The sequence below is a fragment of the Cydia splendana genome, chromosome 24 (genome assembly GCF_910591565.1).
Source record: "Cydia splendana chromosome 24, ilCydSple1.2, whole genome shotgun sequence".
NCBI classification, from domain to species: domain Eukaryota; kingdom Metazoa; phylum Arthropoda; class Insecta; order Lepidoptera; family Tortricidae; genus Cydia; species Cydia splendana.
Window position 1 is genome coordinate 5,923,085 of NC_085983.1, and position 59,263 is coordinate 5,982,347.

Below are 59,263 nucleotides of genomic sequence, written 5' to 3' on the forward strand. Positions count from 1 at the left end.
TACTTACATTGTGTGTGTCTATACTATGTCACGTCACGCCACAGACCAACCCCTATAGACCGAGCTTATAGGACGACTCGCGGTCACCGCCCGTATGGTGTATAGGTCAAATATAAGATTGTTCGCGCGCCGCTCCGATCAGTTGCGCCCAAGGTTACGACCTGTTAGCAGTGTGCACGAGTCTATGAAAATAAATCGTAAACTATTGAATTCATTGGGAAATCATGGGATATTGCAGCGTAAAATGGTGTGGCAAGTCATCTAAGACATCTACTTACGAAACAGATGGAATAACATCCCACAGGAAAGTCATATTCATTATTTCATTGAATAATGTTTCTTGTCCGCGGGGTTCATTTTATACTGGTCAGTAAGCAGAGGCGAAGTATGTCCGTCCCTTTTCGTCAACTTGAAAATGCAATGCGCTATCCCTTTCCCTTTCGACTAGTGATGTGACGATGATGGTTTTTCAGTTGCGGAAACTTCGTGCTTCGTCATACCGTATTGTACCATTTTAGACATAATATATATAGATGGTCAAGCAAATCTTGTCAGTAGAAAAAGGCGCGAAATTCAAATTTTCTATGAGACGCTATCCCTTCGCGCCTACATTTTTCAAATTTGCCGCCTTTTTCTACTGACAAGATCTGCTTGACCAAGTATGGGTAATATGTTGTGTAAGTTTTTTAGAATCCTCTAGGCCAGCGGAGCAGTTAGGCCGCATGTCACGAGATGGACCTGATGATGAACTTCAAAGAAGTGCGAGGGAACTCGGTGTTGGTTTGTGATAGACATATGTTGTATGGGTTTTTTAGAATCCTCTAGGTGAGCAGTTAGGTCTCATGTCACGAGATGGACCTGATGATGAACTCCAAAGAAGTGCGAGGGAACTCGGTGTTGGTTTGTGATAGACATATGTTGTATGGGTTTTTTAGAATCCTCTAGGTGAGCAGTTAGGTCTCATGTCACGAGATGGACCTGATGATGAACTTCAAAGAAGTGCGAGGGAACTCGGTGTTGGTTTGTGATAGACATATGTTGTATGGGTTTTTTAGAATCCTCTAGGTGAGCAGTTAGGTCTCATGTCACGAGATGGACCTGATGATGAACTTCAAAGAAGTGCGAGAGAACTCGGAGTTGATTTGTAATAGGCATATGTTATTGGTCCATTTGAATATGTTTTCAATACAACCTTCTATATGACCTTAATAAAACGGACAAAAGAAAATAATTGTATGAGATTTTGGCGACACTTTTTTCTCGTATCGAAAGAGATTGCGATTCTGAGTGGAAATAATATAAAAATTAAAATATTATAAAAATTAAAATTCATGTTCTGGGTACTTTAAACAGAAATGCCCTAATATGTTAAGTAAACATTTCAGGTACATTGTTAAATTACTTAATGAAATATTAAATTAATCAATATAATTATTAAGTGAGTTTACTCTAAGTATACTAAATTGCAATAGCAGTACCCACTACCTGTAATGAACATATCCCATCCCTACGCTTGCACGTGTCAGTAGGGCTACCGCCAATACCGAAAATCGTCAATTGCGGGCATTTTTCTCTGTCACTCTAATTACGCCTTCATTGGAGTAAAAGAGTAAGATCCCCGCAATTTGCGAATTTCGGTTTTCACGGTAGCCCCTCAGCGCGCCATGTTTGGAACGACCAATCGCAACGCCGTGAGCACCCCTCCCGCACCTCACAGTTTGGTGATTTGCGTCGGGAACAAAATGGCCAATATGTACAGTGAAACCTGGTTAATTGGCACCTGGATAAATGGAAAACCTCAATAATTGCAACCAAAAGTCCGGTCCCGGTCCCTTGAGACCAAAAGGCCTCTATAATTGAAATTTTGGAACCTCTATAATTGCAATTTAGATTTTAGTGCTTTTCGTAATTTTGCCTCTGTAATTGACCACATCGCAACTAAGACCTCTATAATTGACACAGTGCTAAAAAATCCGTTATTTTTGCTCTTCTTTTTACCTCTATTATTGAAACGAGTCTTACTTATTACCTCTGTAATTGAAATAATGTAGTTGTAGACAGCAGAAACAATATTATAATAGCAATGATCATTTTATTTATATCTTCACCCAGAATTTAATTTATTTATTGGGTATCTATCACATCAGCCTGTAGTAGTTGAAATAGTTTTGATTAAATCAAAAACAAAGTACTTTTTACATTCTAATAAAACTTTCTTCTACAGTTCAAGGGAATTTTAAAAACCCAAATGATAATAAAATAAAGTAGTAATTAATGTAGTGTAAAAGTGCAAGTATAGACAGAAGCAATATATAGACCAGACACCCAGAACGTAAGCGTGTAAATCTACTTTCAATGGTTATTGGCACCTCCATAAAAGAAATTTTTTCAGAACGCAACCTCTATTAATGAAAACCTCTATAATTGACACAACGATTTTTTGAACCTCGTTAATTGACATGACCTGCTTAAATGAAAAACCTGGTTAATTAACAAAAAATGGCCGGTCCCTTGAGATTGCAATTATCCAGGTTCCACTGTATTAGGTTTCTAGAGGCGGTGTTCTGTGCGTCACGCACAACAAGGTAGAGTCAGACCAAGAAAAGTCTGCAGCGGATTCGATAGCCCACGCAGTGCAGGTATGATTTTAAACGTCAAACTTCTATGAAATTATGACGTATAAATAACACTGGCACTGCGAGGGCTATCAAAATCGCTGCAGACTTTTCGTGGCTTTAAGTCTAAGTCTGAGTATGATATTATTACTTACGTCTATAAACTACATTTGAACGGACTTGCACGTTTTTATGATGCATTTATAATTTATGCGGAATGACGGACAAACGCAGCTCGTGTCGAATTAGACATTTAGATTTAAGTAAATACTTTTTCTACGTTAATTGTTTTTTGTATTCTGGCCACCCTAAAATAATCACGTTCAAGTATTTACCTACTAATTACGCTACTGAACATGAAACTGTTTAGATTCCATTAAAATATAATCAACCTTATGAACGATAACATAAGGTATATTTTTGAAGACTTTGTTGAGCATATGTTTGTTTGACATTCTATGTTTGTGTGAGTAACGAATAATGACGCGATGTATTTTTTTATTGTAGTTTACGTGACTCGAAGAATGATTTGTGCGGCCTCGTGTTCTTTGCCGGTAAATATTAATTTATTCACCACGCCATAAGAATTAGTTTATTAGAGCGTAAAAAAGTACAATTAAGCGTAACACTTAGCTACCCCAGTAGTTTATTCCTCAAGATATCTATCAGGATAGCGAGAAAAGCGCATATAAAATCAAAAGGTCGTGTTGTTGTCTTGATCTAAAATTAATTTGTTGTAAGTGTGTGTGTGGCGAGAAGCAATTTGTGTTGTAGTGTGTGTAAACGTCAAAATTCTTGGAAACAGCAGTAGCGGACGTAAAGTCGCTCGATACAGGTAAATTCTAGGGATATTGCGTCCCTGGATTTCGTGATATTAGTTGGCCCCGGGAGCAACAGGTGCGCGAAGAAAAGCTATAATAGTTCGTAGAAACCCTTTTTGATAACTTATCACAGGTGATCTAAGTGTTGCGTAGTTACGTGTGGTGTTTTTTGCCGTGGTTTGTTGTTTTAATAAGCTCTTTGTTCTAAAGGTGTTGTTTAACATAATTTACCATCATGGGAGAAAGGTTGCATACCCCTGCTGCTAATTATAACGGCGAGACAGTTGCACAAATAAAAAAAAATATTAACATTTTTTTAATTTTCAAGGCTATTATAACAAAAACGTGTTGCATAATTTTATTAAATGTTTACGCTTGTCTAGTGCGTGTATTTGTATTAAAATGCTGTTTTCCTTGTTATAAATTATCTAATGGAGCATAATCATCAATGATTACTTGCATACATACTTTCCTTATTGATGAATAGGAAGGAACATTAAAACTGCAGTTTAAAATTCATCATTCATTTAGAAAACAACACCCTGTAATTACTTATAGTAGCGTCTGTGACAGACAGACAAACACAGGTGTAAGGACTTCCATATGTTTTGGCAAGGGGCATTAAACTTATTTTAAATCTTATGTGGCTGAATTTCATGTCAAATTTTTGTACCTTTTGCAATCCTCCATGAAATGTCAATAAGTTTTTTATGTTTAGAGTCTGTTCAGAAAGAGAAGAGTCGTGAAATGTATTGGGCGCCATCTCGGAGTAATTAACAATGGAGCCGCCATTAACAGGCGTACCCCTCTGTCGAAAATAGGCGGCCAATGGTCAACAACTTGTCAACCATATGTATGGACTGACGTTTATCTGACATGACGTACCTATACATTTGATGTGCCCCTCCCCCGCAAAAAACGGCAGACTATTTTGTACCGAAAATTTAAGACATGGCGTCTCCGTTGGTTATATCCTCTAAGGGCGCCATACATTCCATAACTGTTCTCTTTCCGAACAGACTCTATCCTTGTGAGACCCACCCTACACAGTTTTCCTACTTTTAGTTTGAACCTTGTTCTATAAGTAAATTGGAATGAATTGCATTTGTTTTAAAAAGCAATGAAACAAAAGAAATACTTTATTTGGTCCATGAAAGGTTTAAATTTGATTCCAATGAATATGTACAGTCAGCATCATATAATAGGTAACCTCCAATGTATTGAAATAGTTCAGTACACCATATAATTTGTATGGTGTACTACTGTGTACCGAATTATTTGAATACTTTGGATGCTATCTACTATATGACGCTGACTGTACAGTAACCTGCAGAGATAATTGAGAATTAATAAATAATTAGGAGATAATATATTTTATGTTTTTTTGTTACAGTTTTACATGTATTAACTTAAGACTGAAGCTTGGGAAACAAACACTTTTGCAGTATTAATCAAGAGATAGATTTGGTAAGCATTTGTATATTTTCTTTAACTCGCTTAATTTTAACTTACCTTATTGTTCTTAATTCTATGAATACAAAATGATCACTCCAATTTAGATGAAATAAGTCATAAATTCGTAATCTTAAATCAAGAGATAGATTTGGTAAGCATTTGTATATTTTCTTTAACTCGCTTAATGTTAACTTATCTTATTGTCATTAATTCTATGAATACAAAATGATAATTACAATTTAGATCAAATAAGTCATAAATTCATAATCTTAAATAAGCTAAATTCCAAAAACTTGTTAATCTAACTATATCTAGTTCAGTATTTAACAACATCATCATCATATCAGTCAGAGGACGTCCACTGCTGGACATAGGCCTCCCCCAAAGAGTGCCACAATGACCGGTCTTGCGCCACCCGCATCCAGCGGACTCCCGCGACCTTTACCAGGTCGTCAGTCCACCTGTGGGGGGTCTACCCACGCTGCGCCTTCTGGTACGTGGTCGCCACACGAGAACCTTTCCGTCCCAATAGCCATCGGTTCTACGGGCAATGTGCCCCGCCCACTGCCACTTAAGTTTAGCGATTCTCTAAATTTAATGTTATTCTCCAAGCTATAAGGTTGATTATTGTATGTTTTGTGTCAGGTCCAAGATGTCGCTGTGGGCGAGGGCTCAGCAGCTACCCCAGGAGAGCTTGCAAAAGGTCAGTACTAACATCCATTGACATCGGTTACACGCTAATTCTGGCGTCAGTTCAGTCCATCAGTCTGGTCAGACTGACGGGAGAATTATCGTGTAACACGCGGACTGATGGACTGATGGCCTGGACTGATGAAAATTTATATTTTTAGATAATATTCGTCAGTCCATTTTGAATGACCGAAAACTGATAGGAGACTGATCGTGTAACCTGTTCGTGTCATTCTCACGTCAGTCACCATATTAGACAAGACTAAATGACTGTGTTGCGTTCTGTGTCCAAACGACGACTGTGTCATAATTTTATCAGTCTGTTGTCAACTTGTCAGTCTGGACTGATCGTCTAACCGTGTCCATTTTCCATCATTCTGGCATCAGTCAAAACTCGAATGGACTGATGAACTGAACTGACGCCAGAATTAGCGTGTAACCGATGTCTATAACCTGTTTGTGTCATTCTCGCGTCAGTCACCATATTAGACAAGACTAAATGACTGTGTTGCGTTCTGTGTCCAAACGGCGACTGTGTCGTAATTTTATCAGTCTGGACTGATCGTCTAACCGTGTCCATTTTCCATCATTCTGGCATCAGTCAAAACTCGAATGGACTGATGGACTGAACTGACGCCAGAATTAGCGTGTAACCGATGTCTAAAAATATTAAATTTTCATCAGTCCAGACCATCAGTCCGAGTGTTACACGATAATTCTCACGTCATTCTGACCAGAATGATGGATTGAACTGACTCCAGAATTAGCGTGTGACCGATGTCATACTACTCGTATCAATACATATTACAAAACAAAGTCCCCCCCGCGTCGGATTGTATGATGCCTAAACCTATCGAAACAGAAACCGAAATTTCGTTCGCACACTATCGAAAATACTCCAGTTTCCAACGCGGCTGATAGGTTGGGCAGTTTTTGGCCGAATCTGGACCTGCGACCGAAACATTTTTTTAATACGATTTTATGCTTAAAACTTCGATCGGACACTAGTGTAATTCTAAATATCAGTGTAGGCTGGGGCCCATTTCTCGAACAATATTAGTCTAATATTATTAGTGTGTTGTCATGACAACCCATACGATTTGACAGTTCGTGGACTAATAACATTAGTCTAATATCTTTCGAGAAATGGGCCCCTGGTGTAGGTAACTAGTTACTAGGTAGTCAGCAACAGAAGTTGCTAAGCGGGCGAGGTGTTCAAAATGATCTTGACGCGACTTTATTGTTAAGAGAATAAGAGCGTGTCATGGTAATTTTGAACACCTCGCCCGCTTAGCAACTTCTGTTGCTGATGTACAATCCATGAATGGAACACAATGAGTGAATGAATTGCATCTTACAAGGTTTTTCCTCAATAGTTTTCTGTATGCAAATTATATCCAAATGTCATTAGGGGTATCCCAGGAGCCTTTTCTGTCTCACATAATCATATCTTCCTTCACTTCCTTAGTAGGGTAAATCGCCAGTAACTGGCCGCCCTAAACTAAAAACGAATCTATTCGCCTATAAACTGAATTCATTTTAGTATAAGGTTTCAATAACCGGCCGGCGTTATATAACTAGTCACATTATACTAAAATGAATTTTATTTATAGGTGAATAGAATTCATTTTTGGTTGGGGGTGGCAAGTTACTAAAAGTGGCCAGTTACTGGCGAATTACCCTACATAAAACAATTATGATACAATCATTTGCGGATAACACTTATTCAATACCAATATTTAGAAAATAGGGTTGGTGCCTCGTCTTCTACACGGACGAACTGGCGGTCGAAAATTATTTGATAAGTAAATAATTAACTCACATTTATAGACGGGTCTACGGCGAATTTATTTTATTACCTTTATTTACCGAAAATGTGATGTCTACCCTAAACTTTTTCATACACTTTTCGTCGGGTAGTTGCATCTCTGTTTTGACATTTAGCTGGGACATCATCACATCAGTTAGCCGCGACCACGACAGTGAAACATGTGTCGAAACGTCGGTAATAAGATAAATTTGCGATAGACCCGTCTATAAATGTGAGTTAAGTGTTCAAAACGCGAAAGTTTTAAATATTATACCTACATAAAGGTAATAAAATAAATTTGCGATAGACCCGTCTATAAATGTGAGTTAATATGTGTTCAAAACGTGAAAGTTTTAAATATGATACCTAAATAAAGGTAATAAAATAAATTTGCGATAGACCCGTCTATAAATGTGAGTTAATATGTGTTCAAAACGTGAAAGTTTTAAATATTATACCTACATAAAGGTAATAAAATAAATTTGCGATAGACCCGTCTATAAATGTAAGTTAATATGTGTTCAAAACGCGAAAGTTTTAAATATTATAAATAATATATTTTATTCAACTTCGAATTTGGGTTAAACAACTTTTTTTGCTGTTATTCTGTCCCATTAGCCAAATGATAACATTACCAGGGGGATGTCACTACGCAGTTTAGGTACATTTGGCCGGCGTGCCGCCCGGGCCGGCAGGTGTATGGCAGTGGGCTGCCGCTCGACCGCACGATAGTCGTGTCACGTGGCGCTCGCGCAAACAAGATTCACCGTTCGTGCGCGGTTATAAGTTTAAATTTTGTTGCAGACGGCGAGTATAGGTATAATTTTATACCTAAATCTGACTTTTGTGAAGGAGTGAATTTTCTGTACGGTAGTACTATTAGTTATTCTGTGACATTACCTAACAGTTAAAAAGTGTGGTCCAGACGACGTACACATGGCAACCAGGTAAAATAACACTCATCCGTTCCTTTGAAAAAAAAAAACCGGCCAAGTTCGAGTCGGACTCGAGTTCCAAGGGTTCCGTACATTATCCAATTCTTAACAATGTATTTTTTTATGTGGAACGTGATGAAATGTCTTTAAAAAAACCCGTAGAAGGCGGATCAAAAACTAAGTAATTAAGTTCGACCGGCGCTTTTTAACTGCATATTTCTAATAAGTTTTCTTGTCATCTATAGATAATGATTAATGAACTATTTTGTATATTTTTTTCCAAATTTTAGACCCAGTAGTTTCGGAGATAAAGGGGGAGGGGGGGATGGTCGGACACGGTACGGGACCCTAAAAACCTGATCCCTCTATAGCTTGTTATCCAGAAAGTTATTAACGGAAGCAATGGCCATATACGGCCATGATTTTGGCCTCAATATGTCATTATCCATGTATGGAGGATGCACCTGTCAATTTAGGTATTTTGACCCTTAGAGGACGCCAATAGCCACCGGCCTAGGGATTCCGACCTCTGAGCTCACTGTCTTTATGAACGGGAGCGAGAAGGAAACACTTGTGTTCCGGTTAATAGGTATTTAGTAACAAAAAAAATACGCATTTCTCTTTCTTGTAGTATAATAAATATTAGGGGACATCTTACACAGATCAACCTAGCCCAAAACTAAGCAAGGCTTGCAATATGGGTGCTAGGCGACGATATACATACTTATATAGATAAATACATACTTATATACATAGAAAACAACTACAGGAACAAATATTTGTGTTCATCAGTCATCACACAAATAAATGCCCTTACCGGGATTCGAACTCAGGACCATCGGCTTCACAGGCGAGTCACTACCCACTAGGCCAGATCGGTCGTCATTATGATTATAAGACGTCTTCGGAATTATTATCCGAGCAGACTTCGTCCAGTCGTGTATAGAATAAAGCTACGGTGAACGGTCAAACTTTGACACTATTATATCGTATTTTACATCTTTTCTGTGAAATAAATGTACTTTAATAAAGTCTAAACCTCTAGAGAAGATCCCCGTATTACGAACGACTACTCACAAATGTTGTGAAATAAATATTTGATATATTTCCAGGTGCGGGCTATCTATGGCGACCATTTTCCTATTGAGGTCCGCCACTGCTTGGCGCCGTGGATCGAGAGCAAGATATGGTACGTATAAGAGCATAGAGAAGAAAAACATTATAGGGCACTTGGACCTTGGACCATTCACTAATCCGGGATTAACCGGTTAACCTTGGAGTTACCATGGATACCTCAATACACAAACACAAATACAATTTGACACTGGGTTAACGGCTTAACCGCTTAACACCGGGTTAGTGGGATGGTGCAAGTGGCCCTAACGCGCGTAAAGTAGACCTAGCTGGATACCTTATTTACTGCCAAAGTCATACGCTCACTGAGCACTTAGAAAAATGGTTACCTCGTTTGTGGACAGAAAAGGTGGTTGACGCTTACAAATTCTCCATTTTGGAGACCAAATGAAAAAGTTTATTTATTTAATTATAATTGAAGGGATGTTTACAAAAACAACATAACTGCTTAGAGCGGTTGACACTTTTAAGAACATTGTTAATCGTTTCAGGTGTCAACCAGTGTAGTCAGTTATGTTGTTTTTGTAAACATCCCTTCAATTGCTTACATGTATGTATAGGTCTTCAGGTTTATTAAATTATAACGGCGAGTTTCGTCGAACAACGATACGACGTGGTATATAGTTAAAATAATTTTACGCAGACGAAGTCGCGGGCAAAAGTTATCACTACACCTTATAAAACAAAAGTCCCCCGCCGCGTCTGTCTGTTTGTGTGTATGTATGTTCGCGATAAACTCGCAAACTGCTGAACGGATTTTCATGCGGTTTTCACCTATCAATAGAGTGATTTTTGAGGAAGGTTTAGGTGTATAATTTGTTAAGGTTTTGTGTAACCCGTGCGAAGCCGGGGCGGGTCGCTAGTTTATAATATATCTGAGTCCCAAGGAAGTTTTGTTATTAAGACCCCTAATTTGTAAGCAGGACGGCGGAACCCGAAGAGCAGCAGCGTTTCTTCGTGGAGGAACTGGTGCAGGAGATCAAGACGACAGCTGAACTGATGCTGTCTCCGGACATGTTCGTCACCAAGATGAAGCTGTTCGAGGCTGCCAAGGCCTTCCACGCGCAGTACAGGTGTGTACATGTCCTTGGAGCTGGTGCAGATCAAGACGACAGCTGAACTGATGCTGTCTCCGGACATGTTCGTCACCAAGATGAAGCTGTTCGAGGCTGCCAAGGCCTTCCACGCGCAGTACAGGTAGATGTAGATCTATACTCGGTATCTTTAGGTATTTAAATAAAAGTAAACAAAATCTACCCTCAAATGGCTCCTTAAGCCAGTTGGGGGTAGATGAAAACATTACACGATCAAATAATGTAGGTTAGTCAGGTCGTTCAGTGAATGATCCAGGCGGTTTTGTATTTGGTTGGTTAATCAATAAATGTTATAACTACCCGAAAATGTACAAATTGTTTGTTTACTTTTATTTAAATACCTAAAGGTACAGACTATATTGCAGGGACGCCCGACCGGAGACAGGCGGGCTGTCGATCGCTTGTGTTCATTCAGCCCAATTCCCTGGAGTTGGAGCTGCAGGTTACTGTCCCGGCATTCCCACACCATTCTCCTCGAATCTTGTTTTCCTGCAGAACAGAAGGACATCTTTAAGTTCGACGTCCTTTAGTTCGCTAACGAATAAATTATATCGCGATGCTGCAATACCGCACAGCACCGCGCTGTACACGTACCTCAAGTTCAATGAAAACTGGTCACATTGTATAGGTTCCATGAAGAAAAAAATCTCTATAGAAGGCTTAAGGGCCACCGAGAGCTACAACATTTATAAAACAAAGCTGGAAGCGATAACTAGTATATGGGAAAAACATCGATAAAACACGAAAGTGGACGACCATCCCGACCGCCTTTCCATACAAACGTAGTCCTTATTTTCCTGTCTGGGTATTTTTGTTTTTGTTTTTTATTATGGATGGGCTTACTCATGGCCACAGACTAGCCGAGGCGTAGACGTGGCCTACGATGGAGCGAGCTCGCCCAGAAGGTGCCTGTTCCCTCTTGATTTGAAGGTTGCCGGGTTATAAGAACACGGAAATATAGACGCCGGCAAGGAATCCCATTCCTTGGCAGTGCGCATAAGGAAAGTAGAAGCAAAGCGCTTCGTGCGAATTGGTGGAATATCTACCAAGTAAGGATGGAAACCGGCCGTGCGTCTAAAAGTCCGATGGTAGAACAGATGGTAGATGGTGGATGGTAGAGAGTAGAGATATTAACATTATTGAAAATATGTGGACACAATTCGATGTACATATATCATCCACTGTTTTTTTTTTTTTCACGTTGCCGTATAATAGTCAACAAATCGAAAGAAGTCAAACGAAACGGTGGGGGGGGGGGGGGGGGGGGATTAGTTTGGGGTGATGGTCAATAATATACATCAAATTGTGTAAACATACTTTGTATGTAGAAGGGGTCGTCCCCGTTTTAATTTTGCCCCCTAAAACGTTGTCTACTAATTAAGAATAATGCATACTTGGTCTTACCCTTGCAACTTTCCCTCTAAAAAAATCCATATTACGTGCTAATAATTTATCATTATTTACATATTCAACACGTTTTACTCATGTTATTACCAATATCCCAACGTTGTTTACATTCTCCCCACTGATAACTTATCCACAATATTAAGAACATTTATATGACGCATCAGGGTTTTACCGACGATTGATCATTTAAAGATGGACATTGGGATGACCTGACCCAGTCTTACAATTGTCAGTGAAGAGTGTAGTTTGCTAGTGATTTCAAAGTGGTGTGATTTAAAAATATAATAATTTTGAATGCTTATAAATATAATATAGCTTTTGGCCGCGATTTCGTCTGCGTGGAATTAGTGACAGCAGCTAAAGTAGGTATAGCGCCCGGATAATGCTAATAGCAATCATTCAATTCGCGCATTGCTTACTTCAATTATTAGTCAATACATTAACTCTTTCAATTCCACCCCCCTTTGCACTCTCTTCAGGGATGATTTCTGACATATAAACTATCCTATGTCCTTCCCCGGGACTCAAACTATCTCTATACCAAATTTCAACTAAATCGGTTCAGCGGCTTAAGCGTGAAGAGATAACAGACAGACACACTTTCGCCTTTATAATATTAGTATATATTAGTATGGATATAATATAATCTATTGTGTAGTCAGTGTAGGTGCAGAAAGGAACTGGAGGTACTTTAATATTATATTTTTTTCTACAATTAGCCATCCCGTATTAACAGGCTTAAATCCACTTAATACACTTTGACAATCCCTACATTATCACTAAAAGTTTCATTCAGTGCACGAATGTATGTATTTACGTTAGAATTTGGTCTCAAATCAATAAAAGATATCAAAATGATAGATTTGGTAGTTTTGCAGTTCTCATACTCATACTACTAGTATCTGAGCGGTGATTTTATAACACAGACACTACTAGTGGTTCTGTAGGCGTACGCAAACCCCCACCGGCTTCTCCCACATCGCTCGGCCAAAAAACACAACTTCAAATTGGTAAAAAAAATGCTCACAAATTTTACACAAAAGCATTTTAACCCAAACAGAAATGCAGACTCTTCGCTCGCGCTCATTACTCGGTCGGTCGAGTTTGACAGTCCGCGTCGTCAACTTAATAACTCTAGTAATCCTACTTTTGTTCCAATTTTTTAAGTCCCACACCGCTTGGACAAATAGGGCAATTTGAGTGTAATTTTATTGAACATATCAATTCTGTATTGTTTTGAAGTGAATTAATGGATCAAAATTAATAAATATATAATATGTTTGTGCAGCCACGCTCCACACGAGCTATACGCGTACATCCGGCGTTGCCTGGCCTTAGAGATGGAGGTTATCCAGAGCGCCACCCAATATGTGGCCCAGCCGCACACTGAGAGGAAATACAGCGAGGTACGTATTACTTTTCATATATTAATACGTACATATAGTCTGTCAAGCAAAGTATGTCAGTAGCAATGTACAGCAAAGTGAAGTAGGGCAACACTCAAAGAGCAGTATTGCGCTAAGAAAAGCAGCAATGTACATCGAACCAAAACATGTAATTATCATAACCTCAAATTTTACAAATATTTACAATCTACGAGCACGATTGTACATTGTAGGCACCTTGACTTTGCTTAAGTTCATGCAGAATCTTATTTAATATATTGGTATTTAATGGTGACAGCGGAAATTTCTCTTGAAATAGCAACAATTCAGAATGTAAGCAGTCAGTTAGAACAAAATTTTGACAGTTCCGAACAACTGACAGGCTGATACCGTCCGGCGGACTGTTAATCAGTGGGCCCCTTTAAAGGCACGACCTAGAAAGGCAGAGTATCTTGGGCCCAATAGAGGGCAAGCGAGCGCGAGGAAAAGCACCCACGAGATGGTCTGTTGCTGTGAAGAGGGTGGTTGGCGGCAACATGCAGTGCGTGACCCATATGGCTTATGATCGCACACTGTGGAGACGTAGCATACATGGTCGCGATCCTCAGCAATGAGGGACCGAGGAAGAAGAAGCCCCACATACGCTCTTCTCACAGCACGATCCTCCCCCATCCTCTCCAGGTGATCAAGGCAGAATCTTCATATGAATACCATTTTTTTTATTCAGAATTACTGCATAATGTGTACAGCCACATCTAATTTTGATGCCAAATTTGAGGCACAAATACTTTTTTAGACTTTGCAACTCTCCTACAATGATTAACTCTTTAATATTAGTCAATACTAATTGATCAAAGAGAATTTGAAATAGAGGAATATTGTGAAAGTAAATTATGTAGTCAGTACATTTACTGCCATTTTTCGACACAAATGATTAACAAGTGAATGCCATTTGACTTTGATCCTTATTTTTTTACTGATATGTGTTAAATGTTAAATGTCAAAAAGTATCGCCATCTAGTAGGAAGGTATGTTACCATATTTTCGAGCGATGGCGCCATACCTTTGGCCTACTCTCGACTAGATGGCGATACTTTTTGACATTTATCAAGTTTAACACATATCAGTGAAAAAATAAGGATCAAAGTCAAATGGCATTCTAAATAAAAGTGTTAATCATTTGTGTCATAAGATAGCAGTGAATGTACTGACTACAAAATTTACTTTGACAATATTCATCTAGTCTAAATTCTCTTTGGTATTGACACATGAATACTAATACATTTTTTTTATATTTTTTTTTATATTATATTTGACATTTGAATGGGTGGTAAGATCTATCTATACATACCTAATGAGACTACTAGAATATATAAATATTGAAAGCATTTTTAAAATTTTTGACAAAATGTTGAATTTATTGTAAACAAGTTTACACAAAAAAAAAGTTATTATTTACTCTTTTTTTTGTCACACAGCTGTTAACAGACCTGCAGACCGTCCGTCAGAAGGTGACGATGGTGAGCGAAGAAATACGCTCACTGCAGGCCCACAACGAATCGTTCTCGCTTCAGTACCACGAGTGTCTCAAGAACAAAGGTTAGTACATTACACAGCTGTTGACTGACCTGCACACCGTCCGTCAGAAGGTGACGATGGTGAACGAAGAAATACGCTCACTGCAGGCCCACAACGAATCTTTCTCGCTTCAGTACCACGAGTGTCTCAAGAACAAAGGTTAGTACATTACACAGCTGTTGACCTACCTGCACACCGTCCGTCAGAAGGTGACGATGGTGAGCGAAGAAATACGCTCACTGCAGGCCCACAACGAATCTTTCTCGCTTCAGTACCACGAGTGTCTCAAGAACAAAGGTTAGTACATTACACAGCTGTTGACTGACCTGCACACCGTCCGTCAGAAGGTGACGATGGTGAGCGAAGAAATACGCTCACTGCAGGCCCACAACGAATCTTTCTCGCTTCAGTACCACGAGTGTCTTAAGAACAAAGGTTAGTACATTAGTCGGGACCACAGAATAAATAATAGTACTAGATACAGAAGGTTCACTCTCTAACAAAACGCGTCCATTTAAAAATTTAGCGTGGAAAAGGTCGATGTGTGGAAGGGCGGCACCGTCGTCGAACCCAAGCCACCTGGCAGTGGACTTAAAGCGGTGGCGTGTGCCTCGGATGCACATGCTGGTGGCGCGTATAACGGCGATACTGATCCTGCATCTCAGCCAGCCCAGTATGGTGCTTAGAGAACGGTTCCATGTGTTAAAATTGTTAAAAAGTATGGTGCCATCTTTTCGAGCATAATTTTTTCTTGGGTTTTGGAGGCACGTTTTTTCTTAGACTATTCAATTTATCTTATACGGAGTTACATCAAACGACACTTCCTACAAAACCGAAGTTTGACAGCGATTCAGGGTCGAATCATGATATCCCTTTCTAACTTATGCTTATCCCTTTCGGCTGTTTAGGGTTGTCAAAATTCAAGTCATTATCTCTCTATATTATATCTATATTCTCAAATTGTCAGACATAAAACTTTTTTACCAGAGTTTACATGAATTTAAACTAGATTTTTCAAATTTTCCGAATATGAGTATGATAAGTTCTATTATATTTCAACCTCTCAACCTCTTATAATGTCTTATACTATATATAATACCTACCCTTACCATCATAACATTAAAGCCAATTTGTAACTTTATTAGTAATTATATTATCTGTATTTTTATATATTTTTCAAATGATTATGTTTATTTTTCTGCTTCCTTATTGTATGGTTGCCACTACCGTTAGGTAATAAGTTCTAAACTACCCTCCGGCCTGGGGCTCCACAGAAAACCAGCGCTGTGGTATTTATTATACCATATGCTGAGTGGTGTCCTTTTGTAGCCACTATAGCGGCGCCAAATTTTATTTTAGTAGTTATCTTACTCCTTTTTTCTTTTATTTTTCACTTTGCTGGTGGACTTGTCTATTTTTGTGTAACATTTACTTTAACAAATACCCTGTATCTAGCTTTAAGTGTTTTAGTGAGTAAGTTCTTCTCTCTTTTTTTGTAACTGAAGTGGCGCTGTATGTAGAAGGTTTTTACAATAAATGTCTTTCTTCTTCTTCTTCTTATCTTATCTGTGGTCGTGCACGCAAAGGGATTTCGAGTTGTGCCAACCCTAATAGTTGCTCGGAGCAATGCTGAGCCGAACGGAGCCGAGTTTGCCCGAAGTCAGGAGTGTCTCCCCACTGGTTTATGTATATCTTTGGTTTTAGGTCACATCCAGTACTTGCAGTCTTCTGGGCAGCTGACCAATGAGCGGCGAGAGTTGGAGGCCTGCCTCCGAAGCCAGATCGAGGAGATGGAGAGGAAACTCAATGCTTTGGTAACTCATATTAAAAAACCGGCCAAGTGCGAGTCGGACTCGCGTTCCAAGGGTTCCGTACATTAAATCCGACTCACGCTTGACATTTCTAATAGGTTTTCCTGTCATCTATAGGTAAAGAACTATAATGTGTATTCTTTTCAAAATTTTAGACCCAGTAGTTTCGGAGATAAAGGGGGGGCATGGTAATTATTTGGCTATTTTCTTAAATAACTTCTAACCTATTTGATTTAAATAACATAATAGCTTTATTACTAACTTAAGTTCCTTAAATTTAAAACATTTATTTACATACAATATATATACAGTGGTACTACTAAACGAAATTAATAACTAGCTTAAATCTAAAATAGGCCCTTGAGGCATTGTACCAAGGATGCTGGCGGCATTTCCTCGCTGTATCGCAATGCTGATACGTTGTGCGAGGTAGCCGCCAGCTCTTCGGTCACCAGTTACGTCAACCAGACGCTTCGCGATTTCTGCGAACAACTTATGCGCGCTGGGACCCCATGGACCTAGAGTTTCAACACCAAATGGTACAAAATGGTACTCTCTACCGAGGCTCTTATATTTGTTACGTTTTAGAATTTCGGCGCTTTCTGCCGCTCCGCCCGCTTTTACAGTAGTCCGTTGGAGGTGGGACGGTGCCAGTGTGTCTACGCAGGTAGCATCCCACACTAACATCCGTCCCAAGCTCCAAGGAACTAAGGACACTCCATCGGGCCTCTTGCCATCATCTCTGATAATGCCAGTCGGCTCAAGAAGAGCAGGCACATTGATGGTGGCAAGAGACCGACGGACTATGTCATTAAGCGACGCATGTCTCGAAAAACGGCCTGCACTTTTTTGACAAGATAATCCGTGGTGTCCCAGTCGGTCCACGTCCGTGCCACAAGAGCATATGTGTGGCGTACACACCGAAACCCCGAGTCGCAAACCAGTCGCCAGTCTAAGGGAGGCCGGATCCAAGAAAGTACCAGTATTGGGCGAAGGATGGGCATGTAGCCAGTAACCGGCTTCCCGGGCTCCGACCGCCAAAAGCCTCGCGCGGTCTGGACCTGTACAGTTGTTTAGGAGAGTATTGTAAGTTAAATCACAGTAAACATTATCCCAACTCCTTTGTGAATTTGGGTTGTCTGGAAATTGTTTGCCTGGGCAAGCAATTTTAAAAGCATTTTTGGCGTCCTCAAAGCCCGCAATCTCATAGTTTGTGGGCAAAGCCCTTAAGATATTTCCTATGAGACCAGACGTGCTATGAGTGGACGCCAAAAAGGCTGGGGAAGCCACACTGGAAATTTTGCGAATTCCTAAACCTCCAAACCGAATGGGGAGGGACGCTTGAGACCAGGAAGGCTCACTTAGCTGAATGTTTAGAATCGTCTCTAAACTAATTTTGATCAAATCATCTATGGGCGACAATAAATTTTGATGTTTCCAGAAAGGACAACAGCGGAGCACATACGTAAATTTAGGGACAAAAAGGCAGAATTTAAGAATCACAAGAGCATAATGAGGGCTAATTTCGAGTAAGCGATCCGTGTGACTTTTGAATTTAGTTATGGAGTTAGAAATATAATCGGGAAAAGATTCTTCGAATATAGGAGAACCCAGGAGGCAAAGAGAATACTTGTCTACTGATTTGATATTGGGAGTCAGATCGTCAAATTTGGGTTGTAAGTTGGTCAAAGTACAAGAAGATTTTTGAATAAAGAGTTCGCATTTGCTGAAATTCAGCTCTAAACCAATATATTTAATATTATAAATATATTTGAAATTCTCAAAATGAGCTCTTTCATTTGATATGTAACACGATATAGTTTGTAAAACTTTATTTTTTAACTTTCTCATTTGCCCCCCAAAAGTGGTCCTCATGTTTAAAATTCCTTTGTTTACGTTACATGTCCGTTATTGGGTCACTAATTTACATATATGTACCAAATTTCAACTTAATCGGTCCAGTAGTTTCCGAGAAAATAGGCTGTGACAGACGGACAGACAGACAGACGTGCGAGTGATCCTATAAGGGTTCCGTTTTTAGGGTTCCGTACCCAAAGGGTAAAACCCTATTACTAAGACTCCGCTGTCCGTCCGTCCGTCCGTCCGTCTGTCACCAGGCTGTATCTCACGAACCGTGATAGCTAGACTGTTGAAATTTTCACAGATGATGTATTTCTGTTGCCGCTATAACAACAAATACTAAAAACAGAATAACAAAAGATTTAAGTGGGGCTCCCATACAACAAACGTGATTTTTGACCGAAGTTAAGCAACGTCGGGCGGGGTCAGTACTTGGATGGGTGACCGTTTTTTGCGTTATGGTATGGAACCCTTCGAGCGCGAGTCCGACTCGCACTTGCCCGGATTTTTTCCTTTTGCGGTACGGAACCCTAATAATCTATAAAAAAGACCCATATAAATGAATATAAATATTTGGGGACAATGTTACACAGATCGACGTAGCCCCAAACTAAGCAAAGCTCGCGGGTCGCTAGTATTCTATAAAGTTGTATGTTTGTCTGTCTGCAGGTGGCTCAGATCAAGCAGGCTCAGATGGAGCTGGTGGACCATATAAAGGAGAACATCGCGACTCTGCGTCAGCTGCAGAGCATTGTGCTGGACGACGAACTCATCAGGTTCGTATTATTATAACTTATCAATATTATACGGGCTTTGATGGACGAGGTGCGGCGAGGACGATGCGAGGGAGGCAATCCCGGTTTATGTGTGGATGTGTGTAGTCACGAATGTTTTTACTAAAGCGACTGCCATCTGTGGCCTATTTTATAAAGCTACAAGTGACAATTTACAAGCGGAAGTCTAGTTCTAACACATAGGGTTAGAAAGAGACTTCCGCTTGTAAATTGTAACTTGTAGCTTTATAAAATAGGCCACTGGTCTTCCAGCACCGTGAGTAGTCAGTTTTCCGAAGCTTTTCTTCACCGGAAATACATAATGAGGGTACATAAGTTTTAAGAAACCCCCTTTTACCCCCTTTCGGTTTGATTGCACGCCTTATCATTAGGCCACTAAGGGCCATTTGCACTATCCCACTAACCCGGGGTTAACCGGTTAAACCTGGAGTTACCATGGTTACCAGTACAATTTGATACTGGGTTAACGGTTAAACTGTTTAACCCCGGGTTAGTGGGATGTTGCAAGTAGGCACTTGCATCATTCACTAACCTGGGGTTACCCGGTTAAACCTGGAGTTGCCATGTATACCAGTACAATTTGACACAGGTTTAACAGTTAAACTGTTTAACCCTGGGTAAGTGAGATGATGCAAGTGGGCCTAAGCACCACGGCCGGTTAAACCTGGAGTTACTATGGTTACCAGTACAAAGCACTGGGTTAATGGTTTAACCCAGGGTTCTCCAAACTTTTTTACCTGAGGGCCATATTGCGCCGCTTAACCCCGGGTTAGTGGAATGGTTCAAGTGGAGCTAAGGCCTCAGACATGTCAACAGCATAATGCTATTTCTGTAGATGGAAACGTGAGCAGCAGCTGAGCGGCAACGGGCACCCCATGCAGTCCAACCTCAACTCCATCCAGGAGTGGTGCGAGATGCTCGCCGACCTCATCTGGACCACCCGCCAACAGGTACATGTTAACAGCATGTTACTCTGTAGATGGAAACGTGAGCAGCAGCTGAGCGGCAAGGGGCACCCCATGCAGTCCAACCTGAACTCCATCCAGGAGTGGTGCGAGATGCTCGCCGACCTCATCTGGACCACCCGCCAACAGGTACATGTTAACAGCATGTTACTCTGTAGATGGAAACGCCAGCAGCAGCTGAGCGGCAACGGGCACCCCATGCAGTCCAACCTGAACTCCATCCAGGAGTGGTGCGAGATGCTCGCCGACCTCATCTGGACCACCCGCCAACAGGTACATGTTAACAGCATGTTACTCTGTAGATGGAAACGTGAGCAGCAGCTGAGCGGCAACGGGCACCCCATGCAGTCAAACCTGAACTCCATCCAAGAGTGGTGCGAGATGCTCGCCGACCTCATCTGGACCACCCGCCAACAGGTACATGTTAACAGCATGTTACTCTGTAGATGGAAACGCCAGCAGCAGCTGAGCGGCAACGGGCACCCCATGCAGTCCAACCTGAACTCCATCCAGGAGTGGTGCGAGATGCTCGCCGACCTCATCTGGACCACCCGCCAACAGGTACATGTTAACAGCATGTTACTCTGTAGATGGAAACGTGAGCAGCAGCTGAGCGGCAACGGGCACCCCATGCAGTCCAACCTGAACTCCATCCAGGAGTGGTGCGAGATGCTCGCCGACCTCATCTGGACCACCCGCCAACAGGTACATGTTAACAGCATGTTACTCTGTAGATGGAAACGCCAGCAGCAGCTGAGCGGCAACGGGCACTCCATGCAGTCCAACTTGAACTCCATCCAGGAGTGGTGCGAGATGCTCGCCGACCTCATCTGGACCACCCGCCAACAGGTACATGTTAACAGCATGTTACTCTGTAGATGGAAATGCGAGCAGCAGCTGAGCGGCAACGGGCACCCCATGCAGTCCAACCTGAACTCCATCCAGGAGTGGTGCGAGATGCTCGCCGACCTCTTCTGGACCACCCGCCAACAGGTACATGTTAACAGCATGTTACTCTGTAGATGGAAACGCGAGCAGCAGCTGAGCGGCAACGGGCACCCCATGCAGTCCAACCTCAACTCCATCCAGGAGTGGTGCGAGATGCTCGCCGACCTCATCTGGACCACCCGCCAACAGGTAGATTTTAATTAAAAAACGATAGGACAGAATACCTATAACAATGGGACAAAAATAGAACAACCTAATAGGCTTCGAACGCACCGCGACTAATTTCTTGCGGTTTCAGACTATAGTTCGTTTTTTTTGGCATTAGAAAGAAGGTAAACGATCTTGACATGTCTTTTTATAAAAAATCACCATTGAAAAATAAGTCACAGCCAATATGAATCATATACGATCTTTTACATTCTTTTGCTTTCATAAGTTAATATAAACTATTTTTTTAAAGCGTTTCTCAATATGTTTTAATAAAAAAACACGCCAAGTTTGTTTACCTTCTTTCTAATGCTAAAAAAACTAAATAATTTCTTGCTGTTTCAGTCGAATTTCTTGCGGTTTTAGTCTTCCAAGTGTGTGCGCTTATGAAGCATGCCGTACGATCATAGATGGTAGGATCCGATAGATGTGCTAAACACGTGCCTCCGTGAGGGACAAGACATTTAGACCGGGAGATAGTGACACATTTTACTGGGTCATTTGTACCAGTATGGCGGTTCGTCAGGGGTCTAAGCATGTAATGAAGGAAAAAAAATGCTATGACCATAGCGCTGGTACCGGCGGCCCAATCGCGTGGGCGTTAGTCGAACGTGTCGGATAAAATACGAGTGTCGAACGATTTGTACCACAAAAATCCTCGTATTATTCGATAGTCCATAAAAAAGAAGTAGGCGGTAGCGTAATGCCATACTTCTCCGGTGTGACTTACAGCCCGCCATACTGAGGCGAACACGTTAATTAAAAAAAAACAATTCAACCATTTGTACCAAGCTAATTTTTGCACAGGTGATCATCGTCGAGCAGCCATTCATGGACATCACCATGCCATACTTTTCGGATGGTTCCAAATGCCCGCCATACCGCCGCAAGGGAGTTAATTTTTTTTTATTGCTAAACGATTTGTACCATCTTGAATTTTTTTTTCAACACTTTCTGTGTGATCATAAATGGAAATCTCATAATGCCATACCTGTAGGAGGTGGCAAATGTGTACAATATTTTTTTTTTATTTCAAGTATGGTGCCCCTTTTTCCCCCTATTAGAAGTATGGCAAATATAATAATGGTCACATTGCATCATATAATTTCCAAAAATCCAAATGCCATACTGGTACAAATCGTCAAAAAATTGTTTTTTGTTTTAAGTCTTGGCTTAAGTCTCACAGTCGTCCGCCCCGTAGTTATAATCTGAAATATATTTTTTTAGGTACAATTGTATCCAAACAAACAGAATATGGTGATGCCATGCTGTAAAAAAATATTTTACGTATACATAGTCGTATTTTTGAAACGTGTCGATTAAATAAGTTTTTCAAGTATGGCAGCACTTTATCCCCCTACTATAAGTATGGCAATTATAATAACGGTCACATTTTATCAAATACTCTCCAAAAATTTAAATGTAATACTGGTACAAATCGTTTAGCAAAAAAAAAAAAATTAACTTCCTTGCGGCGGTATGGCGGGCATTTGGAACCATCCGAAAAGTATGGCATGGTGATGTCCATGAATGGCTGCTCGACGATGATCACCTGTGCAAAAATTAGCTTGGTACAAATGGTTGAATTGTTTTTTTTTAATTAACGTGTTCGCCTCAGTATGGCGGGCTGTAAGTCACACCGGAGAAGTATGGCATTACGCTACCGCCTACTTCTTTTTTATGGACTATCGAATAATACGAGGATTTTTGTGGTACAAATCGTTCGACACTCGTATTTTATCCGACACGTTCGACTAACGCCCACGCGATTGGGCCGCCGGTACCAGCGCTATGGTCATAGCATTTTCTTTCCTTCATTACATGCTTAGACCCCTGACGAGCCGCCATACTGGTACAAATGACCCAGTAAAATGTGTCACTATCTCCCGGTCTAATTCGCAATGCGACACTATGATTGGTCGAATTTATTTGTTGCCCACCAAAATACATACTAAATTACGGTGGGGTATAAAAAATGTGAGACTGTGACAAGGACAAACAATAATAGCGCTTTCGCTGCTACTACTGAAAGATATATAAGACTATCCCGTTCGGTCATTTCCCGCCACCCCTCATGCCTGATCCAGTTATATACTAGATTAATGTGTACGCTAGTACTATTACTTATTGTGTGGTGTGACGCAGGTGAACAACGCGACGCGCATCAACAGCAAGACCATCATACAGCTACGTCAGCCGCACCTCGAGGAGATGCTTGAAGATATGGGCAAACAGGTATACATAACGTTACCAAACATATACAGGCTGGCTACAAAATAAGAGCATACCTGGGCCGCCCAGCAGGAAGACGTCCTATCGGACGCCCCAGATATCGCTGGTGCGACATGGTGGAGGCGGATCTGCGCGAACTTCGAGTCAACAATTGGCGAGAGGTCGCACAGGACCGAGAAAAGTGGCGCTGTCTTGTGTCGGAGGCCAAGTCTCATTGTGGGTCGCTGAGCCAACGGAGTAAGTAAAAAATAAGTGTATTCCCGTTGCCAGGGAGGTTTTGGGATTATACTGAGCAACTTTTACCAACTGAGACCAACCCCGAAATCGTAAAAAAAATTAACCCTGCCATAGTCCCTGCCTGCCCTGAAATAGACCAGCCAAAATGTATGAAACAGCCAAAAATTTTTCGCGATTTCGGGGAGACTCGAACTCGATTTAATGATTGAAAATATCTGCTGCAGTCTTGGTAAATACAGATGTAGCGCATAATTCTTTTCCATCGTATTTTCACGGAAACGTAGAATAGAATAGAATAGAATATTCTTTATTTACTTAAAATATGGTACAATGAGTTGGTAAGGATAACATATATCTGTGCTTAAACATATTTTGCTAGTTTAGCATGCAAATGTACACTTAAACTAAACTTAACTAAATACCTATTTAACGTACGAACGTGTCTTGCTATTTCAGTCAGTCTCGGTACCAAAATTACTGAGACTTCCTGAAGTAGCATGACAAATACGAACGTTTCCGAGCAAATACGATGGAAAACAATTATGCACTACATCTGTACTAAACTTTTGTAAAAAAGCGCTGGTGGTCTAGCGGTAAAAGCGTGTGACTTTCAATCCGGAGGTCGCGGGTTCAAACCCCGGCCCGTACCAATGACTTTTTTTGAACTTACGTACGAAATATCATTTGATTACCAGTCGCTTTTAGGTGAAGGAAAACATCGTGAGGAAATCGGACTAATCCTATTAAGGCCTAGTTTCCCCTCTGGGTCGGAAGGTCAGATGGCAGTCGCTTTCGTAAAAACTAGTGCCTACGTCAATTCTTGGGATTAGTTGTCAAGCGGACCCCAGGTTCCCATGAGCCGTGGCAAAATGCCGGGATAACGCGAGGAAGAAGAAGATCTGTACTAAACTTTTGTACTTATGGTATTTATGATGGTATTGACAGGTCACCAGCCTTCTGTCCACCCTCGTGACTTCGACCTTCGTCATCGAGAAACAGCCGCCTCAAGTTATGAAGACCAATACACGGTAAGCGCTCTCAATAGGCCCCGTGCATGAACTATAGGGGGCAGCATAGGAGCCGTCAGATTTTTGGCGTGAGTGTCGTTTATGCTTCCGATGTAGCCCACAAGATGGCAGAACTTACTATGCACAAGGAAACGTACCGACGAGAAAGGTAGATGGTAGTACTTGCGTTGGCAATGTACATGTGCATATATGTTTCTGATTCAGGCCACAAGATGGCAGACCCTCCAACGCGCACGGTTCCTATATGGGATATTGAATATTATTTCAGGATTAAACTTGTATTATTTTAGCTGGTCTTGCGACATATAGTCAAAAATAACTCCCTATGAAACATTGTGTATAATACTAAATATGCGATTTTTCTAAATGTGTGATTTTTTGATTGGTTTTCAGTTTCACGGCTACAGTCCGGCTGCTAGTCGGAGGTCAACTCAACGTGCACATGACCCCTCCCAGAGTCACTGTGAGTACATTTGCGCTCTTTCATTTTTGATTGTTGAGCCGGTTGAGCGTCGATTGTTAATTGTGAATATTTATTTCTTATTTAAATATCTTACATTTAGTTTTTTTGACACAAAAATATTGCGTTAACCGTCGTGCGGTCTCTAAGAAAATGATGTTAAACTTTATTAATACGTCCCTTATTTTCTTAAGCATATAGGTAATAATTGAATAAGTTAACTGAATTAAATATTTCCTTAAGACGGCTTAAAATTTTATATATTAGTATCACGCATCATTAATATTACGTCTACCGCATGCATCCGGAGAGGTGGGCTAGCTTTAGCTCTGGTTTCCTAGGAAAGCGGTGCCGTCATACAGCGGTGGATGACGTCACTAGAACGTTGTATATGTCAAATGGCGCGGTTTCCTAGAGGGCGGTGATTGACACCGTAACGTCAAAAAGCGGTGCCATAATTTGCATGACCGCCGTCTTGACGGTGTCGATAGTTTCGTGAACGTTTTATTTGATAGCGGTGAAGCCATTACTACTAAAATCTCAAACGCACCTTCTGTACCACGAGATTTGAATAAATGATCTTCCGCACTACGATTATTTTCCTCTTCTGATGATAGTTCATCCTCCAAGTAAATTATTAAAGGTACATCAAGGTTTTTTCTCTCCTGGATACGTTTCGTTTGACGTTGGTGGCTGACGGTGTGTTATGACGCACCGAAAAAAAGACGGCCGTCTTAATCATAATCTAAACTAAATAGTTGTGATGTCTTGTGAACCAGGTGGTGATAATATCAGAGCAACAAGCCCAGCTGCTGCTGAAGAGCGAGTCCCCAGCAGGTCGAGGCAAGCAGCCTGTCGAGTGTGGCGAGATCCTCAACAACAGCGGCTGCATGGAGTACCAGCCCACCAGCCGTCAGCTCAGTGTCAGCTTCCGGTGAGTGACAGACAGACAGACAGACATACAGCCCGTGGAGTGTGGCGAGATCCTCAACAACAGCGGCTGCATGGAGTACCAGCCCACCAGCCGTCAGCTCAGTGTCAGCTTCCGGTGAGTGACAGACAGACAGACATACAGCCCGTGGAGTGTGGCGAGATCCTCAACAACAGCGGCTGCATGGAGTACCAGCCCACCAGCCGTCAGCTCAGTGTCAGCTTCCGGTGAGTGACAGACAGACAGACATACAGCCCGTGGAGTGTGGCGAGATCCTCAACAACAGCGGCTGCATGGAGTACCAGCCCACCAGCCGTCAGCTCAGTGTCAGCTTCCGGTGAGTGACAGACAGACAGACAGACATACAGCCCATGGAGTGTGGCGAGATCCTCAACAACAGCGGCTGCATGGAGTACCAGCCCACCAGCCGTCAGCTCAGTGTCAGCTTCCGGTGAGTAACAGACAGACAGACAAACAGCCCGTGGAGTGTGGCGAGATCCTCAACAACAGCGGCTGCATGGAGTACCAGCCCACCAGCCGTCAGCTCAGTGTCAGCTTCCGGTGAGTGACAGACAGACAGACATACAGCCCATGGAGTACGGCGAGATCCTCAACAACAGCGGCTGCATGGAGTACCAGCCCGCCAGCCGTCAGCTCAGTGTCAGCTTCCGGTGAGTGACAGACAGACAGACAGACATACAGCCCGTGGAGTGTGGCGAGATCCTCAACAACAGCGGCTGCATGGAGTACCAGCCCACCAGCCGTCAGCTCAGTGTCAGCTTCCGGTGAGTGACAGACAGAAAGTCAGACATACAGCCCGTGGAGTGTGGCGAGATCCTCAACAACAGCGGCTGCATGGAGTACCAGCCCACCAGCCGGCAGCTCAGTGTCAGCTTCCGGTCAGTTTTTAATGATTTGTTGACCAGCACGGCTAGCACATGATGGGCGCGACAGTCGACAGGCGAGAAAACGCCGCGACATAGAGCTCTCTCGCAAATCGGTAGCTTTAACACGCCTTGAAAAGGCGGTACTTATTACAGTTTTGCATAATTTTAACTATTTCAATAATGTGTATTTATACGTTAATTATTCTCAACTCAATGTGTTAATTATTGTCAACAGAAACATGCAGCTGCGTAAAATCAAGCGAGCGGAAAAGAAAGGGACAGAGAGCGTCATGGACGAAAAGCTGACCCTCCTGTTCCAGTCAGAGTTCAACGTCGGCGGTGGCGAACTCGTGTTCCAGGTACGAACAGCAATACCACAGGATAAGTCACCACCACCACCTTGGGACGGTTCCGCCAAGTATCAGCTGGCGGCCCTGGACTCAATAGAGCGCCGGGCTCATAGACTTTTAGGCGATGACCCAGCTGTCAAATCAAAGTTACAGAGCCTTGATCATCGCCGACGAGTCGCATGTGTAATTGTGTTCTATCGGATACATTCTGGAGAGTGCGCACAAGAGCTGCATGACCTGATCCCACCTTCCCCTTTCCATCATCGGACGTCCAGGCGCGGGGAGTGAATGCACCCGGTGGTTGTCAGTATTCCATTTGTTCGCACAAAACGATTTGCCTCGTCTTTATTGGTGAGGACGGCTAAGGAATGGAATGCGCTCCCGTCATCTGTATTCCCTGAGAAATATGACCTCGGTCTCTTTGAAGCTAGAGTGAATAGGCTATTACTGAACCGGTGAGCTCCATCTTAGGCTCTGTCTTCACTTTCCATCAGGTGTGGCTAGAGCCAATCGCCGATCAGTTTATATTAAAAAAAGTAATAGTACTACCGTACAGAAAGGACACTTCCTACAAAACCGAAGTTTGACATCGGTTCAGGGTCGAATCGTGATATCCCTATGGCACTATCGCTTTCGGCTATTCAGGGTTGTCGAAATTCAAGTAAATTATCTTATATGTGGTCGTGCACGCAAAGGGACGTCAGTGTAAACCCTAATAATTGCTCGGAGCAATGCTGAGCCGAACGGAGCCGAGTTTGGCCGAAGTCAGGAGTGTCTCCCCACAGGCAATACTTAACTGTCCATCGGTGGACCTTACGCCTTTTGTAATAAGGTTTACAAACTGTCAGTTAACAGTGCGGGCGATGGTATGACCAGACACCATTCATATACCTAGTATGAATGATCTGAGATGATTTCTTCGCCTCAAACCCTAAGCTGATAAACAAAAGGCACTATTTCTTTTGTGCACCGCGGTGCCTACCTAGCAGGCGTGGCTCCGCGATTTCGTCGTGTCGCTACAAGTACATGCGGCCCACACCAGTTTTGGTGTCTAGCAGTAGTGGTTGCCGCGCACCGCTACGGAACGGACGCCTGCTCGCGCTTACGCCACCTAGCTGTCGTAACAGACGCGTTTTGTTAGAGAGTGAACTCTCTGTACCTAGTACTATTATTTATTCTGTGAGAAGGATCTAGCTTGTTTAAAAGGAAATTTTAGCGTTTTACTTATATCGGCGACCGGTCTGGCCTAGCGGGTAGTGACCCTGCCTGCGAAGCCGATGGTCCTGGGTCCGAACCCCGGAAAGGGCATTTATTTGTGTGACGAGGAAAAATATTTGTACCTGAGTCATGGATGTTTTCTATGTATTTAAAGTATTTGTATATTATACATATATATATATCGTTGTCTGAGTACCCACAACACAAGCCTTCTTGAGCTTACCGTGGGACTTAGTCAATTTGTGTAAGAATGACCCTATAATATTATTGCAGGTGTGGACGCTATCCCTGCCGGTGGTCGTGATCGTGCACGGTAACCAGGAGCCCCACGGCTGGGCCACGGTCACGTGGGACAACGCGTTCAGTCCTGCCGGCCGAGTGCCCTTCGCCGTGCCAGATAAGGTAAGATACATACAGCGGACTCTGTCTGTAGACATATGAGCAGGTGTGGACGCTATCCGTGCCTGTCGTTGTCACGGTAACCAGGAGCCCCACGGCTGGGCCACGGTCACGTGGGACAACGCCTTCAGCCCCGCCGGCCGAGTGCCCTTCGCCGTGCCAGATAAGGTAAGATACATACAGCGGACTCTGTCTGTAGACATATGATCAAGTGTGGACGCTATCCCTGCCTGTCGTTGTCATGGTAACCAGGAGCCCCACGGCTGGGCCACGGTCACGTGGGACAACGCCTTCAGCCCCGCCGGCCGAGTGTCCTTCGCCGTGCCAGATAAGGTTGGTTTTCATTTTCAATTTATTTGCATCAGATATAATTAGTCCATAGAAATGTTAGTAACAGACAAAACTTAATTTCTACGTTAGAAACATACAGACTACTTAAAATATATTACATATACGGGTGGAACATTTCTAGACTCTAACCTGAAAGGATAGTGTTATCTAAGTGATCTACAATCGAGTTATTATAATCGTAAACCTGGATTAAAAAGTAAAACAAAATAATTAAAATGGAATATTTTAATATCAGTGACAACCCTACAAAGTTATTTACATTTTAAATCGACACATGTCATGTCATTCAATAGGATCTTCTTGCTAGGGTTGAAAATAGATTTTTGCACTAATGTTTAACAAACTGTATCTCAAAAACGGTTTGAAATATTAACGTGATTACTAAGTGAAAAATAAAGTACGTAGCCTAAACAATTACATGTTTGCGTAAAAGTCCTTCGTTCTGTTTCACCCGATATACAATACCTCTTGACTCCATGTGAATGGAATATATTCCAGTGCCTCCAGACTGACCTAGCCGGGTACTGTGACACCAGATTCAGGAGACTGTTGGTACTCTCCCGCGGCGAATTTTACTTGTATCATAAATATAGTAAGAATAGAGTGCTCACTCTCCATACGCCAGTTTTGGTACCGAAACGACTATTATTTTCGCAGTCGACATCTAGCATCGAGTAGCGAAATTATCAGTACCGCTACTCGATACTAGAATTCTCTAGTGTCGCGACTCACGGAAATTGCATTGAACAACAATTTACAACTAATATTGAAAGCAGAAGTCGTTGAAAATAGAGTTCCGGTTAATTCGGTTATAATATTACCGGAAAATTGTTGACCATTAGACTTTTCGGTCGGTGCTACATCTATTGTCTAGTAGCAGAACTGATAATTCCTCTATTCGATGCTAGATGTCGACTACGAAAATAATAGTCTTTTTGTTACTAATACTGAAGTATGGAGTGAGCACTCGTATGTTTTTTTTTCTCTATGCTAATATTGTGTTCGAGATTCCTTGTATTTCAAAAGTTAATATACTTATTTGTTTGATTTGCCCTAGGTGACATGGGGCCAGCTAGCCGAAACTCTCCGAGTCAAGTTCTACTCCGCGACGGGAGGTGATCTCTCCGAAGACAACTTACGATTCCTGGCCGAAAAGATATTCAGGTAAAGCTATATACGTTATGCATACTTGTTTTCCATCGTATTTTCTCGGAAACGTTCGTATTTGAGCAATTCTCAAAAAGTTTGTACTTTTCGATCACATCTTGGATTTTTATATAAACTTGTATGCTGGTAGAGTATACGAAGCTGAACAACTTCCACCACATTTCCCAAAATGTCCCAGAAAGTATCTCAGAAACATTCCTTTTTTGTTGCCAAATGTGTAAGGAAATCTGGTAACAAAACAGGAAAGTTTTATAACAACTTTCTGGGACATTTTGGGAAATATGGTGGAAGTTGTTCAGCTTCATGTACTTTACTAGCATACCAATTTTTATAGAAATCTAAGATGTGATCGAAATGTACAAACTTTTTGAGAATTGCTCATTTGTCATGCTACTTCAGTCAACGTCAGTACTTTTTGTACCGAGACTGACTGAAATAGCAAGACACGTTCGTACGTTTCTGTGAAAATACGATGGAAAATAATTATACACTACATCTGTACAGTCAGCAGCAGAAGTTGCTAAGCGGGTCAGGTGTTCAAAATGATCTTGACGCGACTTTATTGACAAGAGAATAAGAGCGTGACAAGGTAAATTTGACCACTTCGCCCGCTTAGCAACTTCTGCTGCTGACTATCTCTCGCGTCGATTGATCGTCCCAGTGACAGTTCATTTCTTTATGGAGTCTACGGGCGCATCTGAATTATCAATTTTTAGGGTTCCGTACTCAAAGGGTAAAAACGGGATCCTATTACTAAGACTCCACTGTCCGTCTGTCTGTCTGTCTGTCTGTCACCAGGCTGTATCTTATGAACCGTGATAGCTAGAGAGTTGTAATTTTCACAGATGATGTATTTCTGTTGCCGCTATAACAACAAATACTAAAAACAGAATAAAATAAATACTTAAGTGGGGCTCCCATACAATAAACGTATTTTTTTTGTCGTTTTTTGTTTAATGGTACGGAACCCTTCGTGCGCGAGTCCAACTCGAACTTGTCCGGTTTTTAAATAAGTGTTTCAAATCAGTTTTTGCAAATGTCTACTAAGAAATTTGTATCCCTCAGGAAGTAAAAATGTTTATACATAAACATGTTAATTCCCCAGCAGATCGAACGTGCCCCACAACCAAATAGAGCTGAACAACCTGACCGTATCCTGGAGCCAGTTCTGCAAGGACGCCCTCCCCGAGCGCAGCTTCACCTTCTGGGAGTGGTTCTACATGGTGGTCAAGGTCACCAGGGACTATCTGCGGACCCTGTGGGTCGACCGGTGAGTGTCGTGGAGCCAGTTCTGCAAGGACGCCTTCCCTGAGTGCAGCTTCACCTTCTGGGAGTGGTTCTACATGGTGGTCAAGGTCACCAGGGACTATCTGCGGACCCTGTGGGTCGACCGGTGAGTGTCATGGAGCCAGTTCTGCAAGGACGCCCTCCCTGAGCGCAGCTTCACCTTCTGGGAGTGGTTCTACATGGTGGTCAAGGTCACCAGGGACTATCTGCGGAACCTGTGGGTCGACCGGTGAGTGTAGTGGAGGCAGTTCTGCAAGGACGCCTTCCCTGAGTGCAGCTTCACCTTCTGAGAGTGGTTCTACATGGGGGTCAAGTTCAGCACGGACTATCTGCGGACCCTGGTCGACCGGTGAGTTATTTTTCAGATTACGACTACAGTATCCTTTTACAATGCGCTCCGTATGTAAATAAGATAAAAAAAAACTGCTTATTGGCGTAAAGGTCGGAAAGGAACAACATAGAACGAAAGAAAGAAAATTAATTTATTTACGTCAAGCCAAACTTACACTTATCAAGTGCAAGTTTCCAATTAAGGTTAGAATAGCAGAAAAATATATGAAATTTGAAATTATAATTTAGTTTATCAATGCTATCTTATTGTTTTCGGGGGCCCTTGCGGATACACTTCGACCCATAGGGGTCTTTTATGCAATAGGGTATTATACTGTATTTAAAATAAAATATTTTACACCATGCATGAAATAAAGCACCAGATAATTATTATAAAAACACAGATAGAAGTTATTTTTAAACACAAGTTCTATTTAATAAATCGGATAGAAATATAAAAAGTCGGTGAGTTGACCGTGACGTCACGATGTAATGTTTCATATAAATTCCATATTAGCAAATCGTTTTGACAGTTCTAAAAAAGTAACTGATTTGACTAGTAGGAAAATACCCTATTACCCCCTAGAAAAGATCCATCAACTACTCAAGAGCTTTTCCCACCATATCCATGTGCCAATGCTAAATATTTTAATATTTATATTGTTATTTGTTCCACAGATTGATAATGGGCTTCATACAGAAGAAACAAGCAGAAGACATGCTCTCTAAGTGCGCTCCGGGCACATTCTTACTCCGCTTCAGCGATTCCGAACTTGGCGGGATCACTATCGCTTGGGCTGGAGGTTAGTATTTAGATATTTAAAATGGCTGCCTTATTCATATCCTAAGGCCCAAGGTCCTACCTATGGTAGGTACTTCTTTAGTTCGATGAAATTTAAACCATATTCTATTCGTACAAATTTGCATTTATTTTGTTTCGTGGTTTTTCAAACAAATAAAAATCAACTCTATTCCCTGCACTACAGGTTAAAATTTCAGTAGCAAATTTTGGGTTTTTCATTTGTATAGCTGGGCCTTAGGAGGTTCAAAGAGGAAGAAGAATAAATGCTCTGTAAATGCTCCGGGCACATCCTTATTTCGCTTCAACTATTTCGGTCCTCACTGTTGCTTCGCCCGGAGCATAGACATAGCATACGATTTCTACCGATCGCACCAGGCCGGGCGTAGCTGGATTAAAGCATTATTCGGCTACAATACTTGTAAATTTTGGTATGGGGCTGTTCATAAATTACGTCATCTATTTTTGACGATTTTTGAACCCCCACCCCATAAAATCATCCAAAAATCATGCTTCGAATGACCCCGTATCCTCCTACGTCATGCTACCATCATCCGCTTTCAAATTTGAAATGACGTAATTTATGAATAACCCCTATTCATGGTAGACTATATCAAATAGTTTTACTTACCATTTTCTACTTGGTACTTTCTTTTCGCTAACTAATCTAATCCTTACTTTCACAGATGGTCGCGAAGTATTTAGCCTCCAGCCATTCACATCACGCGATCTGACACAACGACCTCTAGCCGACCGGCTGTCTGATCTGACACAGCTGCAGTACTTATACCCTAATGTGGCTAAAGATGATGTGTTCTCCAAATATTACACGAAACACGGTAAGTTAGATAACTGGGTGAATCAACTTTTTCTTGTCACTAGTTGCCATGGTTACGGTCTCCTGGGTCACTCTTAAAATACTAGTTATTTCGTATTTAAATGAACCAAACTTGAATTTTTTGGTAGTTATAAGGCCTTTCCATAATGTAATGGGACATCTACTAAGCACGTTTGTAGAACATGGTACAGCAGCTCTTCTAAGAAACTATGCTACTATTGTCTCCTGGATGATAGGACAAAATAACAACAAGAAATAGTTGATTCACCCAACTGATATGATCTGACGACCTCTAGCCGGCTGTCTGATCTGAAACAGCTGCAGTACTTATATCCTAATGTGGCTAAAGATGATGTGTTCTCCAAATATTACACGAAACACGGTAAGTTAGATGTCTGATCTGACGACCTCTGGCCGGCTCTCTGATCTGACGCAGCTGCAGTACTTATACCCTAATGTGGCTAAAGATGATGTGTTCTCCAAATATTACACGAAACACGGTAAGTTAGATGTCTGATCTGACGACCTCTGGCCGGCTCTCTGATCTGACGCAGCTGCAGCACTTATATCCTAATGTGGCTAAAGATGATGTGTTCTCCAAATACACGAAACACTAAGTTAGATACTTCTGATCTGACGACCTCTGGCCGGCTCTCTGAACTGATGCACCTTCAGTATGTGTTCTCCAAATATTAAACGAAACACGGTAAGTCAGACAGCTGATCTTCTGATCTGACGTAGCTTCAGTACTTATACCTCAAGGTGGCTAAATGTTCAAATATTACTGCAGACATCAGTAGGTAAGGCATTATGGCCGTATTAGATTAAGGTGTTGGCAGAATACCAGCGATGTGGCTTACTTCATCACCATGATGAGCCTGCGCCTTTTCTCTGCTATTATGCATAGAGTAGACCAAGATAAGTTTGCAACAATTTTGATAGCACACGCAGTGTTATTAATACGTCATAATTTTATAAAAGTTTGATTTGTAGATTAAGATTGTCACGTGATTTTGATTGATATTTGGTATTATTTTACCAGAAAACGAGATGCTCAAGAACGGTTACGTGAAACCAGTGCTGGTGACCACCCTGCCTCCATACATGTCGCCGTCGCCGTACGCGCACTCGCCGGACAGCCAGCGCAACACCCCCAGCGTTCAGAGCAGGTCAGTGTTAACCCTTGGAGCGTTCACATTGTCCGATCCGATATCGGATGTCGGATGACTCGTGGAAAAAGTATTTTTTTAGATATTTCCGCTTTATTTTGAACAATAATTATTAAACGCGGCAAACCTCGAAGGCGTTGGCGAGATGACCTCGACGCCTTTGACAGGAACTTTGGTGGGAGACGGGTCAAGACCGGGATACGTGGAAAGGGAGGAGGGAGGCCTTTGCCCAGCAGTGGGACACTCTAGGCTCATATAAATAAAAATAAAAGTTATTAATTTAAAATGAGTAATATAATATATTATATCCGACAACCGATATCGGATCTGACAATGTCAAAACGGTCTTACGCGCGGCCGTATGATGGTTGCTGTCAATGATGTCTTCGTCTATCGGTATTAGGCTTAGAGGATATAACTAAACGGAGACGCCTTGTCTGTAATTTTCGGTACTAAACTGTCGATTTTTGCGGGGGAGGGGCACGTCAAATGTATACGTAGCGTAAAAATAGCCACGCCAGATAAACGTCAGTCCATACAATGTGTATGACCATCGGCCGCCTATTTTCGACAGAGGGGAACGCCTGTAAATGGTTGCTCCGTTTGGTTATATCCTCTAAGGCAGCGGTCGGCAACCTTTTAGCAGCCAAGGGCCACATAGCAGTTAACGAAGTGAACGCGGGCCGCACTTCGTTAATATGTATGACTTTATCAGACATTGTCATTTGTCAATATTACATACAAAATAGCCAGGGAGGCTCGCGGGCCGCAAGTGAGAGGTTCGCGGGCCGCACGCAGCCCGCGGGCTGCTGGTTGCCGACCGCTGCTCTAAGGTATTAGGTCAGTAACAGCATGGACGAATAACACAAGAACGTCTACACAAAATCGCGTTCCGGTTATTGCCAGATGGCGTCACTAGCGCTGCAGGTCTTAGTTTTTGGGCCCTTGGACAAATGGAAAAACTTTATTTGAGGCAACCAATGACCCATAGATAAACCTTAAAACTAGCATAGGGACATATTACAAACATAATTATATCTTTAAACTAAACACGGCCGCGGAACCGCCGGAACTTGACACCTTTCGGCCAAAACTTCTTGGTAAATCTGTTTTCTGGTTCCGCGGCGCCGTCCATTCAACGGGAGTTATTTTGAAGCGAACTCAGTTCATGCATTTTGTTCGGCGCTTCTGAATATTATTATAAGGAAAATGAATTTGATTTTGTATGGACACAGTCAGGTTTCTTGTTTTGTTCGTACTATATCAATTAGCATCTTACTCCTTTGTAATAAGGTGGAAAATGCATTTATCGTGGCCAGATGTTAAGGAGCCAATTGCTATGAAGTGGCTAATCATTATAGCAGTCAACCTACATGTCAGATCGTAGATTTTGATCATTTCATGATATGCTTAGGTTAGGTTTGATTTTTTAATTATTTGACCAACCAATCATTTGAAATGAATAAAATAATCAATTCTAAGATCAGGCCACGATAAATGCTAAGGCTTTTTGCACCTTATTACAAACGAGTAAGGTGCTAATGTATAAAGATATTTTTGACGTCGACTATACAACTTTTATTATAATGTTACAGATTATTATGATTTGCTATTAATTTTTGATTATTTTTCCTTATAGGTACATGCTTGAGTTTTAATCGAACTACGTATACTTAGTTATTATTTTAAGTATATATTTTATTTTAATAGTCACATCCAATCTAAAATTTTACGCTCGCATTTTGGTGCCTTTTTACTAAAACGTGCTTCCTGCCAAATGGGACATTATCTATGAAAAGGGACCTTATTGTCGATGGCGCTTACGTCGCACAGCGTCGTGCGGCATTGTATTTATATCGGAGCATCGGTAATAATGGCGTAAGCGCCATCGACAATAAGGTCCCTTTTGATAGATAACGTCACAAATTATTATGTAAGACTATCTTTTAGGTTATTTTTAAGCTGTTTTTTTTTATTAATTTTAATAAGTAGGTTTAAACCAAACTCCAAAATCCTGAGAAAATTTAGTTTTGAAATCAAAAAATAAATAGGAATACAAAAAAGTATTAAAAAAAACTATGGTTCATTGTAAAATCAGGAACTAAATAAAAAATACTTTAATTACCTATCTCATATAAATTTAAAGTTCTATTTTACTTTTTTTTTTAAAGATTAGTTAGTCCAGACGGAAAATATGAAACGTTCTTATATATTTATAGTTTAGAAAGTACGATGAGCGATTTTGGACGGTAATGGCGGTTCTCTTTGAGTGATTAATGAAAATGAGTTTTACGTGAATGCACATAAAGACTAATTTTCTTTACATACAAGTTTTTTCCTATTAACCTAATTCAGACTTGATTTTTTATTATATTTGATCATAAAGTCTAAGAATTAAGTATTATTTCCTCGATTTCTAGCTTTTTAATATGCTTTATTTTTAGTTTTTAGTATGTTAGAATTTTTTTTTAACTATCGAGTACTTGGTATTTTGGTATTATGTGTAAAAAAAACTTCATCTGTGAGTTGATGAATATTTTGGGTTTGGAACTTATGCTACGTTGACTACTTGCAATAATGTTAGCCACCATTGAGTCGTTACAAACTACGTATTTTCTTCACAACCGGAATATTTCACCATCTCACAGACTATTTTTATAAATGTATCACGTGCCAGTACTCATAATAATTATATTTTAATAATAACTATTCTTCTAGCTGTGGACCAACTATTCTGCAACTCTAAAAGGAGAACTATAAGTGCAATAAGTTATATTTATTTACTAAGAATTATTGCGGAAATAATAGGGTATTTGACTGTATTTAAAATAAATTATTATACACCATGCATGAAATAAAGGATCAGATTATTAATAGAGAAACGTTATTAAGACAGCAGTTATTTTTAGACACTATTTCTATTTTAAAACCCGCATAAAACTATAAAGAGTATGTAATTTGATTGTGACGTCACGTGCTAGTGTTTCATATAAATTCCGTAGTAGCAAAATCGTTTTGACAGTTCGAAAAAAGGAACTGACTACTAGTGAAGTAGTCAAATACCCTATTAGTCAAATAAGTTTCTTTTTTCGAACTGTCAAAACGATTTACTACGGAATTTATATGAAACATTACACAATGACGTCACGGTCAAGTTACCTACTCTTTATACTTCTATACGATTTATAAAATGGAAATTGTGTCTTAGAATAACGGCTGTATACGTTTCGCTATTAAGGTTCTGGTGCTTTATTTCATGCATGGTGTGAAATAATTTATTTGAAATACCGTCAAATATTCTATTAATATAGTCCAATTTGAATTAAGGGGCCCACTGATTAACAGTCCGCCGGACGGTATCGGCCTGTCAGTTAGAACAAAATTTTGACAGTTCCGAACAACTGATAGGCCGATACCGTCCGGCGGACCGTTAATCAGTCCGCCGGACGGGCCCCCTTAGACTAGTGTGGGCACTATAGCCCAAAGCCTATTGTGAGAGGCCTGTGCCCAGCAGTGGGACGTAAATAGGCTTGTGATTCCTAACATTATAAACCGAAATAACACAAATTAAAATATTTTCATAGAAAGTAATTTAATTTGTTGTTAGAGTATTCCTAACATTGTTTCTCAGTGCATTTTGTAAAATATATTTCACTTAAGGTGGTGGTACTGGTGCTCGACGCGGTCCCAGTACATGTCATCTTGAAACTTAAGTCATTGTCAATAGAGGTGACAGCAGGGTGTCATCCATTGGGCATTAGCATGTCGAGCACCAGTACCACCACCTTACTTGATCTAAAATTCAGTATTAATATAAATTGGTATTAAATTCCATCATCATGTAAGCATTTATTTAAGTTTTAGGTATCTTAAGTAATATCAGTATTTCTATTTATAAAATAAACTTTTCCTATTCTATTCTATACCATGTTATAAATGTGACTTATCGAATTAGTATTAATGTATGTTATATTGAATAAATGGGGCATTATGCATGAAAAGGGACCTTATTGTCGATGGCGCTTACGCCGCACAGCATCGCGCGGCATTGTATTTATAACGGAGCACCGTTAATAATAGCGTAAGCGCCATCGACAATAAGGTCCCTTTTCATAGATAACGTCACAAATATTCGACATGTACACATATTTGAATGTTGGATTTTCTACAAAAATTGTGGTCAATTTCAGAGTCAATTTATTAATAATCTAATCCATATCAAGAAATACATAAAACTGTATTGAACATTATATCAGGGTAATTAATTTTTCAATGGAAGTAATCATGCTGCAAATTAATAATTGTCCCATCCCATGATGGATGAAATAGCTCCAGGGGGTCCAATAAGACGTGAAGGTATGAATTTGAATTGAATTTTAAGGTTGGTATTAATGGGACTGATATAGTATAGAAATGCATGGCATTGAACGGTTGGAATGTATATAAATTTATTTTTTCGGATTTTACATAATCTAAAGTATAGTATATAGTTTTATGCGTACTTCTTTGTTAGTTCGATTGATTAAACTAATTAAATATTAAACTGTCATAAAAAATAGAAATTTGACAGTAATTAAAAAAAAACTAGTACCAAAGAGAATAGTGTATAGAGGCGGATTGTCAAAAGTAAATTATGTAGCCACTGTACATTTCCTGCCATCTTTCGACAGAAGATTAAAACTGTTAGAACGCCATTTGACTTTGATCCTTATTTTTTCACTGATATGTGTTAATTTGTTAAATATTGAAATTAACGCCATCTACTCGACTCGGCCAAAGGTTATGGCGCCATCGCTCGAAAAGATTGCACCATACCTTTGGCCTACTCTCGAGTAGATGGCACATACTGGGCACATATCAGTGAAAGAATAATGATCAAAGTCAAATGGCGTTCTAACAATTTAAATCTTCTGTCGAAAGATGGCAGTAAATGTACTGTAGCTACGTAATTTACCATGATAGTAGCTCTCTATTTCAAAATCTCTTTGGTAGTACTCATTCCATAAAAAAATCTATATATTTGGATACCCTCAGGGAAGATTGATTCAGTTGTTGCTTTTTTGTATTTATATATTATAAATATATTCTGCAAAATGTTGGATATTAGGGTATATTTACACTACAAACGATTGGCAAGTTTATACTCGTATATATACAAACATGTTATTATATGTATTCTCTTTAAAATTATACAGACCAATTTTCCTTATACCGCGTTATATATTATTATGGTAAAAATTATAAAATTTTATAGTATAGACCCTCTTACGTAGATAAATTTAATAAGTCTTAATGTTTAATTAATACAAGTTATTTCCTTCACATTTCATTTAATATACAAATCTTACAAGCACTGTATTGAAAATTGGAAAAAAGCTCAAAATACGTAAAATAATTTTCTCAAACATGCAATGAAATATTGATGTTATGTTCCTTATAATAGGCTGCGAAGTATGACGTTTCAGGTGCGGCTAGGACAAAAGGTCGTTAATGGAATTTCATACACATCTTGCAGGCCTAGGCCGGCAAAGTCCTCTTTTTTAATTTTCATTTCACAGATATTTGTGACACAGCATCGTGGCATTCATCCATTAAAAAAAACTAGAGGCAGTATTTGCTTTATGGTTCGTAATGACACTCTGCCACTACGCCTATAAAAAAAAAAACAAAAAACAATGTTTGCTATAATTTGCAGTTTTATTTGTATAAAATCAACATGAACAAAATAAATAATACATTCTATAATTTTATAATTTTAAATTATAAATTTAACTACACAAATAAAAACATTTAAAATATTTCATCTAAACGTTAGCGGTAAAAAGGTCTACTCAAACACGCGTAGTTATATTTTTTAAATTGTTATGGAGGTAAAGTTGAAAAATATTCATTCTGTTTTATTGGATTTATGGTGCGTTGTTGATTTTTTGACTTTAATATGAGTTCCGACGAAATAATGAAATTAATATTAATTGTAATCGTAGGCGTTCGAATTGGCAGCGTAAGTAGAATTGATTTTAATAACTTGCTGCCTCTGCCGCCAAGTCAAAGACGAAGTATGTATATGGTTGCTTATGGCAATTTTATTATTTGAGAAACTAAGAAAAATGGCTTACAGTTTATTAGAAACAGTGTTGTGGCATATTTTAAATGAATGTAACTACAAATTCGTCAACACTGTGGAAATTATACTTATTTACTCCGTGCATAAAGCAACGATGTATGTGAAACATGATATCAACATGAAAGACTATGTAAACTTATGTGACGAAAACGACAGTCAGACGGATACAAGGCGAAAAAATCAAAGATACATGAAAATATACGGGTAGTAAAAATACACGAATCGTGTAAAACATACGCGTGATAATGATATAGGTACGTGTTGGTTATATTTTGGGTGTAGTTTTCTTTTAGTTTTTTCTATAAATAAAACTTGGGTTTCGTGGATTTTTTATTTTATTTATTTCATTGCATGTTTGAGAAAAGCACTATACATACCTCGGCGGGAAATGGGGTTGCCCGCGCTCAGACCTATCCGGCCTCGCTTCGCTCGGCCGTCTATATGTCTTCGGCCGGCAACCCCTTTCGTCCCGGCCTCTGTAGTAATGTACTGTTACTTAAGTCAAAAGCATGACCGCATTCAGTATCCCATTTTTTTTTAGTTTTGTGACGCATAATATTTGTAGGGACTATTAATTGCGTTAAACACATCTTCCTTTTTTTTAATTTAAAAGTCCTTATAGTTTTCAAAGTAAAAGTAATATCTGCACTTACTTTTTTCGAATTAAAACATTCAACAATAACTAAACACGATTGTTTTGGTGGTTGGAGTAGTTTTTTTTGACATGATGCTATGGGTTTTTATTATGAGGTTGAAAAATAGACCCTCGTGAAAAAAACAGCACAAAAGTTCCGCCACACAGACCAGTAAATGTATACCGTCAGGTGACAAGCAAAACTCACTAATTACCACCACAAGTTCATAGCCATAGTGAACCATATTAGTACTAAAAGGAGGTCGATTTTTGTTTAATTTTTTTTAGTAATTGGTGAGTTTTGCTATGATATGATAAATTCAATTAAGCACCAAGTAAAAACTTAACTGAACAAAGTTAGAAAAAAACTCAGTCGTATAACTCGTTCCACGCCCTTCCAAACGCAAAGGTGCCCATCACTCTCGCCGCGTTGAGTCTATGCATCAGGAACGACCCAAACGGGCCATTGATATTAGTTTTGACGAGTTCCTAAACAAATTCACATGGTTTAAATACATACCACGGTTTAAATACTATTTAAAATGTAAATGACCATATTAACTCACATTTATAGACGGGTCTATCGCGAATTTATTTTACTATCTTAACTGTGTCGAAACGTCGGTAATGAAGCTAATAATATAAATTCGCGAGAGACCCGTCCATAAATGTGAGTTAATATGTGTTCAAAACGCGAAAGTTTTAAATATTGTAAATGATCATGTTTAATTGAAAATAGGTTTAAGTCGTTTTGACTAGTAGACATAAGTATTTGTATTGATGTTTTTACGCTATTAATGTTTGACATAGTATTAAGCTGATTGACAGAGGTGTTACACTTATTGAAATATATTGTTCATATTTAATGTATGTAATCTGTTTACTGTGAACACGTAGGACGGTTACAGTATGATATATACTTAATATTTTCTTGGAGATTTTTCCTTTTCTAATTTAATAAGAAAAAAGACATACTCTCTTGCAACCCCACATTGCGTTTTGGCAATTTTAATAACCCCAACTTTATTTGCCCAAACGCAATGTGGGGTTGCCAGAGAGCATGGTGTGAAAAAATAAGGAACTCTACATGGATTTCTACTTTCGTCCAGAAATTAAGAACTTTGTATACGCGTAGTAGTAAGAAATAAATACAATCGCATTTTTGATATTTTACTTTATTCATATACCTAGTTAGTAGTTCTGTCAATTTTCTCATCGAGTATAAGAAATAAAAGTAAGATTTTTTATGAGAATATTTAATAATAATTAAATAACTACTTTACTATGACATTTTTCTTGTCATTCTTTTTTTAAAGATGGTGCTGAAATAATTTCGTATGATTTAAGTACGTTCGTTTTATATATTGACATTCGTATTTTATTTAAATTCAAAATTTACGAGCAAAATATTTTCATAATAATTATAAACGCGCAAAATATTTTAATAATTGGACATAATTGAGATCTCACATATTTCGCTCTCTGTTTTTTAACTTTTTCTTTGACTCATATTTGTTGTATTGGTAAGTAGTAACTACGTTCTGTCTTTCTCTAATGACCAAACAAAGAATGAGATGCAAGACAACAATACAGCCAATATGTATTACGTGACTATAGTCTGTATCTTTAGGTATTTAAATAAAAGTAAACAAAATCTACCCTCAAATGGCTCCTTAAGCCAGCTGAGGGTAGATGAAAACATTACACGATCAAATAATGTAGGTTAAAATCAGGTCGTTCAGTGACTGATCCTGGCGGTTTTGTATTTGGTTAGTTAACCAATAAATGTTATAACTAACCGAAAATGCACTAATTGTTTGTTTACTTTTATTTAAATACCTAAAGATATAGACTGTAGGTTTTTTTTATCACATATTGCATTTAATTATATGGATTTTGATAGACATTTAGAACAAAAAGAATTCGAAAATGGCTAGATCTTATTATATACATGTATATTAAATTTTACATTGGTTTATATACTGGTTAGAAATGTTAGAATACATAGTTAAGGCTGTTTTACCCCGGAGGGTACTGTATTTACTAACGAATTTAAACTATTGTGTTACGGATGTGACTATTATTTAGTATAGCTATGATATATTTATAACTCTACATACACGTTACTAAACCGGAAAAATCATACAAATAATGTCTTATGATATGATTTTTTACTCTATGGCCAATACTTGAGTTTTATGGAAATAATACATTGGTATTCAATGAGTTTTACAGCGATAAAAATATTTTAGCATAATTCATAAATAGCAATTCTTTGGTCGAGTTAAAAAGTATGATGTCTTGTATATTTATGTATCATAGCTTGATAGATTAATTATAATTAGGTCTATGTCTAGAACTGTACTGTAAACTCTACACATTGTGTAATAAAAACCTTAAAAAAAGAAAATAAAAACAAGATTTAATAACAGCCTAAAAGCTACTTGATGAATTTGTTTAGAACTTTTTTAACGGGTATGGTTCATCGGACATAGACCAATTTTAAAACAGTATTCCAAAAAGCGTGCTCAAAATTTCTTTTACAAACTAGCTTGGCATGAGATAGAGACATTGATGGGGTTTTCATATCTATTGCTTTTAATTTTTATATCCTTAATAAATCAGGTTTGTTAAGTCATAAGTAGTCCTTTACTTATTGGGCAATTTTTTATCTTCTTATCGATTTTTATTCGTCAGATTTTGATAAAATTTTGTAAGTTGATGATCTCCTCTCCTCATTCGACAACCAATAAAAATGGCCTTATTTACAGTATCCTTTGACATTAAAGTCTAATACCTATGTCAGTTTTAGGGTTCCGTACCTCCAAAGGAAAAAACGGAACCCTACTGTCCATACGATTATCATATATTTTTTTTAATGTAAAATTTGTAGATCAACCTTATATTTTTCTTTTTTAATTAGGTACACTTTTGTATGTTGTCCCTAAGTTATGCCAAAATTACTAGTATTATTTCGACTGATTTAGGCAGATATCAAATAAAACAATGGTCCATCTAGTTTTAAGTACAATAGGATATTGACAAACGCGAAAAAATGTCTCGTTCGTATTTTGGCCGTCTTGTAAATTTAAATAAGACCAGCGAATAAGACAAGTTATATGTTGGATGTATGTATCTATTGATGTGTTTCGAATACAATCTATGTGCTATTGGAAAACAGTTTTTATTTTTAGGTGAAATTGTCTTATTATGTTCTAAAAACTTTTGTGGTGAATGAATATTACATATTATTCTGATCACCACTATTTAAATAAATTAATACTTATTAAAAATAATAAGACAATTTTATCTTACGATTTTACGCGAAAATGCAACACAGACGGTCGTAGTTTTTTATTTTTAATTCATATTTCAAAAATAATTGCTTAACTTTTAATATTTTGATATTACACACACTGCCTTTATATTGTCTGTGCTGCCTTTTTGGCGAAACAAGTAGGTTTTTTTATTACCACGACCGAATGTCTAATAGTGTTGCATTTTCTCTTTCCCGATCCTGCGACCTTGGGGCTGCCTTGGACTACGCACGCAAATACGATACGAAATATAATACACATAACACTCTTAATATTCTCTAACTTTCATAAAACTATAACTTAAAAATCTACACCCTTAACTTTACAAATATAATTTAAAAAACATTTCCTTGAAAATCGAGAATTTCTAATCAAATCTTCTCGTAATTTCCGTAAAACACATTGGTTGCAATTTAACCATTCTCAAATACTTCAATATGGACACAAATTATTCGGACTTACACTAATATTTAAAAAAAAACACATTAACAAAAACATTCTACAACCTCCATGGAAAACGACCACATTTTCGCCTATAATCTACACGATCACCAACAATCTACTCGACAACCTCACCTATAATCTACTCGACAACCTCACCAACAATCTTCTTAAAACCCCAACAATCTACTCAACCTCACCAACAATCTACTCGACTATCTCACCTACAATCTACTCGACAACCTCACCAACAATCTACCCGACAACCCCAACAATCTACACAACAACAGCTACCTGAGCGCCGCGACCCCCGCGCTGACGGAGAGCTCCTTTATGGACAGCGACCTGTTCGAGCAAATCCGAGCCTTCGAGCCTGACAGCATGGACGACTTCAGCTTCTACCAGGGCAACATGAGCAACATGTCAAACATGTCCAACATGACCAACATGTCTAACATGCGGGAGTGAGGTGAGTTTAGTTTATCGTTCATTATTAAATATCATCGACCTATATATCTTTAGGTATTTAAATAAAAGTAAACAAAATCTACCCGCAAATGGGTCCTTAAGCCAGCTGAGTCTAGATAACAACATTACATGATCAAATAATGTAGTCTAAAGTCAGGTCGTTCAGTGACAGATCCAGGCGGTTTTGTATTTGGTTGGTTAACCAATAAATACCCGAAAATCTACAAATTGTTTTTTTTTTTACTTTTATTTAAATACCTAAAGATACAGACTATAAGTAGGAAATTATATACTTGTAATTATTTGAGTGTTATCCGCATAATTCATCAATACATGACTAATTTTATTAATCTAGATTTTATTGGATGTTCCGAAGCTTCTGTAAAATCTGCCACTTCTACAAAATGTGTCTTTATTTGGAACACTTGAATAATGTTCTTAAAATAGTCTATTTTTCCTTTTCTCCTTTTTTAGGGTTCCGTTCCGTGTTCGTCTGTCTGTCCGTCAGTCTGTCATCAGGCTGTATCTCATGAACCGTTATAGCTAGACGGGCCGCATGCAGCCCGCGAAACTCTCACTTGCGGCCCGCGAGCCCCCTGGCTATTTTGTATGTAATATTGTCAAAAAACAATGTCTGATAAAGTCACACATAAAGTGCGGCCCGCGTCAACTTCCTTAACAATAGTTAAGGAAGTTTGAGTAACAATAGTTAAGGACGTTGACGCGGGCCGCAGCCAGCTAAGCACATAGTAATGTGGCTCTTGGCTGCTAAAAGATTGCCGACCCCTGAGCTAGACAGTTGAAATTTTCACAGATGATGTATTTCTGATGCCGCTATAGCAACAAATACCTACTAAAAAGTACGGAACCCTCGGTGGGCAGAGTCCGATTCGCACTTGTCCGGTTGTTATATTTTATGTTCTATTATGCAACATATAGAAGGTTCCTTTTTCTGTCAGGAATATGTTTTAAAGTCAGCTGCTAAACATTTTTTAATGTTGGGCATTTTTTAACATATTAACTTAATATTGTCTTCGGTTTCCGCGATCCGTTAAACCGTTTCAATAGTTTTATATTAACTTAAAATAATATAACTGAGTAATTATTATCTTTATTTCAGATGCCAGATTGAGATGAGAATTTAAATTGAAGATTCTGTTTCACGGCGGAATGTTGCAGTCAATTCTAGCTTAAAATGTAACCATTCATAGTCTATGTAGAATCCGTGCCATAGAGTTCAAACATATTTACAAATTATTAGTTTTATTTCAAGCTTTTATTTACTTAGATTAAATTATGTATCATCATCATCATCATCATCATATCAGCCAGAGGACGTCCACTGCTGGACATAGGCCTCCCCCAAAGAGTGCCACAATGACCGGTCTTGCGCCACCCGCATCCAGCGGACTCCCTCGGAGCGGAAATTATGTATACGTTATATAAAATACGGAAGATAATGTCATATGCAATAGTAGGCCATTTTATTTTTAAATTGTAATTTGTAAAGTGTTATGAAAATGTAGAAATAATACTAACACTATATATTTAGTTGGGATATTGACCATTATAGGCAGGATCCCAAAATAAGCTGTATTTTTCATATTTTCTTCAGTTTTTTTTATAAACGGCCTAAAGTGCAGACTAAAAAATAAGATAATAGTTTTGACGTATATTACCATGACTTAAACCTATCGAGGTATAAAAATGTTATTCTTAAAAAAAAGATTTTGTAGGCCATGGCCTACCCATGGGTAAAAAACATTAGATAATTTTGACCAAGTTTTCATGACATTTAATTGCATTTAGATGGTAAAATGCAAACGTTAAATTGATTGTTACTTTTATTTTATTTAAAAACCAGTTTTTAAGTGCCATTTTTACCATTCATTTTGTATAAAACAATATATACTTTATATTACTTACAGTTCTTCCCTTCGCACATTAAGTGTTTAAGAATATATGTATATACAAAAAAACACTGATAAACCCAACACACTGAAATGACAGTCCAACTATGCTTGAAATCAATGTATATATACATATAACATTTGTTATGATTTGATTTAATTATCCTAGTGCTTCAAGGCCTATCACTATTTTTTTCTGTTAAAGGGGTTACAAAGTGTGACATTGTAAAAGTAACATTTTTACAATTAAATGGAGACGACTTATTAAAATATTTAATCGTCTTTGGTATTCCAAAAAGTACAGGCTTGCCCAAAAATACGGTGACTTTTTTTTCAATGCATATTGCTGATGTTTTTAACAAAGTTTTACATTTGTTTCAAAGCCAAAGGAGAATATTTTGAAAATAATTTTTTTGAAGTGAAAACTTCTTTAGCGGCGCTGGGCACTTTTTGAGGTGGGGAAAAAATGATAAAACTCGAGACAGCGTAACGCGATCACGTGACCGTAACGTTTAGATGGCCACTCATTTAGATGGCATTTAAATCAATAAAGAAAAACTCAATGACGTTACATGAATACGGTTCTAATCTTGTACGGGTTGAAATACGAGGATCTCACAGTTACATTCTAACTTTATATCACGCAAATATAATTCAATAAAGCTACATCTTGATGAAATCGCTAATAAAAGTGAACTCTAGTACTGGTGAATAAAACTCAAAATATCATGACCAAATATATTTAGATGCGAGGTCTGCAAGGTAACTTTACAATTTCTATTCGAATTTTAAGCAATTAACGCTACAAATTTGAATTTCGAATTTTAAACAAGCTCACTGACCAGCAATTTCGGAACAAAAGTTTTTCAATAGAAAGGAGGATGGGTCAATTATACCATGGTATAATAATATACTCCGCCTGGTACTCCATTCCGAGATTCGCGTATGACCTAACTGACACGCGCCTACGTCATCATGCTGTTTACAGGTTCTCAAACTTTGAAATGTGGGAGAATTTTAACCAACGGTGAAAATTATTTTAACGGCATTAATTTTAAGTTATTCATGTAGAAACATAGTAAAATAAAACAAATCTAATGTATTAAATTAAACTTTATTTATCTATACAAGACAAACGTTTGAAAAACTAATTCACAGTTAATCAATAAACGGTGTTCGACACTTTAAGCAATTTTCGTTTTAATTTCTTAGGGGGGCTGCTTGCGTTAACAAGCAAACATAGAACATAAAATTTTATCATTAATAGTAATTATTGTCGATAATTACGTATACATACCATTTTTACATATTGTTTTCAGTCCACAATAGCGAAGCCATTCATTGGCTACGGATTCATTATTCGGAAACGTATAAAATCTGATTATACTGCCCTTTTTACTCCTACTCTTACAGTTCCGAATAGAACAGCCAACCATTTTCGTAACAAAACATTAATTACCAAGCTTACGACGTGAAAAGTTTGGAAAACTCTGCGACTGCTGACACTGAGCGAGAAGGAAATAACAATTAACACGCGTTCGACAAGGATGACGGTCAGGGCATGAAGTTATCTAGATCCGAATTGTCAAATGTCCTCAGCGCTATCCTGTGTTGCCAGTAGTATAAACAGAATTACCCGAAAGTCTGAAATTTCTTTCGTGAATCGGAAGATATTGCTAACGAGTAATTAAAAATGACGTGTTATTGTAAAATTTAAGCTAAAATACATATAAATGAAAATTATAAAATTATAAAGAAATATTTTAACTTATTAACTATAGGTATAATGTACCCATGTAACATGTTATGTTGAAATAAAGTGGCAATGTTATTGTGACGTAATCGCGTGTCACTCTGGGAATGGAAGACCATGTTTTATTAGACCATGAATTATACATAGTGCTGCAGACATTTTGGACTAGTCATTGAGTTTCCACTTCTGTCGGCACTCCCGGAGTGCAACCCGTTGTTTTTTTTCAGTTTTCCGATTGTACTTTTAATTTTTACATATATTTTAAAAAAAGGTGTTAGTATGAAATGTGTTTGTTAAATATTTTGGTTCTATAGATATATTGTCCTTATGTATGTTAGTCTGTCTCTATATCTATTGTTCTATGTATATGAACCAGACAAAGATCTGTCACTGATTTTGTAACTTCTTCAGCAAAGGATTATGTGATTTCGGCCTACGATATGAAAAAATATTATTAATTCTGGATACATTTAAACGTAAGATAATAAAGAATGTTATGCATGTTAAATTAAATTAAGGTCAACGCAATTTTAATGTTATAATTATGTAATATAAGAACGTGTTAATGAATATACTTATTATTATACTTATATATATAATTGAGTGTTGCTTACTGCATTTATTTTATATGCATATTTAGGTATTATATAATGGGGTTAAAAACTGAACGCCAGCTGCAACGTACTTAAAAAAAAAACAATTAAACTAAGCCTCTACCATCAGTTTTGACATTGACATAACGCTCACGTCTACGTAATTTACTTTCTGTACATCTCGCTTGCACTAATATCCGAGTACGAGCGAGATGCATAGAAAGTAATTTACGTAGACGTGAGCGTTATATCAATGTCAAAACTGATGGTAGAGGCTCTGGTAACTGTCATAGTTTTTGTGGCGCTCACTTGGCTGGCTGTACTTTTTCTCTTTTACATGCCTATCAAGTACTTTTCGAGACCTTTCTAATAAGCCTAAACTTCATTGATACCTTCGCTCTGCATCACCATTTGTACTCGTTACATTTATTTTATTACTTATACTAATACTTACTTAATGCTGTGGCGCAACGACCCGAAGTGGATCTTGGCCTCCGACACCAAAGACCGCCATGCTACTCTGTCCAAAGCCGTTTCTGTCCAGTCGACGGCGCCGAGTTCGCAAACTTGAACTTGAATCATAGTTGTAAGTTGTGGACTAAAGTTACCTGATTTTACGGTACTCCAAATTTCAACTGATACGCAGTTTAGCTAAATAGAAGTGTGTAAAAATTACAGCTATGTTTTTAAGCTCCACTTATCGAAGGCGCTCTTTTGCCTAGGGATTCCTTTTCCCATATGCACGAATCATTTACATAATGTTCGCTAACTGTTCGCGTGCATTTCGAACTATTTATGCGTATGAGTTTTATTTAACTCCACCAAATACCCCGGCATTCGTAGCGTCCGGACAGTTTTAACCCCATTTTAGAATTGAAGTATTCTATGTATTAAAGTAACAGCTTTAGTGCACTCACGGAATTCGTCCCTTGTCAATTTGTAGTGTGTATTTGACAGTTAGACCAACTAGACCAAGTTTACAGTAACTATAAAGGAAAGACAAGTAAATAATAGATATTATATACGTAATATAGACTTGCTGCTGTGACATAAAAATGTTTAAATCGATTAAATAATTTCAATTTAGTCATGTTTGGTCCAATATGTTTTCGGACCAACTTGTATAGTTAAATGAGTGAATTCAAGTTTGAACGAGTCACTTTAGGGACACTATTTCAATAGTCAGAAATCAGTATTATTTACTTGTCTATGTTAAAAGAGCCTTAATAATAAAGACAGGAAGGAAAAGGACCACGAATACGTCAAATTATATTGTCAAAATTAGCGATTCTTTTTTTTTATTTGTGATAGGACCTTATGATATTGATATTTATAATTATATGAAGAAAGGGTCTAAATTGTCAAATGAAAATAGGCTATTGTCAAAATTAAAGTTTTATTTAGCAAATATCCAATTTGTGATACTTGTGGCCTTACTCAACTTTATTTCAAGAAATAAAAATAAATGTTGCTTATGAATGTTGTGTTAGTGTTTTGTTTTTTATTGGTTTTTAACACTTATAACACGTCTTAACACGTAATATGTAAAATATCTGTTATATATTAATTCTTGTTTCGTATTGTCTATTGCCACGTCATTAGAAATACAAAAATAAATCTATTTCTGATTGTTTTCCTAAAAAATAGAGGACACAACAGAGGTTTACACCTATTTATTTACCTACTCCTAAATATTATATTTGTAGTAATATATGTATACTCCCATTTATACCGCCCATTTTTAAAGAAATATATAATATCTATAGTAATTAGTCCCGACGCATAACAATATTCGAAACCGTTTACCGTATTCTCGTGTAATAAAATATAAGTTAGATTTCTCCATGTAACATACATGTTTCTATGGCCTAAAAAAAACCTGTAAAATTTATAGTAATTCTGTAACGGGCCTGTTTTTAGCTGACTGAGACATACCTAAATTTTTAATGTTTTTTTCACATTCACTAAATTATGGTAACAAAAAATATTTAAGTACTTAAAATTGGCGAAAAATTTTACTTGTTTCGTGTAGCCATTGCAAAACTCGACCAAGTAAATATGGGGAATAAACAGGGGTTGGCTGTGACTTGCCAATTTGACGATTGGCATTTAAATAACTATTATATTATATGATTAGAATTTGCACTAGAATAGAGCACTGGCATAATAGGCCTAGGCGTAGAAATAGCAAAATCCTTCAGATTAACTATTTAGGCTAGACAAATAAAATACAGATGAAAATTACGGGGAATAATCGATATTACGGCATAGTTACAAGCCCCTAGTCCATGAAGTAGTAGCTGAAGTGGGTTAACTAGCTCACAGTATTTTCCTTTGACCGTCAAAGACGTCAACTGCCGCGCGCGGCTACAAGGCATCATCGACCTTCGGTCGAGTCGGTATAGTTTGCCCAGGGACTGTTTCATTTCAAACATAGACAGAGTTTGGCTTACGCTCGTACTCAAGAATAAAGGATGAGTAGGTGTAGTTTTATTTGTTCTCATTTAATGACAAATTGGGCTTGCCAGACTATTTCACGATGACGCGCCGCGCACGATAGGCGTGACTTTCAAACGGTTATTTGCAAAATCAGTAAATTGTTGAACACCCGAAAATATTAGATATAAAGATTAGATATGTATTTCTATTTCACTTCTATTGTATAGTTTATAGTAGGTATACTGTTGCTAACACTTAGGTAAGAAATCGATGTGCTATTTTAATGTTACTTATATAAGGTAAGCCAGGTATGTCATATAGATTTAGTGTTTTCATTTCTGTTCCCGAAAGTAAAGAACATTGGTCATTATATGCACACAAATTTGATACAAATGATAACTAGGTATGTCGGGACCTGTTAAAGTCGATGTACCTAAATGGGTGGATCAACTTTTTTTTGTTACTCTGTGTCGTGCCAGGAGACAATATTCGCATAGTTTGTTAGAAGAAATGTTATAAGTACGTAACGCTCAACTAATATGCTAAGTAGATGACCCATTATGGTAAGGGCTTATACCTTAACTGCCGTAAAGATGTACGTTTAGTTATATTAAATATGATAAACGCAGGGTTCTAAAAGTGACCCAGGCGACCGTAACTATGGCAACGAGTGACAAATAAATGTCGATTTACCCAAATCATAACCAGAAAGGCTGTATGCTTAACTTTCCGGTACAGAAGATATATTTTTTGTCGTTCAGCTTGTGTGTCAACACTGTGTTGTGTGTCGGTTACAAACGACGAGAAAGTTCTTGATTTAAGATAAATCTGTAAGCTTTGGTTTAACCCCTCGCTTTCCACTGACGAGATATTGGGCCAGAAATAAGGGTCTCCCCAGATATACCGACGCGCATTCGGCAAAATCCGATAGGAAAAAGCTTTATGCCCGCGCAATAAGAGCGAATAAGCCGTCGACGCGTCGGCAGACGCCGGCCGATGCGAGCCGAGCCGAACGCCGACTTTTTTGCTCTTATTGCGCAGACACAAAGCTTTTTCCTGTCGGATTTTGCCGATTCCGCGTCGACATAAATGTGGGGGAACCCTAAGTCTATATTCGATTTTATCGTTAAGACTTCAAGGGTCGTTTTTTGACAGGCAAATTTAACCTGGAAGTTGAAGGGTTAACTGAAGTCCATGTATTTATCTGCTGTTAAACTTAGCCTACATATAGTGCAACAATTGAACTCTTGACCTTAATGTTAAGCGCTTTACCAAGTTACATGTACGTGTATAGATATAATTGCAATATAAGTATATTATCACTGTTAATTGTTTTTTTCTTTTTTCCTAGCTAGGTACCTTAACTTTTTGAACGCCGATCGTTTTTTGATGAAATATCACTGAAAAACACCCCACTTTTGGGTTGGCATTATTTATTCACAAAACTAAATTTTACCCCCGTGGCGTCAGTGGCACGGCAAATGGGTGCGCCGTTTGGCGTTCAAAAGGTACTAAGTAATAGACGTAGGTACTTATATCGTTAGGTAAGAGGTAAAATCAGCTAAGTAAATCCATTTTTTTAGGGTTCCGTACCCAAAGGGTAAAACGGGACCCTATTACTAAGACTTCGCTGTCCGTCCGTCCGTCCGTCCGTCCGTCCGTCCGTCCGTCCGTCCGTCCGTCCGTCTGTCACCAGGCTGTATCTCACGAACCGTGATAGCTAGACAGTTGAAATTTTCACAGATGATGTATTTCTGTTGCCGCTATAACAACAAATACTAAAAACAGAATAAAATAAAGATTTAAATGGGGCTCCCATACAACAAACGTGATTTTTGACCAAAGTTAAGCAACGTCGGGAGTTGTCAGTACTTGGATGGGTGACCGTTTTTTTTTTGCTTTTTTTTTCGTTTTTTTTGCATTATGGTACGGAACCCTTCGTGCGCGAGTCCGACTCGCACTTGCCCGGTTTTTAGTTAATTTATTATTTCACATAGGTACACAATCTTAGCCAACGATACCTACCTCTTTCTCGTTCTAACCCATAGCTGCGTCGTTATCGGACGAATCGAACATGCCACGAACCGCACCAAGGTTGTGGTTCCGTAGGTACGTCTATTACAGATAGTGCATAATTATTTTCCATCGTATTTTCACGGAAACGCACGAACGTGTCTTGCTATTTTAGCCAGTCTCGGTCGGTACAAAAAGTACTGAGGTTGTATAAGTAGCATGACAAATACGAACGTTTCCGAGAAAATACGGTGGAAAACAATTACGCACTACCAGGCGTGGCTCACTCCGCGATTTCGTCGCTTTGCTACAGGTAGCTAAAAGTACATCCGTTCCACACCAATTTTGGTGGCTAGCCATAAGCCGCGCGTGGCGCTGTCGCCACCTAGCGGCCATATCTATGCTGATCGTAACAGACGCGTTTTGTTAGAGAGTGAGTCTTCTGTACCTAGTACTATTGTTTATTCTGTGCTCTATCGGACGAATCGTACGGCGAATCGCTTTTCACACGATCGAACATGCCCCGAACCGCACCAAGGTTGTGGTTCCGTAGGTACGTTTATTACTGATGTAGTGCATAATTATTTTCCATCGTATTTTCACGGAAACGCACGAACGTGTCTTGCTATTTTAGTCAGTCTCGGTACAAAAAGTACTGAGGTTGACTGAAGTAGCATGACAAATACGAATGTTTCCGTGAAAATACGATGGAAAACAATTATGCACTACACTGAGAGAAAAATCATTAGTAAACTAAATCAGGAATAAAAAAACAGTTCTGTACTGGGGAAAAAATGAAATTTAGTAATAATTATAGACGTTTCACTATTTCTGTAAAGTTTATGTATTTCTACAAACAGCTCAGTAATCCTAAATCTAATTTCAACAAACAGATAATAGAAATTGTAAGAACTAATAGAAATTGCAAAAGTCAATTTGTTCCTCTTAGTTGACTCTCCTTGTCCCCGGATTAAGTTTATTTTTGTAATTCTAAGTGTGTTTTTGTTATCCTTTTCTCTCAGTGTACATTTGTATTCTGGAGTAGTATTAGTACTCTTTATTCATTTCTCATCTTAAGTTAGGTTATTTATAATATGAATATAAAAGTAAAATATAAAAACACTTACAAAGCAATAAAAAATAATATAAACACATTATAAAAAACCTAACCTAGGGTGCCGCCAGCAGCGGGGCAAGGCCCAAGCTACCGGTGGTCAGGGCTGCAGAGAGAGGAACCGGCGGACTATCCGCGCCGTGTCCAAGATCACCGCCTTCTGCATCTGACCCTTGATCCAACCTGCACCTAGCGAGAGTCTCTCAAGGTGTTGGTCGAGACTCTTCGCTATTAGACCATTCACTGAAACGACTATCGGGACAATTATCGTCGAGTCAACATCCCACATGGCTGTTATCTCGTGAGCCAAGTCTAGGTACTTACTGGACTTGTCCTTCTCGGCTTTCACGAGATTCTCATCATGGGGGATGGTGATGTCAACGAGCACGGCCCGACGTTGCGATCGATCTATTATCACGATGTCAGGCTTATTAGCTACAATAGTCCTGTCAGTGATGATAGATCGATCCCAATAGAGCGTGGCACGACCATTCTCGAGAACAGGCGCAGGTAAGTACTTGTAGTACGGTACTTCGCGGTCCACAAGGCCGTATAGAAGAGCAAGTTGCTGGTGAATAATCCTGGCTACGAGATTATGTCTGTGCAAGTACTCGCCGTTAGCAAGATGAGAACAACCGGAAATGATATGCCTGAGTGACTCTCCGGGACGGCGGCATGCCCGACAAATGTCGACCGTACCGTCCTTCAGGATATATTTCCGATAGTTGTTCGTCATCATCACTTCGTCCGCAATTGCACAGGCAAAACCCTCGGTTTCTCCGAAGAGGTCCCCGAATCGTAACCAGTTCACCGACGCGAGCAGGTCCACGTCGGGTCCCGTGAGCAAGGCCTGTTCACTTCCTAAGAAAGTTATGTCCCCAAATAATTGCGCATGTGTGCGCCTTAATCTTCTATGCGTGCGTTGGCCTCCGGGAAAAAGTTGCGAGTAATAAAAATAAAAACATTTTTCTACAGCAACATTGCTCTCAAGTCTGATTTAAATTATCACGAATTTTATACAATATTAATCATAAAACGGGACTTAAAACGCTTAAAACTTAATTACATGCGATTAAGTTTTATAATGAATATTTGCTTCCAACTGTCTTTATCAATGTTCATAAAATATATGGAGGGTAGGTACGTCTACCCACCATAATAAAAAATATATTTGTCAATGACTCTGTCCAACTGCTGTGGTTAAAGTTCATAACGAAAATTTTATTTATTAACTCTTTAAATAATACATACAACGTGTACCGCTACGTACCACTTAAGACTGTAAGTCTGTACCTACATGGATTACAGCAATGCACATAGAAAATGTGCTAAATGCGGAGCAACGGCTGTTGAAGCAGCCAGAGTGAAATTTACAACTTTAGTGGGTTCAGAAGGAACCGAGTCATAGCGCATCTGGAAAGCGTATTAATTAACCGTGAAGAAATGTATGAATACAAGTTGGAAATCTGTGTAAAATGCCGTATGTAAAGTGTAGTGTATCTGTGTGTAAAGTGTAATAGGTAGGCATGCCTAATGTTATTTGTATAAAAGGTACTGAAAACTTTGTGAATGCGCTTTATTAATGTCTATTTTTTTATTAAGTTGCCAGTTGCCAGTTTTCAGTGTATATTTTTATATGTAAAACATTTTTTAATAAATAATATATATAATGTTATAAACATAAACATGCCTTTTATTTAAATCAATTGATAATACCACAAACAAGGGGTAATATTTGCATCTTGCATATATTTCGTGATATGAAGATAACAAATATGTTTATCAACAGAATTACTACCTACCAATACCCGCCAGGCTAAACCGGTTGTCAACTTTAGTTCCATTGGTACACAAAGACGGCGCCACTAGTATAAACGTATAAACGGTTGGGGACATTTTTTTGTATGGAGTTACCGTTCTTCTCCTAGTGAGTATTATATTCTTTGCCCGTGAGGGCCTTGTAGAACCGCCCGTGTAGCACCTTACTCTCCCATGCCGCCTTGCGATCCGCAGTACTTAGTACCACAGGTTTGCGCCAGTTCTCGTTTGCCAAGGAGAGCGGCGTTAGGTTCCTGTCTACTGCCACCACATCACGATGCATCCCACACTCGTTGTTAAGGAAATAATTCCTGAGATTGTACACCTCGCGGTTATGGAGATCCTTGGCATTTAGGAAGCCTCGGCCTCCACACTTCCGTGGGATGTACAATCTCATAACTGACGAGCGTGGGTGTAGCATACGATGTGTGGTGAGCAGTGATCGGACCCTCCGATCCAGGGTGTCCAGCTCGGTCTGAGTCCACCTTAGTATGCCAAAGGAGTATGTGAGTAGGGGCATTACCCAGGCGTTGAAGGCGCGCACTTTGTTGCCTCCTGACAAAAGACTGTTTAGGATTTTTGTGAGCCGACTGAAAAAGCGCTCCTTCACCGACCGTCTGTATTAGTCATAGACCTATATAATAGGGACAAGACATATTGTTCTATTCGTACAATTGCTTATAGAAATAGCACCCATTTTGACGGCACACACATAAATATATATCTATCTCGTTTTTACTCAGCACTGTAACCCATAGCAAAAAAAGGTGACAGTATTTCAGTACGGACATAAAGTGTTCCATGAAAATACGTAAATACCTAATGCGGCCGAAAATCCGCCATGTTTAGTCACGCAAATGTCATTGTCTGTCAGTTCAGCAGGTACTTGTCCTGTCAAAAAGTCGTGGTGAAAATTAAAATTATTAATTATCTTTCAATATTTTGCTTGTGATTGAAAATAATTGAAGCCAAATGTGAATAATTACGTCGCGAATATGCCAGTGTGTAGTGTATTAGGGTGCGGCATAAGAAAACCACCAAATCAGCCATCTTTAACCATACACAGGTACGCTATAATTTACATGAAAAATATTGGTTATTGTTAATGTTCCTGGGAAATTTAAGGATGTTTCACATTATAAATAGCAAGGTTCTTCTGTGCAGTTATAGATCATGAAGTGATTGGATTTATTTAACTATATTTTTACGCTTAAATAATGTAAACATTTCAGCTAGGGTTGTACTTTATTTATCGACTTTGATATCGATATATTATGATTGCCTATTTATATTTTCTTATTTTATCATGCTACCCCGCTTCAAACCAACTAAATTATCTTAATTTAATAATTAAATCTTTTTTTATAGGTTACCAAGAAATGAACATACAAAGCAAGAGTGCCTGGAGATGGAGATCCTGACCGACTCTCGGTAGCACTAGGGTAAC

At 39.0% G+C, this 59,263-nt stretch overlaps 1 protein-coding gene across 1 annotated transcript; it reads left to right on the forward strand.

Annotated features, from left to right (window-relative positions):
- The first annotated feature begins 3,108 nt into the window (after window positions 1-3,108).
- On the forward strand, window positions 3,109-48,456 carry LOC134802482 (signal transducer and activator of transcription 5B). The gene is made up of 23 exons (XM_063775161.1): window positions 3,109-3,169; window positions 4,830-4,903; window positions 5,537-5,594; window positions 9,439-9,515; window positions 10,384-10,533; window positions 13,250-13,367; window positions 14,825-14,945; window positions 16,629-16,738; window positions 19,265-19,371; window positions 20,225-20,339; window positions 23,655-23,744; window positions 24,924-25,006; window positions 25,400-25,469; window positions 26,246-26,400; window positions 27,520-27,643; window positions 29,126-29,254; window positions 30,660-30,766; window positions 31,875-32,039; window positions 33,065-33,189; window positions 33,872-34,024; window positions 35,066-35,192; window positions 45,999-46,177; window positions 47,297-48,456. Exons 3-22 carry the CDS (start codon window positions 5,544-5,546, stop codon window positions 46,174-46,176), a joined length of 2,355 nt encoding a protein of 784 aa, XP_063631231.1. The 5' UTR covers window positions 3,109-3,169; window positions 4,830-4,903; window positions 5,537-5,543; the 3' UTR covers window position 46,177; window positions 47,297-48,456.
- The last annotated feature ends 10,807 nt before the right edge of the window (window positions 48,457-59,263 follow it).

Excerpts from the sequence above, each read along its gene's own strand:
- LOC134802482 (XM_063775161.1), top strand. The coding sequence starts at position 5,544 with ATGTCGCTGTGGGCGAGGGCTCAGCAGCTACCCCAGGAGAGCTTGCAA. Across the intron at positions 27,644-29,125 it reads GTGGCGAACTCGTGTTCCAG|GTGTGGACGCTATCCCTGCC; the intron begins GTACGAACAGCA and ends ATATTATTGCAG. Across the intron at positions 34,025-35,065 it reads CAAATATTACACGAAACACG|AAAACGAGATGCTCAAGAAC; the intron begins GTAAGTTAGATA and ends TTATTTTACCAG.